We start from the raw sequence: 72,089 nt of genomic DNA on the forward strand, positions 1-72,089 counted from the left end.
TATTTTAATACATTAAGACACAGAGGAAAAAAAAATAAACAGGTCTAGATGCACTGAACAGGTCGTGGAGAGTTGTCCAAATGTTGTTGCTTCTTAAAAAGGACACAGGGCAGTTTGGGAAAGTGCAAGCTGATTTTAGCTTTTGCAAATATAAGAAAATTGTTTTCTTTGGTCACTCTGGGAGGAAATCCCAAGTACTAAGCTAGTGTTCTTGCTTAAAGAGTGAATGGTTGATGCTATTATTTACAGCCCACAGGGATACATTTCCAGAGAGATCCTCAGTTGGAAGCATGCTGCTGCAGTGTTCTTACTAACTGCTAAACACGGAAAAATTTGTATTCCCTTGTGGGTATAGAAAGCTGGAGATCTGCATATACATGATTCTAGAAAGGCATTTTAAAGGGGAAATTGCTTAAAGTGGGTATTTGTGTAAGAGGAAAAAATTGCTCAATTCTTATACATCGAATAATTTCCATTATTTGCCCTGTTGGTAGTTGATATTATAAAAGAATAATCTTATTATGAACACTGCACAGACATCTATTGGAGTGTACTTAGACTTAATTTTAAAGGATGTTCATGATTCTTTCTCAGAGGAAACACATATATTCATTTGGAGTGGGTTTGCCAGACCACAGTGATGTAATTACTACAGAAGAGCCATCATAAATGGGAATTCCATACACAATGGCTCTTCTAAGAGCTGGGACTGGAGTAAGAATGCTCATTAATATAGTAGGTTTTTGCAACAGGAATACTACTGCAGAGCTCCAGAATATTTACACAGAATTGATCACTTTTCTAAGTTAATTTTATTTTGTCTCATAAATTATCAGCTTATTTATTTATTTATTTATTTATGACACTTTCTTCAGTAAAACCTTTCATCCTGAAATGCCATTATCCTTTGCTCCTATACATAAGTTTACTTGTCTTTCTTAGAATCAGCATTCTGCATGGCTGGGGTGAATCCAAAAGGAATGGGCAGATTTTGGAGAATTCATAAATCCTGAGAGCAAGCACAGACTTTCTAAGATGACAAAATCTAGAGTTTAAAAGAAGATATGTGAGCCTTTTTAAAAATGGTTTGCAGGCATCTGTCCCTGATTACTGAGCTCTGAATTATGCAACTGAAAAGGGTTGGTGGGAACTTCAGGCATGCAGACTTTTGCATTGGACAAATTTTTGCATTGCAGATTTTTGGATTGGAAAAAGTTGCATGGAAGAAGGAAATTGACTTAAGACACCAGACAATACTTGCTCCTTAGAGCAATGGAGGGATGGCTGCCTAGGAATATATAAGCATATCTGCCATCATGGAGCTTTCTCTCACACAGTAGTTTTAATGTAAGAGATTTGCTTCTTTAAAAAAGAAATGGCATGGCAATAAATCTAATTCCCATGACACACACATCAGATTAAGTGCTTGTTTTTAAATAAACCAATAGACAGAAATTTGCATTAAAGACTTTTATTTTGGTCCTTTTCCAATTAATCATGAAAATAAATTGTGCTGATCAAGCATTCTAGGTAATGTGTAGATTTTTGGATTGGACAAAGTGATTAATTTTCTAAAACTATAGTTAATCTTCTGGAGATAAACTGGAAAGATAACGATTTCAGTCGAAAAGAACAGATGCTCATTTATCTTCTTGTCAACATCCAATAAAAAAAGAAAGGCTTTGAGAGACTACAGAAATCTATCCTCTTGAATAAATGTGGTCAGCAGTCATAGGATTTTATTTTTAAACCATGACAATTCATACAAATGAACCACATTCTTACACACTCACAAAGGGCTTTTCCTAAGAAATACTGCTCACTTAGCATTCCTATGCCTATAATGTTTTTCCTACCTAGATTAATATTTGGGCATGCTGGTTTGAATAAGTGAATTTTTGAAAGCATTAAGGAAATTTCCTAAGCAATCATTTTGCTAAAATTACAAAGCATGAAACTTCCTTTTGAATATATATATATCTCTGTACCCATTAATTAGACTAGACCTCAATCCAATAGAGGAAGCTTATTTTGGCCACAAAGTGTGGTTAATACCAATCTCACAATTTGTGAATGAGTAGAGAATGCATAGTCAGTATACTGCTTAGCCTCAAATGGAGTATCTTCATCACAGTCCTTCATAGAAGGCTCAAAGATGATCAGAGAAGGCAGCAGTAAACTTTTAGAGTCAGATGGCAGGGAGGAATGATGTAAAATGTCTTCCAGACATGGGTTGTAGAACACAGGAATTCACAGCAACTGTGGTTGCCTGCAAAAGACCTACATAGGATCAAACCTGCTAACCCTCCAAGAAGGATAAGCGAGGCTTTCAAGAACACTAGGCTTAGCTGAGGAGCTATGGCTTCTGGGGGAGGAGGACTCAGTTTTCCCCAAGGTGCGGCTGGTGGGTTGAATCTGCTCGATTGGATAACTTTCCATTTGTACACATTTGGGCAGTACTAATTTTGGTGGGAAAAAAAAGTATGTGAGTATGTAGATATACATACATTCATTCATACATACATGCATACATTCATTCACACACACACACACACACACATACACACACACACACACACACACACACACACACACACACATACACACACACACACACCCCTAGGTTGATGTCATGCAGGTGAGGGCTGGCACAAGTTAGATCAAGGCCAAGATTGGGTATAAGGAAATAAGTCAGCACCAAAGTTTTTTTGTAGGGAGGGAGAGAAGAAGGAAGGAGAATAAAAATGGAGACTGAGAAGGAATTGAATTGGTTGGAAGTTTATTGTGTGGGTGTATGATACATTGAGTAGCATATAAATCTGGTTGTTGGATTACAGTTTGTTGAGTCTTGATATTACCAGGCACCTGGGACGAGAGTGACTAGCAATGGGAGTGGAGATAATGTTGGGGCCAGAAGACAGCTAGGCTAACATGGTGTTGTGCCTCACCAAAGCCAGCTACCACTGAGATAAATTAAAGTTAGTTCTATATGCCCTATGGTGCCATAACTAATGCCAGGGAGTGACTACCCGGGTCTGAGTATACCAGAGGCTTAGCATGGAGTGGCGTGCTGAACTGGTTGTGCCCTTTTTTAATCATACCATAACAGGTGGTGCCCAACATGGGGCAAGAATCCTCTAGTAAATTAAGATTATCAGCCTAAGAGTTAGAGAGAAAGTTTTATTTTCTAAGTCAGAGGGGGCTAGCGCCATGTTGAGTCTCAAGCGCAGGAACCTCAAACAAACAACAACGCCCCCCCCCCCCGAAACAGCCTAGGCTTTCAGGCTGTAGGTCCCTTGCTATGATAAGACTGACAGCTCAGAGAGTCGGAGATTAAAAGCTGCTTGCTTCTTTAACGAAAATTGTTTGGAAAATGATTTAGCTTAGGTTTGCTTTAATTGCTTAAAGATAGTAGAAAAAATAATGCACTATTAAATCTTATGAGATTCTCGTATTCTTTCTAATGCAGTCTGCACAGGAATATTGGGTGTAAATTCTAGTTATAGAAGCTGCCTGGTTCTCAATGATAGGTCTTAATGTAATTATGATTAAGTTTATTTTTATAGTTAGAAGAAGAGAGTACAGAGATTACCCAACTCACATGGAGATTTTCACCAATGGTTCAGAACTAAGATAGGGAAAATTAGTCACTGACTCCAAGTAGAGAGTGGTGATATTTGCAAAGTTAATCAGATTATTAAAATAGAAGTCTGGGGGTTGGGTTAGCTCAGTGGTAGAGCCGCTTGCCTACAGCAAGCGCAAGGCCCCGTTGGGTCCCCAGCTCAAAAAGAAAAAAGAAAAAAATAGAAGTCTGTACAAAAGGCAGAATGAATACAGACATATATTATAGAAGTTATTAATAAATAAAAATCAGATGGTCCAGAAAGAGAGCTTGGCAGATGGATGTATTTTGGGCTAAAATACTGGTTTGATAAGTTGCTTACTTCTTATTGGCATTAGAATTGATAGAAGGTGTTTAATTTGTCTTATAAATTACCCCATAAAGACCATATTGGTCGACAATGCTGATTAGTGAGGGTTTATGGTCATTTTTTATATTTACTACAACAGGAAGTTCAGGTTCTCTTAAAGCGAACTCCAGGAGAATTTTAGGTTAATTTCCTGTTATGACGGATTACAAAAGCCTAAACAGGCTCATAGACTATTGTTTAACTTATTTATTTTTTAAATTATTTTAATTTTCACAATAGATGTGATTTTGAATCTTATTAGATTATTCCTCTGGGAAAGAATACAAGATACAAATTTTCTGGTTACAGACTAAGGAACACGATATTCTGGGAGAAAGGTTTTGTCTTTGTGTTTTTAAAAAGGGTAATTAGGCTCTGGACACCTTCCAGAATTATATGGATCAGATTTGATAAAGGGAGACTGCCTGAAAAACTAGATTCAAGAGAATCAAACAAAAAGTTATATTGATGATGCTAAAACTTTTGTCTTGAGAATTATATTTTATAGAATGTACCTGCTTGAATTCCTGATCCCAAGGAATTTTCAGCTGGGTCCAGTCAAGACAAATACATTAGGCTGCAACATTTATTCCATTTTCCCTACCCTCAACCCCCACCCCCAAGGATATTTCAGCACCCATGTACAGCTTGAAGAAGTTATTGAAGAGTCATTGCCCCAATTCCCTGAACTTTGGGGGTCCAAGGTGATTATTCTAAGGTTGTTTTTATGAGAAATTTAGAAATGGTCATAAATTCACAGGGAGGAATTAGCTAGATTGATTTGTAGTCATAATCTGATTTGGTAACTAAGCTAAAGTCAAATCTTTACTTTGGTATAAAACTTTATTTCTTACAAAAAATTAAAAATGTGATAAGTAGGAATTGGAGTGTGGGAATGGGAGAAGAGATAGGCAAAACTCATTGTATACATGAATGGTAATTTAAGAAGCAGTACATGTATGGTGTATGTGTGTCTATGTGTATATAAGTGTGGATATATTTGAGGGAAATTCTCACATTTAAATTGACAAAATAAGTTTAAAAATCCTTGAAACTTTCACCTAAAGTGAGTTGTTGACAACCTACTTTTGATTTTGTTGGAAAGAGTAAGCAAAGCTGTTTAAACTTTCGCTGTAGGGTGGCTGGCTTTCATTGTTCCTGCTTCCTATGTGTCAGCAGCTGGAATGACCATTGGTAGTGCTCAGGGCTTAGGGAGAGTGCCTTTATGTGATACAGTCCATTCCACAAGAGATGCCATGTGACCTAGCAACCTGAGGTCAAGTGAGTTTTCAAAATGTAGAAACTTGCAAGCCAGGCAGCCCATAGGAAATAGATGGTAATAGTAGAATCATTGATGTGTGTGTGTGTGTGTGTGTGTGTGTGTGTGTGTGTGTGTGTGATACTTGCTTTTTCTTTCTGTGTCTTGGAGGCTGACTCCAGGTCTCTGCAGATGATCACTCTTGGCCCATGCCCACAGCATTGTGTGTTTCATGACTGAATTTATTTTAGCAAAAATAGATTTTCCCCCTATACAGTATACATTGATTATGGTTTCTTCTCTCCCAACTCCTTTCAGATCCTTCCTATTTTCCAATCCACCCAAATCCATATCCTTGCTATTTCATTAGAATGCAAATAGGAACATTAAATAATATTAATAATAATAATATAATAATATAATAATAACAACAATAATAATACAAGCTAAAATAAAACAAATAAGTCAGAATGGGATAAATCAAACAAATAAACTGGGATGTCATACTGCCTCCTGCCTCTCAGCTGGGTTGAACTGGGTGTGACTAGCATGCTGTGGGGAGGTGGTGTTGGGATGGTGGCTGGAAGAGGCAGGGCAAAGTCCCTAATAGGAAGTCCACAGCCAAGTGTGGAGCAGAATACTGTCTGATTGGGAGTGAGGGGTAAGAGTGTAGGGAAGGAGCTAAAGCCTTCCTCAGGGTCTTATTCAAAGCTCTTTAGCTGAAGGCCTTCTCCATGAATATCTGAGAAGATCCTTGATTTTGGCTTGCTCATACTGGTTTATTTGATGGTTGATGTAAATACACACACTTTATTTGGGGTGAACCCGGGATTATATACTTCATGGGAAGGAATGAACAGAAAGGGAGGGTCATTGGTGGGGGCTCAAGCCTAACACAGATAAAAACTCCCTGGTGATGCACAACTTAAGAAGCTACCAATGCAAGCATCGGCAGCATAACAAAAGAGATAGAGGAGAGAATCTCAGGCATAGAAGATATCATAGAAAATATTGACACGTTGGTCAAAGAAAATACCAAGTGTACAAAGCTCTTAATCCAAAAGATCTAGGAAGTTCAGGACACAATGAAAACATCAAACATAAGAATAATAGGAATAGAAGAGGAACAAGATTTCCAGCTTAAAAGACCAGAAAACATCTTCAACAAAATTATACAAGAAAACTTTAACCTAGAGAAAGAGATGGTTATTAATGTAAAAGAAGCCTGCAAAACACCAAATAGATTTGATCAGAAGAAAATCCTCTTGTCAAATAATAATAGAAATACTAAATGCACAGAACAAAGAAAGAATATTAAAAACTAAGGAAAAAGGACCAAGTAACATATAAAGTCAAACCTATCAGAATTACACCAGATTCTCAAGAGAGACACTAAAAGTCAGAAGGCCTTGGGCAAATTTCATGGAGATTCGAAGAGAACACAAATGTAAGCTGAGTTTCCTATACCCAGCAAAACTGTCAATCACTATAGATAGAGAAACCAAGGTATTTCATGACAAAACCAAATTTAAACAATATCCTTCTACTCATCAAGCCCTAGAGAGGAACTACACCCAATAATATACAAGAAATTAACATCTCATAACAAACCCAAAAGAATAGAATCAAACAAACATAATACCATCTCCAGCAACAAAAATAACAGGAACTAACAGCCATGTATCTTTAATATCTTTCAACATCAATGGACTCAATTCTCCAGTAAAAACTCACAGACTAACAGATTCTAAATATAAACAGAATGCTGCATTTTGCTGTATACAAGAAAAACACTTCAGTGTCAAAGAAAGACAATACCTCAAAGTGAAGGGCTGAAAAAAGGTTTCAAAAAATGGTCCCAAGAAACAAGCTGGAATATCCATTATAACATCTAATAATAATAAGTTTTAACCAAAAGTTATCAAATGAGATCATATTCACCAAAGGAAAAAATCCAAGGTGAGAAAGTCTCAATTCTGAACATCTATTCCCCAAATTCAAGGCTACCCTCACTGGTAAAAGAAACTTTAATAAAGCTCAAAACACATATTGAAACTTACACATTATAAGTGAATGACTTAAATACCCCATTTTCACAAATGTACAGATCATCGAAACAGAAACTAAAGAGAGACAGTGTGAAACTAAAACAAGTCATGAACTAAATGTATTAACAGGTATCTACAGAATACTTCACCTTAAAACATGAGAATATACCTTCTTAGCACCTCATGGAACCTTCACAAAAATTGACCATGTAATTGGCCACAAAACAAACCCCAACAGATACAAGAATATTGAAAAAGCCTTACACGTTCTACCAGATCACCATGGACTAAGACTGCATTTCAATAACAACAAAAGCAACAGAAATCCCTCATACTCATGGAAACTGAACAAATATCTGTTCAATTATACCTTGGTCAGAAAAGAAATAAAGAAAGAAATAAACGACTTTATAGAATGCAATGAAAATGAAGACACAGCTTACCCAAACTCACAGGACACAATGAAAGCAATGCTATGAGGAAAATTCGTAGACCTAAGTGCCTTCATAATGAAATCGGAGAGATCCAACAATAGCAATTTAACACCTGAAAGCTCTTGCACAGAAAGAAGCAAATACACCCAATAGGAGTAGAGAGCAGGAAATAGACTCGGGACTGAAACCGACCAATTAGAAACAAAGAGAAGTATATAAAGAATCAACAGAATGGGGAGGGGAACACCCATATAGAAGGGGAGGCAGAGGGGTTAGGGGGATGTTTGCCTGGAAACCAGGAAAGGTAATAACAATTGAAATGTAAATAAGAAATACCCAATTTAACGAGGATGGAGAAAAAAGAAATGTAAATAAGAAATACCCAATATAATAAAGATGGAGGGAAAAAACCTCCATGGAATAGGAAAGAAAAAAAGATATATTATGTGAGAGAACAATATTTGTAATAAAAATTATTTTAAAAAAGGAACAGAAAAGAAAATCAACAAGATAGATAAACGATTAGCCAAAGTAACTAAAGAGCACAAAGACGGTATCCAAATTAATAAAATCAGAAATGAAAAAGGAGACATAACAAAAGAAACTAAGGAAATCCAAAAATCATCAGAACTTACTGAAAAAGCTTATACTCAAAAAACCTGGAAAACCCATATGAAAGGTATCATTTTCAAGACAGATACCACGAATCAAAGTTAAATTAAGATCAGGAAAACTGTCCTAACAGTCCCATAGCTGCTGAGGAAACAGAAGTCATTATAAATATCCCAAACAAAAAATAAGCCTAGGGCAAGATGTTTTTAGTGCAGAATTCTACCAGACCTTCAAAGAATGGCTAATACCAACACTCCCCTAGGTTCCACAAAATAGAAACAGAAGTACCACTATCTACAGTTACTCTGATACTTTAACCACACAAAGATCCAACAAAGAAAGTACCTTCAGGATAATTTTGCTTATGGATATCGATGTAAAATTAGTCAATTAAAGTCTCAAAAACTGAATCCAAGAACATATGAAAATCATCATTCACCATGATCAAGTAGGCTTTATCCCAGGGATGCAGCGATTCAATATATGAAAATCTAACAACATAATACACTATATAAACAAGTTCAAGGAAAAAATCATATTATTATCTCATTAAACGTTAGAAAAGCCTTCAAGAAAATTCAACACCCCTTCATGTTCAAAAGCCTTGGAGAGATCAGGAATTCATGCCATATACCTAAACATAAGAAAAGCAATATATAGAAATCCAATAGCCAACATCAAATTAAATGGAGAGAAACTAGAAGTAATCCCATTAAAATCAGGGAGAAGACAAGGCTGCCCACTTTCTTTTATGTTGAAATCCTTGAGCCACTTGGATTTGAGCTTTTTCTAAGATGCAAGAGACTCTCAGGATTCAAAGGGAGGGATCTTAGATAAAATACCCTACAGTCTGGAGAGGGAACTTGTAGAGCCTACCTTCAGTAGAAAGATAGGGCATCAAGCGGAGGAATGGAGCTGTCATCCCGTAGTCAAAAACCATGACCCATAATTCTTCTTGTCTGAAAGAACTGCAGGAACCAAAATGGAGAAGAGCCTGAAGAGAAGGAGTTCCAGTGACAGGCCCAAACTGACATGCAGCTCATGGGAGGGCCCCAAGGCCTTTCACTCTTTCTGATGCTATGGTGCGCTTACAAACAGGGGCCTATCATGACTGCCCTCTGAAAGACCCAAAAAATAGCTGAAAGAGTTCAACGAAGTTATTTATACCCAATCAATGGACATAAGCTGGTGACTCCTGTGATTGGATTGGAGTAAAGCTGGAAGAATCTGAGGAGGAGGGCAACCCAACAGGAAGAACAGCAGTCTCAACTCACATGGACATGCGGGACCAGTCAGTCACTCAGCTACCAACCAGACAACATACTCCAGCTGATGTGAGGCTTCCATCACATATATACAGCAGCTCAGTTGAGGTATGCTGGGTCTGTACTCAGTGAGAGAAGATGTTCTTAACCCTCATGAGAGTTGAGGCCCCAGGGAGTGAGGAGGCCTGGTGGGCTTGGGGCTGTGGGGGATATCCTCTTGGAGACAATGGCCGGGGGTGGGGTGTTGGTGGGGGGATATGGGATGTAGAACAGTCGGTGGTTGGACAGGGAAGGGGATAAAGTCTGGACTGTAAAAAATAATTAAAAAATAAATAAGAAAAAATAAAAAAATAAATAAAATAAAAACAAAATACAAGGAAGGAAGTCGTTGATAAGTCAGGAAAGGCTTGAATAAATCCTCCGTAGCGCAGGTGAAGCCCATGTGACCTCGGGATCTGAGAGCTGAGACGGCGTCCTTTTTATTCTTCTTCTGAACTTCTTTAGGACCAGAACCATCATGAAACAGTTTGATGGGGTTTTTCATTTCTACTTAAAAGCCTAGAGGAGAAGTCCCTACTTCCAATACCTACCTCTAGCAAGAGAAGGAAAGAGAACAAAGTCTTACCTGGATACGAGTGAGGAAAAGTCATTTTTTTAAAATTATTGTTGTTTTTGTTTTGGATTTTTTATTGGTTATTTTATTTATTTACATTTCTAATGTTATCCTCCTCCCCGGTTTCCCCTCTGTAAACTCTCTATCCCATTCTCCTCCCCATTGCTTCTATGAGGGCGTTCCCCCATCCACCCAATCCAACCTCATTGCCCTAGCATTCCCCTATGCTGGGGCCTCAAGCCTTCACAGGAAGAAGGGTCTCTCCTCCCATTGATGCCAGATAAGGCCATCGTCTGCTACTTACACAGCTGGAGCCATGGGTCCCTCCATGTGTATCTTTGGTTGGTGGTTTAGTTCTTGGGAGCTCTGAGGAGTCTGGTTGGTTGATATTGTTTTTCTTCCTATGGGATTTCAAACACCTTCACCTCCTTCAGTCCTTCCCCAACTCCTCCATTGGGGTCTTCATGCTCAGCCTCTCAGGGTCAGCTCTATCAGGCTTCTGTCACCAAGCAGTTTTTGACATCTGCAATAGTGTCTGGGTTTGTTGTCTGTATATGGGATGGATCCCCAGGTGGGGCAGTCTCTGAATGGCCTTTCCTTCAGTCTCTGCTCCACTTTTTGTTTTGTATTACCTTTCAACAGGAACAATTCTGGGTTAAAATTTTGGACATGGATGGGTGTCTTCATCTCTTAACCCAAGGATATGGTCTCTTCAGGTTCTCTCTCCCCTTGGTTGGGTATTTCAGCTAATGATAACCTTGTTGAGTCCTGGGAGCATCTTCCTTTCCTGGTATCTGGAACTTTCTGGTGGCTACTCCCAGTTCCCCCTCCCCCACTGCTACATCTGTTCAATTTCCTGACCCTTTATATCTCCTCCCACACCTGATCCTGCTCCCCACTTTTCCTCCCGCTCCTCTCTCCCTCTTAAGTCCCTCCCTCCCTCTACTATCAATGCTTATTTTGTTCTTATTTCTACGTAGGACTGAAGCATTCAGACTTTGGTGTTCCTTCTTCATATGGTCTGTGAGTTGTATCTTCTGTATTCCGATCTTTTGGGCTAATATCCACTTATCAGTGAGTTTATACCAAGTGTGTTCCTTTGTTACTGGGTTACCTCACCCAGGATGATATTTTCTAGTTCCATGCTATTGCCTAAGAATTTCATGAAGTCATTGTTTTTAATAACTGAGTAGTACTCCATTGTGTAAATGTGCCACATTTTCTGTATCCATTCCTCTGTTGAGGGACATCTGGGTTCTTTCCAACTTGGCTATTATAAATAAGGCTGCTATGAATACAGTGGAGCATATGTCCTTGTTATACGTTAGAGAATTTTTTGGGTATATTTCTATGAATAGTATATCTGTGTCCTCAGGTAGTAGTATGTCCAATTTTCTGAGGAACCTCCAGACTGATTTCCAGAGTGGTTGTACCAGCTTTCAATCCCACCAGCAAAGGAGGAGTGTTCCTCTTTCTCTAATCCTTGTTTTACCTCTTGGAGATACTTTAAACTGTACCATCAGAACTTGAACTGTGTCTTTATTAGCAGACACCTAGATGCTTTGGAAAACACTGGGTATATCTCTTTTCCTATGCATTCTTTTTTTTTTAATGAAAGCTTAGTTAAATTTAATCTGAGTTTTTATCAATAACAGCACCTCAAACAGCAGTAGTGTCTTCTTTGAGACTGGAAATATAAACGACATGAATTTTTTTTAACTTTAAGAATTCTGGTCTTACCAATCATGTCTTCTTATAATAGTATTCTTTCTAAGTTTATGATAAATGTTTGACCTATGATAAATCTTATTCTTTCAGGAGATTTCCAGCTATATTCACTATAAACTTGAAAGAGTTTTCTCTCTTTAATTTTTTTGTTATCTAAATATCACAATTTGATTCAAAGAAGTATACTGAATGAGAGAAAAATAACCCATATTGTCAGTCCTAAACTCCTTTTCTTATTGTATAAAATGTTTTGTTAATTTATGAAATTATATTTTAATTACAACATTTCTCTTTTCCCTCTCCTCTCACACAACCCTTCCCTCTAGCCCTCACAACTCTGCATCACATTCATGGCCTATTTTTTCATCAATTATTATTATTTGAATATATCAAGGTCATTGTATAAAAATTAATAAGAATAATCTATTAAATAATGCTAGTGACATAGTATTGTTACTGTTTCTACTAGTACAAACTATTATCACAAACAGGTGTTGAATTGTGTATCGTGTTTCTATCTAAATTCTCACTTTTTTTACTAAGGACAAATTTATATGAAATGGTTTTTATGGTTAAACAAGTTTGACATTTGTGGTATAAAATTTAATTGTTTATATTACATTATACTTTTTCTTTCATTTGTTTGAGTGTATCTAGTTTATGTGGAGGTCCTTGATCCACTTGGACTTAAGCTTTGTACAGGCAATAAGAATGGATTGATTTGTATTCATCTAAATGCTGACTTCCAGTTGAACCAGCACCATTTGTTGAAAATGTTATCTTTTTTCCACTGGATGGTTTTAGCTCCTTTGTCAAAGATCAAGTGACCATAGGTGTGTGGCTTCATTTCTGGGTCTTCAATTCTATTCCATTGATCTACCTGCCTGTCTCTGTACCAATACCACACAGTTTTATCACTATTGCTTGTAATACAGCTTGAGGTCAGTGATGGTGATTCCCCCAGTAGTTCTTTTATTGTTGAGTATAGTTTTCGCTATCCTGGGTTTTTTGTTATTCCAAATGAATTTGCAAATTGTTCTTTCTAACTCTATGATGAATTGAGTTGGAATTTTGATGGGATTTGCATTGAATCTGTAGATTGCTTTTGGCAAATGGCCCTTTTTACTATATTAATCCTGCCAATCCATGAGCATGGGAGGCCTTTCCATCTTCTGAGGTCTTCTTCAATTTCTTCCTACTTGACTTGAATTTCATGTCATACAGACCTTTCATTTGCTTGGTTAGAGTCACACTGAGGTATTGTATATTATTTGTGGCTATTTTGAAGGGTGTGATTTCCCTAATTTCTTTCTCGGCCTGTTTATCCTTTGAGTAGAGGAAGGCTACTGATTTGTTTGAATTAATTTTATATCCAATTTTTTTGAGGTTGTTTATCAGGTTTAGGAGTTCTATGAAGGAAATTTGGGGGTCACTTATGTATACTATTATATCATCTGCAAATAGTGATATTTTGACTTCTTTCTTTCCAATTTGTATCTCTTTGACCTCTTTTTGTTGTCTGATTGCTCTGGCTAGAACTTCAAGAACTATATTGAATAAGTAGGCAGAGAGTGGGCAGCCTTGTCTAGTCCCTGATTTTAGTGGGATTGCTTCAAATTTCTCTCCATTCAGTTTGATGTTGGCTACTGGTTTGCTGTATATTGCATTTATTTGTTTAGGAATGGGCCTTGAATTCCTAATCTTTCCAAGACTTTTAACATGAAGGGGTGATGAATTTTGTCAATGTTTTCTCAGCATCTAATGAGAAGATCATGTATTTTTTTCCTTGAGTTTGTTATATAGTGGATTTTGTTGATGGATTTTCATATATTCATCCATGCTTGCATCCCTGGGGTAAAGCCCTGTGCACTCTTGGCGGGTCTATCTTTGGATAGTCAGTGGAGAGAAAGAGGGGTCCTTCCTGATTGCTTAGGAGGAAGAGCGCTCCTGGCAGACCAGCTCTCTCAGGGCTGGTATTGGGTCTGAGGGCTGTTGGACAGCCCCATCTGTGGATGCAGATGGAAACTGGAAAGTCCTGTCCTGAAACTCATATTAAGGTGAAAATAAAATGATTATATTTCAATTTTGTTAAAAATCCCAAATACTATGAAATGAGCATGTAGCTTTCCCTCCTAGTTCTGTTTCTTCTCCTAGCTGATCAATCTTTAATGATATTTACTTTTACTACTTTTATATTGCTTCTGTTAGAAATATATATATTAATTTGTGTATATTTGTATATATTTCTTCTTTTATTCTGTTAATTGTAATTGTTATTTATTTACTTTTCCCAAAAATGTTGTTGATAATGAGCCTTTCCTGTGCTAGGCAGAAGCTGGACTTGGCATACAGTGGGGAAAACAGAACATAAGGCCTCTTCTCACGACACACTGAGGCTGGATGGAAAGAAAACAAAAATGTAAATGCTCCATTGTACACACCTGCCACTAAGAGGGTCTGATTGGAGGAATGATCATTTCCTCCAGCACACTTTCTTGTAAAGACAGGAATGTACATGAGTTCCACAGGCAGATAGTCGTCAAACTTGGGACAAGAATAATCATTCTCACCCGCTCTTCTCCATTAGTTAGACAATCACTGAGCTGCTGTCCGATCTTGAAAGCCATACAGAAGCTGGCTAGTCTTAGATTTTTCTCAATCATTTAAGCTCATTATTCATTTTTGCTATATTTGTTTTTAAGTGACATAGATGGGCTTTTTAATTATTTTATTCTTTCTTGATCAATTTAGGATTTCATAAACTGGATTTATATACTGTCCTACATCATTCATAACTCCCAGAAACTCTCATACCTTGTAAATTTCATGCACTGCCACGATATGACTCAGCAAAGTCAATAAAACCCTCTACTAGTTCTGAAGTCTTGTGGAAATATTTTCTCAACTACTCTTAAACAGTGCTATACAATTGGTATATCAAACGCCATCTCTTATGTATTCATTTCTGCTGATGCCTATTCCAGTCTTATATCCAGTCCCTGACATTTATGGGACCTTAACCAGAGATAACTAAGCATCGTTAATGCCTATGAGCCAGTCCACATAGCAATAATTACTTTGATAAGTAATATAATGACCTCTCAAAGGTGTTTTCGACTCAGCCCCTAGAATTTATGTGGCTTATCTTACATGGGATAATGTAATTAAATTTATATTAATTTGATATTTAATTGATAAATTATATGAGTTCCCATGTGTATTTTATTTTGTAATAGCCAAGAGATATTATCACAATCACACAGTATATTTAATGAATAGAAGAGACTATGAAGAAGAGGAGATTCTTAGAAAAATGTGACCACAGAAGTAAAGTTGACATAATGTGTATAGCTTAAGGTAAGGGGAAGAATCACAAATCAGGGAGAATGAGTCACTTAGCATCCCTGGAGAGGAGGCAGCATTGCTTAAACCCTGGAAAGAGGCCAGTGACACATGGTGAAACTGCAATCTACAGGAATGTGATATAAAGAACTTGTATTGCGATATTAATTAAATATATCATAGTCTGTTACAGACAGCATCGAGACACTTTCCAAACTCAAAATACACCCTGTAGATTCTTAAATTGGAGGGCTTTATCATAAAGCCCTGTGGTTCTCACAACTTTTCAAAGTTTACAGAAGGAATTCAGTGTTTTTTGTTGGGGTAGTGAATGGATGGATATCTTGTCATGATAAAAGACAATATCTGTGTCATGATCTCATGAACAGACTGTATGGACTGGAGAAGGTATAAATTTAGGACAGGATTAAGGAATAGAGCTGACATTCATCTAAATCCAGCCAAGACAGAGACAAGGACAGTGACAGCAAACCATGCAGGTGTTTGACAAGAGGACAAACTAGATCTGCCAGGGAAGACGAGTGATTCAGAATCAAACTACAGGAGTAAAAAGGAAGCATCCTTGAAATCGATATTTCATTGCTAGAGGGGCTATGAATACCACTGAAGTAGGGTTCAGGCTAATTGATATTTACCTGGAAATTAGCTCTAGACTCTCTGAATATTATGAGATATTTTGTTACATCTATTGTGTTAGCAGACAGTTTTTTTTTAATGCATGGATTTTGAAACAGACCAGACTATTTCTGAAGTGTTTATCTCTTATTTGGGGTTATTTTCATTATTTGTAAAATACCTATCTCACACAGTTATCAAGAAAATAAAAATCTGGTATCCAGCAGATATCCATAAGCTTTAACTCATAATTATAATAATAATTACATAATACTTACAGATTTAGAAAGACAGAAGCTATGACTTTTTGTCACACTCATATTTAATCTATTAAATAAAAGAAAGTTCATGCTCCATTTTCCTACAGTTCTAAAACTGGCTGATACCGCCTTTGACCCCATTGTAGTCCTTTGGAACATTCCCTTAAATATTACAGAAAGATGTGCTAATTTTAACAGTTAAATCTCAGTGTTACTAAGTGAAATCCTTTCATCAGCTGGAGCAGACATTTCAAACACATTGTCTTACATAATTAGAATGTGTATGTGCTTCAGGACTTAAAAAAATTTACTCAGTTGGACCTGGAAAGTGGCCCAGTGGGTAAAGGTGCTTTTCATTGTGTTTGATGAACAAAATTTAGTTGCTGGGACCCACAATGTGGGTCCAAACCAACTTCCAAATTACCTCTAACCTCTACAGGGACACTGTTGGATAAGTACACCTCTCAGCAAACTAAGTGTGATAAAGTTGTTCTTAAAAATGCTAAACATTTACACATATACGTGCATGTATGTATGTATTCATATATACGCACACATACATATATGTATACACACACATACACACACAGAGGCATTTTAATGAATACAATAGATGTAGAAAGGGGTCGCTTAGGAATAAATGATGTGCAATAAAGTATCGCTTTTGTGCAATGGATCAGCAGAACATAACCAGTTAATGTCTCACTACTGATCCTCTGATGAGGAATCAGTACTGAGAGAAATGAGAGTAGCTTGGTGGGAAGAAGGGATCAGATCTAGGTTACATATTGATTTTGAAACACTAATGGGTAGAGAACAAGGAGGGAAAATGGTATTAGGAAAAGTAAGCATGACCAAAGTTCTGAAAAATGGAAAAACCATAACCACCCTCTCCTTTTAGAGGAGAGTAAAGCGATATAAGAAAATGTTTTTATTATAGATTTTTTTTGTTTTTACTACCATAGAACATGTAGAAAATGAAAAGCTACTTGTAGTGCAAAGAGACACATTGTATGATGTTATTGCGTTAGTTGAATTAGTTTATAGGTGGTTAAACTACATAAAAATAAACTAAGGAGCACACAGATAAAAGATAGAAGTTAAAGTTCAGTTTTGCTTAGTGTATCCAAATAAAAATTTAAAGATTTAAAATGAATTAAGGAGTAAATTTGGAATATGGAGTGCCCAGGAGGCCTAGGAAAGAGATTTCCTTCATGGAAGTAGGGAATGTATAGGAAATGTTCAACAATCATCTTGTATGTTAGAGATGATAAAAGTAAAGTTTACTAAATGAGTATATGGTCATTGTACCACAGTACCATGTGAGGTGGACGCTACAATATGAAGTCCATTACTCACACTGACAATAACCCTTAAAGTGGAGGGCTGAAGGCAATGCAATGATCACAGATTAAGAGATACTGGAAAATTGTTTACAACATTTAGAGAGATTTTTTTCCATGTATGAGAATGGTGTCAGGTGGAGTGGTAAATGCAGTCAAAAGAAATGGTTACTTTTACCAATTGATGTGTAAGCTGAGCAAATCTATATCAAAGGGATTGATATTTTGATGTAAGACTCAAATCTACACGCTAAACCCAGGTCCTTAACATACAAATTTAAGGAGTGTATAAGGGACAGCAGATCTGTAGTAGAACAAGGAAGAGGAATATGCTGAGACCATTTGGCCTCAGTTCAAAGACCCTGAGCCTGCCTTTATTGGGCCTAAGTACATTGATTTCCATCACTTTGTGTTTTGCATAACTTAGAATTCCTTCCAAGGAGCAGATCTTTATTACTGTTATTCTCATAGAATCTTGTTCAGGAACAATAGCTCACATGATTGACTTCTTGAACTCTGGTAACAATGAAAGACACAATCTATTTCAATACTTAAATATAACCATTCATTTTATTCCCCATTTCTGCGTCAAAAGCCAGTGGTTTATGTATAGTATTTGCACACTAAAACTCATTCACATTTTAAAACTTAACTCTATTGTTTAGTCTTTGACTTTTCCTTGCTTAATCAAATCTTTCCATGTTTTTGCTTCTAGTGTATTTACTAATTTTTTATTCATTTTTATTGATTCTTTATGAATTTCACAATGTGTACCCCAACACTGCTTGCTTTCCTATGCCTTCTTATCTGTCTTTTGCCCTTGCAACCTCCCTCTAAAAACAAATCAAAACAAGACAAAACAAAACAAACTAATCTTACCATGGGAACTGCACTGTTACAGGGTAAGTCACAGTGTGCAGCCTTTTGCTGAAATAGACTTACTTACTAATGTTCACTGCAGTGATTCACCGGTCAAGGCCTCTAACTTCTACTACACTATTAACACTGAATCCTCACCTGGACTCCTCTTAGATACCCTGTTATTGGCCTGAGTCATGCGAATTTTATAGATTTGGATCTGTAGGACTGGACCTTTCACAAGCTCTAGCAGTTCATAAAGGTATGGATGTTGGGATAGGCCAACCAGAGCCATGGATCTGGGCCTGGTTCAGCTCACCAGTTCTGTGCCTGAACCACCAGGGCCATTTTCCTACTGTGCATAGACAAGTGGCAGGGCCAACTCTTCTGAGTGTGGTGACTGGTGGGGGCAGGCCCAGCTCTCCCATTCTAGGGGATGGGCATGGCCAGCTTAGCACAATGCTAAGCCTAAGGCTGCAGCCCAGACCAGAGACATCTAGATGATCTTTGGTGACAACATAAGCCCCAGACACCAGCTTAGAACAGGTTGTAGTAAGGCCCTGGACCCAGATGTGGCCCTTGGCAGTAGCCCAGGTTGGACCCAGATAGTTATTTAAGATCCTTATATCCATCTGTTCCTCACTGCCGTCCTTTCTCCTGTTTTACCTCTCTCTACAGTGCACAAACTGCTTGGCTTAGCTTTCTCCCCCATCTATTCATTACGTACATGATTGTGAATAGTTCATCTGATTTCCTTATTGACTTTTCAGGATAGAAAATTCATTTTATCTTTGTGTTGTGGGTCTATTTAATAATACGTTTGACAAATGATGACTATCATTGTCTGCATTGTACTGGAATAATTATGTGAACTCTGGACTCATACATTGTCTATTAATTAATGATTAAGGTTCAGAAAATAAATTGGAAAATGAAACAGAAATACTTGAAAGGCAAATGGGTTCTAACATGTTTGCCAACTTAACTGTACTGATAGAGAACTGTTGACTGTGGTGGAGCTTCAGGGCCTGTGGAAAAAATTCACTGAGGCAATTTGTCTACTATACTGTACAACTCTATCTGTCCTCCTGCGATTCTTCAATGAACTAAATTCTGAAACTTTATTCTGTCCTGGAGCCATTACATTCTACAGTCATTTTTGCTTAGAATTTCTTTATTTTTGTATTTCTGTTTAGTATTATCTTCCCCTCCAATTAAATTACCCAAACAGATCTTTTTATTATAGAGATCCATGCATACACCTTTGAAAAATCTGGAATGATTTTAAAACACACCTCTAGTCTAGTACACAGGAGTCTGAACTATGTCCACTTTAGTTAGCTAGTACTCTCCAGTTCTCTGATCTAGAAGAAAAGCTGGTTACTCTGTTCGGGTACTTTAGAAATTTTTTTTATTTTAAGCCTACCAAATTATATATATGTAAGAATTACTTTCAAAGGATCCCAAGGAAACAATCCATTTTCAATTATTGATTTTGCCATGGAACTTAGTTTTGTGCAATGGCTGTGTAATATCAGAAGGGAATATAGCTTCGGAAGATGGCAATCTTCCTTTGCTTTCTACAAAGATACTCTCATCAGTGTTATTTCCCGAATACAGAACACTTTACACTGAAAAAATTACAGCTGCTGTGAAAATGAAATAATAAATAATTTTTACTCAGTGGAGACAATTTGTGTCTAGTTTCACAATCTTGATAAATGCCTGATTAAACTATAATAATACACAGTAGTAAAGAAAATAATCCAAGAATAATCACCATCTAGAGACCCAGATTGAGATTTATTTTATATGAATGCTGAGTTTTAAGAAAATTATAATGAATTGCTTAAAATTTTACCTGAGGTAGGATGAAAAAATAATGTGATTTAATTACATCCCAGATCACCAATATGTACATTTTCTCATCTATAGTGAATGCTGTTACTTTGATGAGATAAGAAAAACATCTTATAGTTTAAAAATTGTACTTATTGACTTGCAAATGACTGACTATATACCACCATGAATTTGCGAATCTTTATATGTAAGCCCTAGTAATAAAATGGTTATCTGCTGGATGAAAGTCATTGATGGTCAGGGTAGTTGGTGAGTTTACTTCAATTTGAAGAAAATCCCGAGATCAAAAGAATGAACAACAAAACTCTGGAATTCTTTCTCCCAAGAAAAAGAAATAAAGGAGAGAGCACTTTTCAACTCCAAGCTCAGGTAAATGACAAAGACGATTTATTCAGAGAAACAAGGGTAATTCTGTAAAATGAAAAATATCTCAATTCATAAATAACACCAGACCCTTTCCAAATATTACTTTCATAGAGTACCTGACAGAAGTAACTGTTGGAAGTGTATCTAAGTATTTAGAGTCTCCTTAAATAGATAGACCTCAGTAAGGAATATTTTTATTAGAGCTTTTCAGCATAACATTGTTATTGGTGAGTGCCTCACTATGTAAGTATGGGCATGTCACCAAGACATTTTTACATGGCAGGATACACTTTGTATGAATACTCATAGGAAACATAAAACAATCTTAATATTTCTGAAAGGTACTTGTCTCCTAAGCTATTGATTATATTTGAATGGGGCTTTTGATTGACTATTTACTATGAATATAGTCCTGATCCTCTGGCTATAGACATATAGGTAAGGGATGAGGCCTCAACTAGAAAAGTAACATTTATGTGTTTACTCTTATGGAAGTACAGCCATAACAACTTTAAGAATCATCAATGGAAACTTTGTTATTTCTATACATACTTAATAAAATGTTTCCCAAAGGAATTAACAAAAGACTCAACTAATACTTTTTCTTGTTTATATGTATTTGCTAACTTGAATATTTCTTATTTACATTTCGTTTGTTATTCCCCTTCCCGTTTTCCCAGCCAACATCCCCCTAACCCCTCCCCCTCCCCTTCTTTATGGCTGTTCCCCTCCGCATCCTCCCCCCATTACCGCCCTACCTCCAACAATCACGTTCACTGGGGGTTCAGTCGTGGCAGGACCAAGGGCTTCCCTTTCCACTGGTGCTCTTACTAGGCTATTCATTGCTACCTATGAGGTTGGAGTCCAGGGTCAGTCCATGTATAGTCTTTGGGTAGTGGCTTAGTCCTGGAAGCTCTGGTTGGTTGGCACTGTTGATTATATGGGGTCCCAAGCCCCTTCAAGCTCTTTCAGTCCTTTCTAAGATTCCTTCAACTGGGGTCCCGTTCTCAGTTCAGTGGTTTGCTGCTGGCATTCGCCTATGTATTTGCTGTATTCTACATCCGGTTCCTGTCAGCCTGCACTTCTTGGCTTCATCCATCTTATCTAACTGGGTAGTTGTATATATATATGGGCCACATGTGCGGCAGGCTCTGAATGGGTGTTCCTTCTGCCTCTGTTCTAAACTTTGCCTCCCTATTCCTTCCCAAGGGTATTCTTGTTCCCCTTTTAAAGAAGGAGTGAAGCATTCGCATTTTGGTCATCCTTTTTGAGTTTCATGTGTTCTGTGCAGCTAGGGTAATTCAAGCATTTGGGCTAATAGCCACTTATCAATGAATGCATACCATGTGTGTTTTTCTGTGATTGGGTTAGCTCACTCAGGATGATATTTTCCAGTAAAATCAAGAAATAAATAATTGACATATTCAATGATTTTTACAAGAGTAGTTCAATAATTAAATAGATTAACTTAGATTAATTATACTGATGTATTTATATATTTATGTCATACAGTTTTAAAAAATGGCATTTGAAATATGATTGGATTAAACACTGGGTATTTAATTCTAACCATTAACAACTAAGTCATTTTTGTCAGTGAGATCTACATATAAATCGATCTAAACAACTTGCATTAGGTAAAATTTTGTAAATAAGTACTATGTTGTTGAGAAGAATATAGGTTTAAATATACAGATATGCCAAACTTGAATAAGGACATGCATAAGGACATGGAAAAATATTTATAATTTTTACATACATTAAGATAAATTATGTAAATGTCATTGAGTACATAGGGATGTAATACACACACATACATATATATTTCTTTCTATGAACACAAAATTTTAGCACTACAATCATTTTATCTTCCTCTTTTGCTGGTCCTTTGTGAAGACTCAAGTTTTATTACTGTTACAACAATTTTCCCAGTCATTTTAATTGGGCATTTACACACTGAATCATTTTAATAATTTAATAAATTATTAAATTAAATTATTAAATACAATCTCTCACCCCTTCTACATATTTTTGGTGAGGCAAAACCTTTTACTTTTCTGGTGGCCAGCTGCTCCTACTTCTCTCAAATAATTCCTGTTAATGCATCTGTTGATGAGTTTGCAAAGCTGCTGCTATGTGAGAAATCTCAATGTTATCCAACTTAAACAGGTTTTCTAACAATCAATCATTTTCATCAGATCTGTCTCAACTCCCTTTTCTGCAATTTTCATCATGAAGATAGAATTCACCTCTGTTGATGCTAATGTCTTTCTATGACAAAGAATATCCTTTGTAGGGACACTTACTTCACTATGTATGTCTTGACTATCTATATATAGAATTACTAGTATGTTATGAGCCAACAGTATTAGAAAATTGGACCTTTCTGGCTTACCCAATTACAATTTCAGGTAATTTTATCAATGACAGTGAGATTTTACTTTGTGAAATATAGCATTCAAATGATAAAGTAGCTAATACTATTGAAAATGCCTAAAAATGATTTTTAAAAATTTATTATACTTATTATTCTGAAGAGAAACTTTTAAATGCTATCATGAACCCTTAACACGGATTGGAATTTTGAGTTGGAATAGTGGCACAATTCTTCATTGCTATGTAGTTACTTCTGAAAGGATTCTTTTAGTAACTTAAAACAGCATCAGGATAAATCAAATATGTACAAATGTTGTCAGATGCCCAGAATGGCAGCTGTGAAAATCAGTCTGCACTTACTTGATATGAGCACCTCACCAAGTTCTCAGACTGTCTAACTGAGGATCCTGTGCTGTCTCATGTTGCCTTCTTTCACAATTATCTCCATCTCGCTTCATATTTCATAAAAATGTAAGATCTCAATATCTGAAATTCATTTTGGATGAGATTTCAACTGTTGGACAGATTATAGCTATGGAATCTATAGCGCTTACATTAGCGTGTTTTACATGTCCTTCCTCTATGGCTTTGATGGGACTGAATGGTCAACCTGGCTTTAAATAGCCTAATACCTCTTTCTGCAAATTGTAGCACACACAGGGACGTTACTGTCTACCGATCCCCAGGAAGCAGACTGATGTCTGTAATTGCAGAGTTTTTAAGGAAGAATGCTCAGCCACTAGTGTCATTTTGTAAAGTTTTATTCTATGGATTGAACACAAAGTAGGCCTTAGAGCTATCCTTGAGAGATGTCTACTGATACTACCTTACCATGAGTCATATCACTAGGCCCTAGGATTAATTTCTGTATCATTGAGTTCAATTAACTTTTGGCAGGAAACAAGTACTCACCACCCTGGTGTCACTTCTTATAACTTCAAACATTATTATCAAGTCCATCTTATAAGAAGACATGTACATGGAAATTAATTGTCAGGTGTAAAAACTTTAAACTCACTTGATATGTGACATTTCTAACCTCCAGCATCATAAACATGGGGATGGTAAATAACAGAAGGGGGAAAAAGTACACCAGACTATTGTAATTTCAAAAGGAAAGAAGTTTTACCCCTGAAGTGCCATCGTGAGGAACTCACCTATGCCTCCAAAAAAGAGGAATAGCAGAAGACAAATGAAACTAAACAACAACAACAAAATGGTCACTGAAGAAATCTTAAAGTTTGTAATAGCAGCAGGCCCAAATGACATTTGAACTATCCCTTCCTCTCACTCTTTCCAGCAGAGTTTGATAGGAGCAGAACTAGACTTGGGTATAGAAGATATGATCAAAAGTGTACCTTTTCCTCCTTCCCTATATCTCACTGGAAGAGTGAAACTGATGGTGTCCCTCTACTCCAATTATGAAGGGATGAGTACAAATCTATTTGGGGTATGACTGAGAATTAGGTGCCTCTTTAGTCACCTATCCCCATTTGTTGGACCATAACTATTCTTCATTCATGGAAGACTAAAAATGGTGGCGTCTCAGACCTCCTTTGTTCTGCTGAGTCTTCCAGTAAGGGTTCCACATTGGAAGCAGTAAGCTGTGCAAATCAGAGCCTCCTTTGTCTCCGAACAGAAAATTATGTTTCAGAAAGATGACTGTGGGGCAGTGACAGCTAATCAGAATACTGTGTAGCACTTATCAAAATGAGGTGACAAATTATTTGGAATGAAACATGAAACTGTGAATGTGTGTGAAGACTTAGAAAGATAAGCTTCAGATAATCAATAGCAATGAATGTTAGCCATAAGCAAGTTAGCTTCACCATGCAGTTCACTGTAATTATCACCCCAGAAGCGGCAGAAGTAAAAATCATCAGAAGGAACTGCCCAGACTTACTTTTATTGTATAGCAGTTTCCTTCCCATTGAAATCTTCCTTCCTGGTGGGAGAGAGAGAGGTATGTAACAACAGCTCACAAATCAGAACACTTGAAAACTTGGAAGATTCCCAACCTTCATAACATTGCTGGGAACTGAGAATCTGAACAAGCAAACTGAAGTAGCAGAAAGAAATTCTCAGTCTGTAGATAGCTGCCTGCAAATTGTGTGTAGAGTTATCAGTGAATTTAGGTTTGCTGAATGATCACCCTGTTTGGGGCAAGCTCAATAAAAGTTCATCAGTTCAGCAAATTAAACTTTGGTGTGATCATACCTTTGGTCTACCATAGGTTTCTTTTGTTAGGATGAGTAGTTTCTGTTGGATCTCCCCAGGAAAATTCTGTCACCCAATAACTTCAAAACCATTTTAATAATAATTGAAAAGCAGTACCAGTCAAGCAAATAATGACTACAGATTTTACTAAAAAAAAAAAAAAACCAATAAAGCAATAACTGGTTACTAAGGCCTACTGGATGAATGTAAAATAAAATTTAATCTGATAATAATTTCACCCCTCATTCCAGAGAGCCAAATGAAAATTATAGATCTGCAAAATTATAACAACTAATATCAGTAGAAACATCACTAAAGCAGGATTACTTTCTGTTTTCAGTCATGCAATAAATGGAAATAGATAAAATTATAATTATTATAATTCATGTTAGTTTAATAATATAATTACACATATTGTATATAATAATAATACAAATAAAGCTAAAAATAAAGAAAAATTCGAGAGTTGTTTATAAATCTCATTTGAGCTAAATTAAAATGTCTAAAATAAATCTGATACTCTCTTTAGTATGAGACCTAGAGTTAGAAGTCAAAAATAGTTCAGATATAATAACAAACAAAATCTTTAATAGAATTAAAATGTTATGCAAGAAAATATTCATTTATTGCAAATATAGCTACAAAGATGAGAGGTGAACAAAAAGTCCAGAAAACATGTAGAAAATGAAAAGAAATTTGCAAATGAATCAAGACAAATGATATGATGTTATTGTATTAATAATAGCATGGAATATGAATGAGTCAGTGAATTCATAATAAGACCAGGGTAATCAGTCTTGGCAAATAAAGGAAACAAATCCAACTGTGCACTTTGTAAAGGAGAAATATTTCACATCAAAAGTATGCATAGGTTGAATATAAAGAATAGAACATGCCTCTTGTATCCAACTAAAATTGCTACAATAATAATACAAAATTTCATTTTAATATTTAGGAAGCAGATTATTATAATAAAACAAAATACATCAATAAAACACAGGGTTATCATCTGGTTCTAACAATGATGACTTTATATGCAATAGATCGGATAATCCAAAATGTGTGAAGTAAAGGGAGACAGAATAAAGAACTAAAGTTCGTGCTTTAGTTGGATGTTATAGTGATTAACACGTGCAAGGTCCTAGGTTTCAGAGCCTAGCACCAACATAAATAAGGAAGGACAAAGACAAATTTAACAATCAAGTCCTTCTACTGAAATATTTATCACTGATAATGGCTTGTTTTCCTACAAAGACAACTAAGGACAAAATGAACAACTTTCAACAATATTGGCAAAAGAGACCTGACACACACTTCTATACAAGATGGCTCCTTCACCAATGGAGTGCACATTCTTTCCAAGGTCTGTACAGCGGGTTATCACATTTTAAATGACGAACAAATTTCAACAGATTTATAAAGACTGAAATCATAAAATAGGTTTTGGTCCACTCTAGAATGAAATTAGAAATCTGTAATGGAAGGAAGAGTATTTATAACCTAAAAGATAAGTTCAACAAGAAGTTAAACTCCAAGGGAGATTGAGTCTGCTCTGAGATTAATGAAATTGAAAGTACAGCACACCCCACGGCATGACGTTCAGCCACAATGGTGTTCGGAGGAAATATGGCTGTAAATATCGGCATTCAAAATCCCTCCCCCACGGACTCCATATTTAACAATAAAAACATCCGTGTTCAGAAACTGGAAGAAGTAACAGCTAAATATCCATAATAAAATAGAAGAAATGAAATCATAAATACTTGGAAATAGTAATGAAATGCATAGGGCTATCTAGAAAAACCAAAGCAACAAGGAGTCTCGGAAAAAGAGTAGAAACATTTGAAAAGTTAACTAGTGTGACCAAGAGGTAGAAAAACACAATAAACACAGAGATAGAGAGTGAGAGGTGGGAAGGGGGTGTGAGGGTGCGAACTTCTCTCTTTCAGAAAATGAAAACATAAGCTTTATTATCAGCCTTAAAGAAATAAAAGTGATTACAATAGAATGATTCAAGATTCCATTTATTTTATAAACAACAACTGTGAGAAAATAAACAGACTCTTGGAGGCTGAGAAAACACCTAAACCAATCACCAGATAGTTTTGACCCATTTTAATGTCTGGATGCCAGTTACTCTGAATCTTTAAAAAGACTTCGAATGATCAAAGATCCCTGCAGGACTTGGTAGGTCCTCTACTGAATGCTTCTTGGAAGCAATCTGAAATTTGCATGCTAGTCCTTCGGTGAGAATGCAAAATCTGCAAAGGAATGGGGTATGATGTGGTAAAAATCCAATGTGTGGATTGAATCTTCTTTGGCCAATGTGCAGGGAATTTGTTTAAGGTACAGTGAGAAAAGCATGCCTCTGTTCAGAAGTTTCAAACTGAAGCTCATTTAAAGGCTCTGAAGTAATCCAAATAACCATCTATGGATGGATAACCATCTATAGGAACTGCTTTACTCATTTCTTCTATCTGTTACTCTAGAGAGACCCTTGGCTTAAGCTACCTGGTGAAATCTCAACCATGAAGTAAACAGACTGTCTTGCCTTTTCGAATCTTACAGAATGATATTATTGGCCACATGTCATCGTTACAACACACGCTTTTACTTCTTGAGCACTGTGTAAAGATTGTCTTTGTATTGTGATCCAAATGCTGACTTCTACATGAGAAGAGCTCGAAGTATTTTCTGCACTTTGGTATTGTATTTTTATGAAGAATCACCTGTCTCGGTGTTCTGTAGACATCTTCTTCATCACCTCTGGTGGGTTTAATAAAGATCTGAATGGCCTACAGCAGGGCAGGAGAGGAAAAGTAGGATGTCAGTGAGAGATAGGCTATCTGCAAATTGTCAGAGAGGGGATGTTTTCCTGCCAAACGCAGAAGAAGGAACAGGTGCCAGGACTGAAGGAGAGGCACCAAACAAGCCACTTGGCAGAACTTAGATTAGAATAAATGAGTTAAATAAGTTACATGAACTAGTTGCGAAATAACCTAAGCTATAAGGCCTGAGCTATATAAATAAACAGCTCTGCGTCATTACTTGGGGAGCTGGTGGGTCAGAACAACCTGGTAATACTCACTTTAACCATAATCAAGGTATTAAAATCTATATATTTGTATATTTAGACACTTCCATTTAATTATTTTGGTGTACTATGTGTAAGGTATATGTGTGATGTGAGTGTAGTAGATGTGCATGTATGCGTGAATATGTGTGTGAGTGTGTGTACAGCAGCCCATGTGATGTGATGTACACTTGTGTGCATGTCAAAAAAGTACATTAGGTGATTTGCTCTGTCACTGCTGGCCTTAGGGCCTTGAGTCAGGTAACCCAAAAGCTTCAGCAATCCACTTGTCCCTCGCCCTATAACATCAGACTGACAAACACAGATGATCATTCTAACCTTTGAATATTGATGTTGGGGATTCAAACTCAGGTCCTATGCCTGTACAAAAGCACTTTAACCCATTAATCCTTTTTTAAGCTTCATGACGCTCATTTTTAAAATACTATATGAGAGTCACTGCATTAAATGTTCATTTCTAAGTTGATAATTTTCCTAGAAAGTATGCAAATAACTAGTAAACAAATTTTTCTCTACATCACTAACTATCCAAGAAATATAAATAAGACTCAATGAAATACCACAGTATACCCACGAAGAGTTCCATAATGGAAAACATAGACACCTAAAGGATTATAAAGAATGTGGAGACATTGAAGCAATACTTTATTTCTAGTTGGTTGTAAAATAAAGCTGTAAACTGTGGAATTGGGATTTACCCAGCACTTCTATATGCACACCGTAGACAAAAATCTCATGAACAGACTCTGAAAAATAAGTGCTGATACATGGATTTTCATGGCAGAATTATTAGGAATAGTTAAAAGTCAAATACAGTCCAATATCTGGAAGCTAATCAATAAAAACTAAGAGTATTACATATCTATATCATGAGACTATTATTCAGTAAATACAAAGGAATAGTTGTACATGGTAGTGCATTAATGATATTTAAAAAGTTCATTCTCCCTTTGTGAAAATAATTGGAGAAGGTCTATATTGAGCTCTTTGTGACTACTTAGTTTTAATATCTAGATAGGCAAACTTGTAGATATTAAAATAGATTCATGCTTTCCTATTGCTGAAGGTAATATAAGAAGGGAAACTATGGGCTGGAGAGATGGCTCAGCAGTTAAGAGCACCGAATGCTCTTCCTGAGGTCCCGAGTTCAATTCCCAGCAACCACATGGAGGCTCACAACCATCTGTAATGGGATCCATGCCCTCTTCTGGTGTGTCTGAAGACAGCAATGGTATTCCCATACACATAAAATAAATAAATATTTTTTAAAAAGAAGGGAAATTATGGATAAACAATGTAGGTTTTTCATTCTGGTTCAGTATATTTTTTTTTCTAAATTTGTTTGTGGTCATGTATTCCTATCTGTGTGAATATACTAGAAGCCAATGTATTTTATGTGGGTGAATTGTATGGATATATAAAATGTATGAAAGTCAAGCCTCTGAAGAAACTATCATAAGAAAAACAAGAGGGAAGATTTCACATACAAGGGAAGACTTTCAAGTCATAAATGTGAAAAGCTGCAGTAGTGTCAGAGATGGTATAAGCCTTAAAGACCATGAGGCAAATGTAAATTAATTTTTGATGAGGCGCAGGCTCTGGGATGCTGGTCTAAGCTGCAAACCCAAACATTTCCCACTTTATGACATAGCACAGTAGGTCTTTTATGGCTAGAGTTGCAGACCAGAATTCCCATTCTTTCAAACACAAAATGATGGGCCGTAATTGTGGTCCAGTGACATACAAACATCACATATGGAACATCAGGCTCTAGGAGTATATACATTCACACTTCAAGATGGCAGAATATTTGAAGGCAAAATTTAAATTTTTTTCAATTTCTATTACTTAACATTAATTTATTAATGCTAAAATGCATAAAGCACAAAATGTTAACAGTTCAGCAAAAAGCTCTAAAGTACTATTATTAATTGCCAATACCAAGAGACCAGTGTGAAACAAGACATGGATACAATATATGACCTGTAGTTGTTTTCTAGAATAATCATTGCTAACATTGCATGTATTCGATGATTATTAGATAAGACTTTGTAATGAGAAGATGGTGTGTCCTAGGTTGCTTTTGGCTCAAGTGATAATCAGACCAAAACAATGTAGGAGGGAAAGGGTTTCGGTTTTGTTTTTTCCTTTTCTCTCTCTTTTTCTTTCCTTCACTCCTTCCCGTCCTCCTCCCTCTCTTCCTCCATCCCTCCTTTCTTCCCTTTTCTTTCTTTCTTTCTTTCTTTCTTTCTTTCTTTCTTTCTTTCTTTCTTTCTTTCTTCCTTCCTTCCTTCCTTCCTTCCTTCCTTCCTTTCCTTCCTTTCTGCTACAAGTTCTAGTCCATTATAGAATGTCAAGGAAGGGAGCTGGAGGCAGTAACTAAACTAAAACAGAGACCTTGGACAGATGCTATTTACTGACTTATGTCTCTCACCTTGATCTGCAACTGTCTTGTTTGTTTATCCCAGGTCTACCTGCAGAGGGATGCTATTGCCCACAGTGGGCTGGGTCCTCTCCTATCAATTATCAATTAATAAAATGCCCCACAGATATCCCCCTAAACCAATATGATAGAGGCATTTCCTCAAATGAGAATTCCTCTTCCTGGATATTTCATGTTGAAAACACTTAATCAGCCATCACATGACTATAAATATTACTTCTCCCATCACTATATGAATCTCCTTTCCTCTACCAACTCTTTAACCTCAGGTAAGTCATTCCAAACCAATTTTCTATTCTACAAAATAGACATTAATCAAACTTCTTCATTGTTTGCTAAAAATCACTCATGTGTGTTTAATAGAGCATTGTTTATAGCAGACACACAGTGAACAGAACAGATATCATATGTTTCTATTTTCTCCATTGTACTGGTGGGGAAATATTGATCTGTTTACATATCTTACCTAACTTCTTCAGTACCCAAATGAGAATGATCAGAATTAAAGTTTCTGTCTAATTTGAAACTCAGACCCTTGCTACATGTACCATTCAGAGTATGATGATTTGTTTTTACTCGTGGAATCTAGTCTGAGCTCAGATTTGTATTACAATGATTGTCATCTAACTCTGATAGCCACACTAAACAGTGAAAATGTGTCTATTTGCTTAGTTGTAACATCTAAGTGTGAAATAATTAGGAGAATCCAAATGTGAAAGTAAAATTCCAGAAGAATGCTGTCAATGTAATTGAAAATAATTGCAATTACTGTTATTATAGGTACAGTATTTGTATACAGCTTGTTTTATTAAAAATTAACATTGATGATAAATATGCAGTGGTCTTGGACTTAATACCACTAGAATTATAAGTGGTAAACCATTCTCCCTTTATAAAACCTTTCAAGATCAATTCGAGGTGTGGCATTTTCAATAGTGAGGAAACAAGTCTGTGGAATTAACAGGAGTGGGTAAATATTACACAGCTAGTGAGTCGCAGAGCAGAACATTTCAACTCAGGCTCTCTGACTCCGTGATGCATCACTCTTATCTGCCCTGAGTATGTTCAGCATGAAATCAGAACACTTTGCAATTCAGTCACATTCAATTTCGAGACCAGTGCATTTCTCCACCAAGTGACATTTACTTCAGAAACAGGGAGAACCAGTGGCATTTGAAATAAAGAGCAGTCAATGTTCTTTATGCTGGACATAATGCTTATTTAATGTTGACATAATGGAGACAGACTAGTGTAGGGTGAGCAATTTTTATTGCGGGGGATCCAGAGCATATTTGTGTGCATCAAATGAAGCTTCAAGTGCACACGCTCCTTGTGGTCAGCAGTGGGAATAAATTATGCCATAAAGTCATGAAGTGAGGACATGGTTTCCCTGTGTTCTGCCCATGTCTATGAAATGTTTGCATCACCCAGACTTTCCACAACCACTGTTATTTCTTTCTCTCCCACAGACAGCCTTTCTGTACTCCACTAAGGTCTTGGGGAAAAAGAAAACTAATAAGAAAACAAATGCCTAGTGTTTTGTTCTCAATCCTTGTGGTACAAAGAGAAAAAGATGATTTGCTTCTCAGCATGCCAGATGTTCTTATCACAAGTAAATTTTCAAAGTGCATGGTGACTGTCTTGTTATTCTGATAGGACATGCGAAGGAAAAAAAAGTCCCTTGAATCAAAATGAAAAGTGGACAGGCTGTGCCTGCTCTGTGCTCTGTAGTTTCTATGCTGCAACCCCTCAGCTTCCTAATTAAAATTCTGCTTGTGGTTGTTCTGTTTTGCAAATTCTCTTCTTAGTTATATGTGCCCATGATTGACAGCTCTTAGTTGAGGGAGGAAAACAGATTAGAACACTAACCCAAGCAGCATGTTACTATCCTACTTATATGTAACAGTATGTGTGCACAGGTGTGCATGTGAGTGTGAGTGTGTGTGTGTGTGTGTGTGTGTGTGTGTTTATGTAAAATACTCCAGTCTCTATGGCTGAGTCTTTATTGTTTGTGTATATATTAAATGAGGCATCTAATGTATGGTCCTCAAGTGGGCATGAGTGATAATAAGCTGTCATCAATAAAGTGAATACATTGTTTCCCCTTTTCTGCCCATGTCTATGATGTTTTAGTGATCAAAATTATACATTGACTGCTATTTGTTTCCCTTCAATGTAAGCCTTTGTGTATTCTAGTAATATCTAGGTTAAAAAGCAAAAAACACAAAACAAAACACACACAAAAAATAAATGAACAAAGTGCTGGCTGTATGTCCTTGAACAGCTTAACTTCTAAAACCTTTCAGTTTTCTAACCCTCAAAAGTGTATAATTAGGGTAAATTATGCTTCAGAATTCTGAGAGATTAAATAGGGTAACATTTGCAATGCCTGGGCTACATTTGTCATTTTAAGCTGTCAGTATTAAATGCTAACTATTGTAAATACAAATATATCACCACTCCCTAAAATTCTCTGAAATTGGCAAATTAGGCAGCAGAAGGCTTAATTTACATGTGAAGAAAAATGAGCCCCAAAAGATCAAGGCAGGTTTCTCCTCGCTCCCTCAGTTAGGGGTCCTCCCCATACTCTTTCTTCAAAGTAGCATCATTCTTTGAAAATGGTTTCAAATTATCAACATCCTTGAGTATTCTGAGATTTTTGCAAAAGCATAAAATGAAAAGATTGTATTGGATTTTGCTGTTAAAAAGATGATGATGCTTTGTAAATCAGTTCCACCATTGAAGACGGTGAGACCTGGTGATCACATGTTCAAAGCATCTTGGTCTAAAAAATAGCACCCTGTCTCAAACATAACAAAGAAGGACAATACAATAAAAAACAAAGCAAAACACAAAGCAATTGGGAGTCGAATCTATAGCACCTTTGAAGCTGATCCTCTTCCCCAAAGTCTTGTTGTATTTAGGAATATATTTTTCCATCACAATTTATGAGCTGTACTTTGTGGGCTTGCCGAATTCTGGCCTGTATTCTTTTCCTGTCTGATGCTTTCTTGATTCTACAGCACCAGAGAGAAATACCCTATTGGTTTACAGTACCATGAATGCACAAATTTCCTTCTATTGAACAGACTTGAAATCCCATTGGATAGTTGCTAGTTAGCCCTAAGAGTCTCACTATCACACCAGTGTGAATCTTTTGCCAATCTGGTCACTGTGGTTTACAGTATTTATAGGTGGGTCGGATTAGAGATGGATTATTCTTCTTTGGCAGCTTGAATAGTTTATTCAGACTCTGTGAGAGGTACTATATAGGGAGGAAGTATCTAGCTCAGTTCCAGCTGCATTTCCCAGAAGCATGTGGTATCTGCAGAAGTAGGTTCTTTTCTTCAAGTGCTGGGAGACAACTAAGGTCATCAGCAGTAGTCTCCATGGTTTGGAGAGTTTCTTGGACTCCTCTGACAAATGACTTTTAGGGAGGTTCTTTATGCTTGGAACCAGGGATTTTCTTAAGTAGCCTATATCCCTTTGAATTTTTTTCCGTTATATTTAGTGGGTGATATGCCATATCTTTCTAGTTAACTGGATAATAAAAGCAATTACACATTTACTAAAGAGAAAATAAAAAGATTTTTACAATTTTCTAAGTGTTTTATATTTAGCTATACATTTGCATATTCACATTTAAAGTTTATATTTGTGCATGTTGTGAGGGAACAGAAATTTCTTTTCTTCATAAAGATATTCAATTGTTGGGCTACTTGACTCCATTTATCCAAATGGCTACACTTTAACTTTCATCACTACATTATCTCATTTTTATTGATTATTTTATGTATTTACATTTTAATTGTTATCCTGTTGCCCAATCCCCCCTCTCCAATCATCCCTGCCCCTGCTTCTATGAGGATGCTCCCTCTTCCACTCACTCACTCCTACCTCAACACTCTGGCATTCTCCTACACTCGGGAAATGAGCCTTCAAAAGACCAAGGGATGCTCTTCCTATTGATGCCAGACAATGCCATCATCTGCTACATATTGACTGGGAATTTTAATGGGAATTGCATTGAATCTGTAGATTGCTTTTGGCAAAATGGCCATTTTTACTATATTAATCTTTCCAATCCATGAACATAGGAGGTCTTTCCATCTTCTGAGGTCTTCTTAAATTTTTTTCTTCAGCGACTTGAAGTCCTGTCATATAGCTCTTTTACTTGCTTGGTTAGAATCATACCAAAGTATTTTATGTTATTTGTGATGATTGTGAAGGGTGTCATTTCCCTAATTTTTTTTCTCAGCCTGTTTATCCTTTGAGTAGAGGAAGGCTACTGATTCGTTTGACTTAATTTTATATCCAGCCAATTTGCTGAAGTTGTTTATTAGGTGCAGGAGTTCTCTGGTGGAATTTTTTGGGGTCACATAAATATACTATCATGTCATGGGCAACCAGTGGTAGTTTGACTTCTTCCTTCCCAATTTGTACCTCCTGGTATCGTTGTCTAATTGCTGTGGTTAGAACTTCAAGAACTATATTGAATAAGTAGGGAGAGAGTGGGCAGCCTTCTCTAGTCCCTGATTTTAGTGTGATTGCTTCAAGTTTCTCTCCATTTAGTTTGATGGTGGCTATTGGTTTGCTGTATATTGCTTTTACTATGTTTAGGTATAGGCCTGGAATTCCTATTTTTTCCAGGACATTTACCATGAAGGAGTGTTGAATTTTGTCAAATGCTTTCTCAGCATCTAATGAGATGATCATGTATTTTGGTTTTTTGATTTTGTTTATATAATGGACTATGTTGATGGATTTCTATACATCCCTGGGATGAAGCCTCTTTGATCATGGTACATGACCATTTTGATGTGTTGTTGGATTTGGTCTGTCAGAATCTTATTGAGTATTTTTGCATCTATATTCTTAAGGGATTGTTCTAAAGTTCTCTTTCTTTGTTAGGTCTTTGTGTGTTTAAGGTATAAGCATAATTGTGTCTTCAAAGAATGAATTGGGTAGTGTTCCTTCTGTTTCTATTTTGTGGAATAGTTTGAGAGTATTGGTACTAGTTATTCTTTGAAGGTCTGATAGAATTCTGCATTAAACCTATCTGGCTCTGTGCAATTTTTTGGTTGAGAGACTTTTAATGACTGCTTCTAATTCTTTAGTGGTTTGGGACTGTTTAGATGGTTTATCTGATCCTGATTTAACTTTGGTACCTGGTATCTGTCTAGAAAATTGTCCTTTTCCACTTTTGTTGAGTATAGGCTTTTGTAGTAGGATCTGATGGTTTTTTAAAATCCTGTTTTTGTTGTTATGTTTCTCTTTTCATTTCTGATTTTGTTAATTTGAGTAGTGTCTGTACCCTCTAGTTAGTCTAACTAACGTTTTATCTATCTTGTTGATTTTCTCAAAGAACCAGCTCCTGGTTTTGTTGATTCTTTTTATAGTTCTTTTTGTTTTTACCTCATTGATTTCAGCCCTGTGTTCGATTACTTCCTGCTATCTACTCCTCTTGCAATGCCAAAAGTTAATTATCTGTACTGATTGGATATATTTTTTGGACTCTATGATGTTTATGAGAAGAATATGTGCTTAAATATGGAGCATGATGGTTTGTAGGAACACAAAAAGTATCAGTTCTAAGATGTTTTCAATAATGTCCTTTTCGTCTTCCATTACTATCTATCCATATTGCTGGAAAAGCATTTTGGGTCCTTCCCAGTTCTGCTGAGGAATGGTCAGTATGATTGCTAATTACTGCTTTTAATGTCTTGGTTACATGTGTCATTAACTTTTCTGAGGGAAATAGTCAATTACAAAAACATATTTATAGGTCTTGGAAATTTGCAGCCATGATAGTGGAGTCTAGAAATAACAAAGAAATGAGACATTTATATTATTCTCAAGCGAGCGGTGAATTTAGGAAGGCTTTTGACTTTTCCCTGTAAAGCCCCTCTGAAAATTAATTCTATGCTTTCTGCATCTCCTTGCCAGCCTTGTCTTTTTTTCTAGCATATTTTCTCACAGAAGATGCAGATTTTGGAGGGTCATTTTGTCATGTATGAGTCCCTGTACCATGCAATGTCCACACATTTTTCTTTTGAATTTGTAGCTATCAATATTGGAAGCTCTCCATTTTTAAAACAGTGAATTCGCTCAGAGCAGTGCAAGCAGTGATCCTAACAGATGTACAATGGTCTGGTATGGAGCTTGTCAAACACAGGTATAAAGAAGGTACTCTTAGATGCATGCAGTTACTGCACTGCAGAGAAATTATTCTACAACGTATTGTGGATGCCATGTATTGAACCCAAAGCCACCATGAGAAGAATTTGTGGATAAAACTATTTATTTCCCTAGTCATGCACTTTTTATGTTTGGTCAGAATAGACATGTGTATTCAGACTTTAAAGTGAAATATTCTGGATAGTTAGAACTGATTATTCTACAGCTACTATGACAGTAAATTAAATTCATCAAAATCTCCTCAAATAGTTTTCAGATCTCTCTGGTGACTGAATCATCCCATTTTTTTCCCCTCACCACATCTATTTATTCATTTTTCTCAAAATCTGTAGCTGAATATTTAGACTTTACAGATGCAAACTTCCCTAGAGGATATAGACTTTGGTTCATTAGTATCTTACAGACTTTTGTGTTTAAGCATTGCTAATTTTTCCTTTATGATGGTCAATTTAAATGGGTTCATTACCTCATCAAGTTGATTAACCACCACATCAAATGATTATTCTAAAGTGGATCATGAATATTGCTTGGTTTCATGATGTTAAAGAAATGATAAGATATTACAAACAAGAAATCATTCATATGATTAGAACTTAATAAACTGTATCTAATAGTTGATTTGCAGAATATTAAATAATAAAAATATTCACATGGTAGATTGATTACAGAAATATCTCATGTTAGAAACCACACATTCCCTTAGCTATCAGATTTATTTGTAAATCTGGAACATATTTTGAGCACGTTATTTTGGAGTTTACTAATGTATTTATACAGAATTTCAAAAATGCCTATCTAATTTTCAGTTTGGTTCCAGCTCACCAAACTCATTTTATCATAAAGATTCAACAAATCATAATATTTATGCAAAATAGATCCACACTGAACAGAATCTATTTCAAATGAGTTTTTATTGTGAACTAGAATTTATTAGAAAGTATCTAAATGTCAACAAGTGAGTTTTGGGATAGAATTTCAGGCTTCCCATTGTTATCCTCTCAACAACAAAATGAACTTAATGTGTTGCTGTGTGGCACTACTCCTAGGGAGATGTTAACAAACTTCAACTCACCCTGATAGGAAATTGTTGACTGGCCAACATAAAGATCGCATCCAGTACTAGAATGGTAAATTGGTGAGTGTGATTAGCATTTCTTAAAGGAGCAGAAATAACTCAAAGTAGCTGTATCAACAATAGAGCTCTTCAGCATGGATGAAAGGTTGTCAGAGCTGGGGACCTGGAGAGCACAGCACAGTGTCCAAGCAACTCAATAGGTTTTAAAAGGTCTTTTCTGGGCAATCAGTTGGTCTGACCTTCTTCTAGACCCCCGGGCTACTCTGAACCTCTTTAAAGTAAATTAGCACATCTTAGAGTGGCTCTCAGCAATCTTATTCCTTATATATGCATAGTAATGGGGAAGGAGATAGTTAATCTTGTCAGTTCTGAGGACTTCTTGAAGTCATTAAGTTGTTTACTTTCTGGGGTTTATGGGTAGAATCTTTTACCTCTCTTTCGATTTAGAGCATCTTGAGTCTTAAGGAGCAATGTTTTATCTCAGAGGTAGTTGCTACAAAATATGTGAGTACTACCATAAAATCTCTTTTACAACTCTGCAAGTTGAGGCTTTCAGAGGTTTATTCAATTCTGTGAGTTTTAGCACTGCTAGAGATTTATGAGTGCTAGATCCAGTATCTGTTGGACATGTAAGACTGTTAAGAACACTACCTATGGTCAAAATTTAAATAAGTTAAATACCCAGAATCATTATAAACATATGTATGAATTTTTAGATCTACTGATTCACCTTGGCATTGCTTACCATCATCCTCATAAACCACATAAGCTTAACATACATCCCGTTGATCAAATAATAACCTCTTCCCTCACACTATAATGATATGAGAAGATTAAAGTTACGTGTAGCCACCATGCATGTTTTTACATGATCTTATAAATGGTCACCTTTTAAGTTTTGGTACCTTTAACTTCCAACATCTTACAATATATTAGAAAAATGTAAATTCCTTAAATAAATGAGGATAGATTAGTACATAATAAAAACGTGCTGTCCATGAAAATACTAATAGCAGGGCAAGATGTCTGTTAATAGCCCCAGGTAATCATCTTCCCAAAGATGTACTATGTAGAACATTTACGTACCAAACTACTCTTATAAGGACAAATACTAAGGAAGCTGGTGAGGCTAATCAATCATAAAAGTGAATTCAATCAGATTGTACCAATTTCAGTGAAATTATGACATTTTATTAAGTGCAACAAAGCAAACAGAGAATAGCCAAAGTCAAATGATCTCTATGCATCTATAAAAAATTAAAAACAAACTCAGAGATGCTGAGCATAGATTCTTAGGTCACCACAGCTGAGAAGGGTAAAGGGAGGAGCGAGTAGGAAAATGTTAATCAGTAGGCACAATAGAATAGATCAAGAAATTCTGGTATTTGATTGCTCATTAAGGTGCTTATAGAATAGCAGAATTCAATGTAAGTTGCAAAAAGCTAGAAGATTTTAAAGTCAAAATTACAAACATGAGTGAAGTCTTCAAAAGACAACTGCATTGGACCTTACTTAAACATTCTCCCTAAAAAAGTTTTATGCCCTAAAATATTATATAATATCCCTGTATAGTGTGCAATTTTTGTGGTTCAATCCATTAACTAAAAATAACCTTAAATATTGTCTCAACATTTTAAATGTTGGTTTAAAATTATTTTTTTTAACTAAACCTGAAAAGAATGACTGAAAGTACAGTTTCCAAAAGCAGCCATCGAGAAATGAGCAATGACAAGATGCATGAGATGGATGAATTACAGAAAACAAAATGGCTGTGTACAGATTGTTTAGTTGACTGTTCTGTTTGTAATATTCAATGCTCTAAGTTGACTTTTTGTTCGTTCATAGGTGTTTTCACCCAGTAGTTCCAGGATAAGCATCTTTTGAAAGGTAACCTTATGGTATATCAGAGCTTTATTTCACAAACTGGCCCAACTAACTGCTTGTCATACTGTCTGCTGCCTAGTTCTTATCCAAACCTTGTATATCTCCTTAGTTCTGCTACATGTATGTATCATTGGATTTGCAATCAGTGTCTAAATTAAATTTTTAATCATAATTTGTTTCCTGTGGTACTGTATTGTGGTCAACTTTTCTTCATCTTACAAACACTGTGGTTGGAGCACTATGAAGCCAATGAATACAACCTTTTTGTCATTTGAAATTAAATGCCTAACCAATAAATTATACTTAGGTTTTATTACTTCTGGATCCAAGCAAAGCAGTGTGATGGGATTCCTTAACACATGCATGCTGAATACAGAGGCTTTATGGAGAACAATAAAAGATATTTAAATGCCTCTGAAATGAACTTACTCCAAGTTGAAATATTACCTTATAATTTCTCATTAGTTTCAGGAATATCTATGTATGAGTAACTCTCATGGAATAGATAAGAGCTCAGAGGAAATATGAAAATATTAAGCATTTCAGCCATCCATTTAGCATCTATTAATATACGTAATAGTATTGCAACACTGTTATTACTATTTTTAAATTGCTAGTGATTATTATCTCATGTTTTTAATTCATAAAATGCTTACTTAAATACCTTTTTAACTGGGTGCCTCTGGAAATGTAAACCAGGAAAAATGACATAAAAATAAATAACGTATTTTTTCATGCTATTCCTTTTCATAGACTTGTTTCTTTTTCTTAAATTTCTGGTTATTTTTTTTCTTAGAAACAAAACCCGGTATTATAAAAATATTTACCTGTAGGACCATCATTCCCTGTATGAATATCTCATATCAGATATTCTAAATTTTAAAACAGTTATATAATTTTTCAGTATTTTAGATTGTTTCTTTACTGTAGAATTAAATACGCTATCAACTCTATATTGAAAGAAATATAGTCAAAGCAATGCTAAGCTTATGTAGGCACTCTGAAAATTAGAAACGTAAATTCTAAAGAGACCTTTTTTCGGCAGGAGCCACAAAAATACCTCAGTGGTTAACAGCCTTTGCTTTTCTTCAAAAGGATCAGGGTTCACCTTCCCACATTTACCTCAGGTGGCTCACAACTTCCAATAACTCCAGCATATCAAGGAATAATCCTTTTCTGATTGCTGCATGTATCACAGAGCTGTGCACATATGCAGGCACACACACATAAAGATTTTTTAACAAAATAAAAATAATAAATCATTGAAAAATATCAGTCAGTGGGTTTTGGGGGATTTTTATGCAAAAATTTCTAAATACTCTCATACACATATACACAAGCAATTCCATATATCTTTTACCAAGAAATACAAAGTCTAAATTCGACATTTCCTGGAATACTTCAGGAAACTCCTAGGATACTGTCAGTGCCTAATTATGTGTTTTAGATGGTACAGATTGACTCATTGGAATTATGCATTTATAAAGCAGGGATCATGAAGAAACATGCATAACAGCACAGTGATTAGGAGACCAGAATTAAAGTCTCAGTGTGACAATATGGCTAGCTCTTGGCTCTCAGATATGTTATTTACTTTCTTTCTAGACTCTGATCAATGGGTTGACTCCCTAGTCAAGTCGCTAGTAGTAAAAGTAATCATTAAGGGTAATGAGACAAGTGGGACAAGGCTAAAGTGTTTGGGTAAAGATCATGATTTTTATTTAAGTAGTCAATAGAATTAAATCTTATGAATACCACTCTGAATTACTGGGGTCCATAAATGCTTTTGGCCATAGAAATTTTAAGAAAACAAACAAACAAACAAGCAAGAGGAACGGATGAATTCTTACTGTGATTTTGGTGTCCACATTCCATTATATGTAGCTGTCAATTTACACAGCACTGGCACTATTGTGATGATAGCAGTTACAGTGTTGAAAATAACCCCTTAAGTGGCTCTTTGCATAGCTACTAGGTAGAATCTAGGAATACCTGGATTCAAGGAGTTGGCCAACCTTTATTAAAAATATCCTTTTCTTTCTCCAAACCTATATCCACTTTAACATTTAGGGGGTTTGTTCATTTGTTTGTTTTCAACCTGGACACCTTGTTCTTGAAATCATCTCTGTGCCAGGTTTCTCCTGTTACTTGTCTCAGAAAAAAGTAATCACTTTTCTGAGTAAATTCATATGAAAAAGATCAAGATGTTACCCCACAACAACAAAGTCTGTAGTTTCCTATAACTTGGGCATGGTTGGTTAATTTGTCTAAAATTCCAAAAATACTCAATGCTATACAAATTAAGTTTTATTTTGTGCTTAAAAATGCTTCTCTGAGCCATAGAGACACCCACCCACCCAAAAAACTTTTGAGCCAAAATTTATTCTGGCCACAAGAAATGCAGGGATGGGGAATAGAGCAGAGATTGAGGGGATGAATGGTCAAGCAATAATCGGTCCAAATAGAGACCCATCCCATGGGCAAGTACCAAATCATGACACTATTAATGATACTTTCTTATGCTTGCAGACAAGAATATAGGAAGCTGTCTTCTGAGAGGCTCTACCCAGCAGCTGACTCAGATGAATACACTGACCCACAGCCTAACAGTGGAGGAACTTGGGGACTCTAAGGGATAGGAACTCGACAGGAAGACCAACAGTCAGCTAATCTGGATCCTTGGGGTTCTCGGACACTGAACCACCAACCACAGAGACTACACAGGCTAGATATAGTCCCTCCCCCTGCACATATGTAGCAGATGTGCAGTTCAATTTTCAGGTAGGTCTAGAAAAACTGGAGCGAGGGCTGTCCCAAAAGCTGTTATCTTTCTGTGGCATATGTTCTCCTAGCTAGGCTGCCTTGTCTGGCTTCAGATTGCTAAGGTAGGATACTCAGGAGGAAGTCTCCATCCTCTCATGGAGAAGGGGCTGGGGGCTGGGAAGAAGAAGCGTGGGAGGGTGTGACTAGGAAGGGCAGCGATCAGGATGCAAAGTGAGTAATAAAAATAAATTTAAAAATAGAAGATAAAAAATGAAGCTTCTCATTTTAATTAATTCTTTGAAAGTTTCATTCAAGGTCTGTGACCATATATATCTCTCTTTGAATACCTCTCACATCCAAACCCCTTCTTACCAATTTAAATCTATATCCTCATTATTTTTAAGCTCATCATATTTTTACAATATTTACTGTTCAAATTTTTGTTTTTTGTTTTTTTATTAATAAGCAGATGCTGCTTTTCTGCACAACAATGAAAAGAGGCAGCTGTGCCAAAATGTCAGTATTGAACAGGTTCCCTGCTTAAATGTCGTTAATTTGTATGCCCTATGCTATGGAAAATATGAGAAAGTTATTTCAGATGTTACAGGTCAGAACTCAAAACTTTCTTCTTCTATCTTGAATTTTTCTTTCCTTATGAAAATGGGTAGAATTGGCTAAAATATTTAAAACATGTGTATGGTTTTAGAGAGAAAACAATTTGCTATTACCTTTACTAAAGTTTCTAAGCTTTGTCTTCTTCTCTTTGTATCTCAGTCTGCTACTCCTTCACAGCACTTTACGTTTGTTTGCTAGTATTTTTAATGTGATGCTATATTTACATATTTGAACAAAGCAATATTACTTAAAAGAGTAAATCTGTGTGGGGGTTGTCTTACTGGGTTTCTATTGCTGTAAAGAAGACACCATGACCAAGGCTGACTTACAGTCTCAGGGGTTTAGTTCATTTTGTCACAAGTACTTTGAAATGTGAATATATATATATATATATATATATATATGTACATATATATATTTTGCTAAGACATCTTTTACTGTTTCAAATTATCTTACTAATGTTAATATGGTTTTTAACACATAGAAATTCCTAGAATGTTCTGAGATTGTGTTTCTAGATCATTTTATCACAATGTGAAGATGGTGTATAAAATATTTTCAACTACTAGTGTATGTTTCGTCAGGCTCACTTACTGGCTTGTAAAAAATTTCATGTAGGATGGGCGTGCCAACAATGCCTGAAATCTGTTCTGTCCATGTGTACGTTCTCTCTCTGGTCCTGATTTTCACCTGGCAGTATTCCTTGGACAGAAGAAATGATTCTGTGCTATACCAGAAGGTTTTATGTTTTTTTGACATCCACGTTCATACCTGCCAACTTTCCATGGTGAATGTGCACTCTTTGCCATGTGAAGAATACAAATATATTTCTCAAGAAGGTTAGTGTCAATAAGAAAGAGAAAAACAGATTTGTTCTAGTGATATGATCTATCTTTTTAAAGAACAAAGTATACTAGTCATATAATTTACATGGCTATATTCAAGAATTTATTTCATATTGTAGAAAAGTCGGTCTACTCTGCTTTTTAAATGATAGATTTAAGTTTATCCCTGGCTTCTTGTACACAAGCCTCTTAATAGAACATAAGGCAATAATAAACAATAACTAGTGTGGAACAGTAGAAAGGAGACTAAATGATATATAAATTTCTCTTACATCTACTCTGAACAGAAATGGCCAAAAGCCAATCTAGAAAGAGACACAAAGTGGAAGATAAAGTGTTGCAATTAGAAAAGCCGTTGTACACCAACCATAAAAGCTCAAACCAGAACAAAAATCTATAAACACGTGACAATCAATTTCAGTTTTTCAATAAGTGATGGAATGCACTAAAGAAAACTTTCTATTTCTCTGTCCTTGGAAGCAAACCCAGAGCATCCTCACAAAAGGCAGTGTGTATATAAAGCAAACATTGCCAAGCTGAACATTTAATGGAGTCTGTTGAAAATATCTGCCAGAAGATAATTTACTGTAGGCTTTCTGTTTTAATAGGATTGCATGAAGCATAACAGCAACAATTTAGCTTAACGTAAAAGGAGGGGGGACAAGCTTCACTCTAAAATCTTTTAAAGATATCAGAATTATTTATAAACTATGGAATATTCCCTAGTGCTTGTTATAATTAGACAAAAGGAAATGAGAAGCAAATAAAAAAGGGAGAAGTGCTATAAGCCTAGTCAGATTGCAACAGCAAATGCACTGAAGATCCATTTCCAGCCAACCCATTTAAATAATATTCGACAGGGGAAGCCTTAACTTAGTCACCTTGCATGAACCCCAAATTATTACTTGTCAGGAACTGGAGACAAATGTCTGGATGTGAAATTTTCTGACTTCTCTAGAGGAATTTAGCTGACAGTTGGGAAGTACATGGCCAACAGAAAAGGAATAAAAGATACAATCCACGCTACGCGTTGCATGGCAACCATAAATCTAGAAACTTCCTTTACTCTGGTCAATAATCAGTTTCGCTAAAGGCAAGATAAAGCACAGAACTATATGTGCATCCATAGATTTCACTGCCAAAGAGACCAGCTAAAGCTTTATCTTAACTATGCCACCAAATTAGCAGAAGCTAGCCTTTATCAAGAGACATCCATAGAGATAGAAGTAAGAAGTTGGGAGAGTTATTCATAAAGTCTGTGTGAAAGCATCTACAGACATAGTAACATAGAAACTACATAGGCAGAAGTCATGTATCTTTGTAGACCACTGTGGTAATTCTCATTAAGAACTTCTCGAAGCTTACTTGTAAAATTCCGTAATAAATTACTCAAAATTTAATAAGCACTGGACACAGAAATACAAAACTGAAAAGATGTCTCAAGAGTTGAGATCACTCTTTTCTCTTTCAGGGACTTCTGTTTGGTTCCCATGTGACAACTTAGTTTTATCTGTAACTGAAGTTCTCAGGTATCTGACAATTCTTATTTTTTAAGGCCATTGCACACATCCATGCAAGCACACACCATACACAGAAAATAAAATAAGTCAATAATGTATTTATTTGTCTTTAAAATGTTTTTTTTACAGTTTATTAAACTCCCTATTTAGAGACAGTCTTAAATGAGTACTTGTATTCCAGGATCTCTCATGAAACTCTACAGTTAAGTTGTTGATAGAAGTTGCCATCTAAATAGAATAAACTTTTCCTGGTAACTCACTTGGGTATTGACTAGACTCTTCATTTACTTATCATGTGAGGTGCTCTATGTAGTAGCAGCTCAGAGCTTTTTCTGGTGAATAGAGACCAGAATTATGAGTCCCATGAAAAGCTGGGTTGGAACTGTGGTTTAAATAGAACAAATGTTCCCCATATGTATCATATCCTATTAAAACATCACAGAAGTATCTAGGGTCATTTCAAGTGAATGAAGTCTAAAAGACAGAAAATTTGTCTAACAAGCAGTTTCTTATGAGTTGTACATTCAGTAAGTAGTGTTCTTTAAGTCTTCTAGGGCTGTGGAAATAAAGACTTACGATAAATAAGAGAATGCTGACCACTGTAGACATGATAATTCAAGAGGATACAAATCTGCTGTCTTTGAAAGTCACCCAGGCAAATGTGAGAGATTCCTCAAGAAGGACTCAATTCTACTGTGTTTTGAAAATGACTCTTCAAACTTCTCTCCTCCATCTATAGAGTTTTGACTTTTCCCAATGGACAATTGCTTCTTCCCTATGAGGCACTGTGTCTTTGTTATGAATTATAGAACACATGATTATATCTGAATAGTTTTCCCAACCAATTATGGGGAAATTCAAAGTTTGTGGCTGCAAAGTTTGTTGTTGATGATATTGTTGTTGTACTGTTTCTGTCCCTTATGCGCAGATAAACTGCATTAAATATTAAATGAGGTGTCTATGAGTAATAACAGGAATGATGTCATCAGATAACAGCAGGCTTCCACATCATTATCATCACACTTCTCACCTTTGCCCTAAGAGTGAGCACCTTAAGTTGAATTGAAAAACCTGATTATATTTTCACAGAATACTGGAAGGATAAAGTGATCTAAAGAAAAATAAGCAAAATTGGAGTAGTTGACATCGGTATAATTACTCAAATAATAGCTGAAGAATTTTCATTTTACTAAAATCAAGTGGAAAAATAAAATTGGACCACTTCTGGGGAACTGGAAATCCAAGTACATTTACAGAATGAAAAAGCAAACAAAGCAGAACTTTCCAATACAGTAGATCAATTCATTTTTTTCTGTACTTTTTTTCTTTGCTAACTAATGTTTAAAAGTCTAGGCTGGTCATGGTACTACGCCTCATTAATCTAAGTTCTTGGGAGGTTCAGCCAGGACTGTGAGTGTGACTCCAGGCTGAACTAAAAAGTAAAGCCCTGTTTTGGAAAACTTCTCACAGAAAAGACTGAACATAATATAGAAAGTTTTGTTAGGAGATTGCAAATTAGAAAGAGAACAGTTTTTGCTATCCTGGGATTTTTGATATTCCAGACTATCCTCAACAATAAAAGAACATCTAGGGGAGTCTGCAACTCTGACCTCAAGCTGTATTATGAGCAATAGTGATAAAAACAGTAGGGTATTGGTATGGAGACAGGCAGGTAGATCAATGGAATAGAATTGAAGACCCAGAAATGAACCCATACACCTATGGTCACTTGATCTTTGACAAAAAAAGCTAAAACCATCCAGTGGAAAAAAAGATAGCATTTTCAACAAATGGTGCTTGTTCAAGTGAAGGTCACCATGTAGAAGACTGCAAATTGATCCATTCTTATCTCCCTGTACATAGCTTAAGTCCAAGTGGATCAAGGACTTCCACATAGAACCAGATATACTCAAATTAATAGAATAAAAGGTGGGGAAGAGCCTTAAACACATGGGCACTGGGGAAAATTTCCTGAACAGAACACCAGTGGCTTATGCTCTAAGATCAAGAATCGACATACAGGACCTCATAAAATTGCAAAGCTTCAGGAAAGCAAAGGACACTGTGGTTAGGATAAAAGAGCAACCAACAGATTGGGAAAAGATCTTTACCTGATAGAAAGCTAATATTCAATATATGCAAAGAACTCAAGAAGTTAGACTACAGAGAGTCAAATAACCCAATTAAATATAGGGTACAGAGCTGAACAATTATCTCTCAGGTGAGGAATATTGAATTGCTGAGAAGTATCTAAAGAAATGTTCAACATCCTTAGTGATCAGGGAAATGCAAATCAAATCAACCCTGAGATTCCATCTCACAGCAGTCAGAATGGCTAAGACCAAAACCTCAGATGAAAATAGATGCTGGCAAAATGTGGAGAAAGAGGTACAGTCCTCCATTGTTGGTGGGATTGCAAGCTGGTACAATCTCTCTGGAAATCAGTCTGGAGGTTCTTCAAAAAACTGAACATAGTACTACCTGAGGACCCAGCTACACCACTCCTGGACATATACCCAAATGTTGTTCCAATGTATAACAAGTACACATGCTCCACCATGTTCATAGAAGCCTTATAATAACCAGAAGCTGGAAAAAAACAAGATGTCCTTCACCAGAGGAATGGATACCGAAAACATGGTACATCTACACAATGGAGTACTACTCAGCTATCAAAAATAATGACTTAATGAAATTTATAGGCAACTGGTTGGAACTAGAAAATGTCATCCTGAATGAGGTAACTCAATCACAAAAGAAACCCCAAATGTTATGCACTCACTGATAAGTGGATATTATCCCAAATGCTCAAATTACCCAAGATACAATCCACAGACCACATGAAGCTCAAGATGAAGGATAACCACAGTGCACATGCTTTAGTCCTCCTTAAAAGGGGGAATAAAAATATTCATAGGACGAGATATAGAGACAAAGTTTAGAGCAGTGACTGAAGGAATGGTCATTGAGAGCCTTCCTCACCTGGGAATCCACCCCATGTATATACAGCCATCACACCTAGACAATTTTGATGAAGCCAAGAAGTGCATGCTGAGAGGATCCTGATATAGCTGTCTCCTGAAAGGCTCAGCCAGAGCATGACAAATACAGAGGCAAATTGTAGCAGCAAAACATTGAACTGAGATTGGGGTCCCCATTGGATGAGTTAGAGAAAGGATTAAATGACCTGAAGGGGCTTGCAACCCCATAAGAACAACAATACCAACCAAACAGAGCTCCCAGGGACTAAACCACTACCTAAAGTATATACACGGGCAGACCCATGGCTCTAGCTGCATATGTAGCAGAGGATGGCCTTGTTGGGCATGAATGTGAAGAGAAGCCTTTGGTCCTGCCAAGGCTGGACTCTCTAGTGTAACAGAATGTCAGGGCAACAAGGCTGGGAGATGAGTGTGGTTTGGGATGGGAAACACCCTCACAGAAAAAGGGAGAAGAGGATCGTATAGGATTAATGGGAAACCAGGAAAGGTAATAACATTTGAAATGTAAATAAAAAATTATCCAATAAAAAGAAAAAAAAGAAAAAAGAAAGAAGACAGATGACAGACTGGTTTCCAATATTGGGTTCAGCATGGTATAATCTGTCTTTTTATTAATGATAATGGCAAATCAGCAATCCAGAAATACAAATAAATAATGACTAATGGTGTTAAGAAGATCTTCTGGCCAAAAAGCATAAAAAGGTAGCTTATAAGATGAGAAAATATTAGAGAATTTTATTTCATGGTATATATTACATAAAAACCTGCAACCTCATTTACAAAACCCATTGCTGTTGAAGTCAAGCTTAGCCTCAAACATTCTACTCTGTATAGTATCCCTTTCCTTTAGGCCTGAATGACTCCACAGAAAACCCAAATTGTCCAGCCTTGATATGAGGGTATCTACCTAGTCTTATTGTAACTTTTTAGTCATGTTCAGTTGAGATCCCTGGGATTGCTGCTCTTTTCTGAAGGGAAGTCGAGGGAATTGGAATTCAAGGAACAAGGAGGTGTGGGGAGGAGAGCCTAGGAGAAGAGGAGGGAGGAAAAACTGGTCAGAATATACTATATATAACAGAAGAATAAAAAATAAATACTACAGATAAACACATAACATACATACATACATACATACACACATACACACATACATATACATACATACACCAAATGAGGGCCAACAGTTTTACCCTGCTCTGTGTTGAGGAGGACACAGAGGAAACAGGGAAGTCTGAACTTCCTTTTTTTTAACTTTCTTGTAATTTTTTTAATTGGATTTTTTAAATTTACATTTCAAATGTTATCCCCTTTCCTGGTTTCCCATCTATAAACTCCCTATCCCATACCCCCTCCCCTTCTTCTATGAGGATGTGCCCCCAACCACCCACCCCTTCCTGCCTCCCCACCATAACATTCCCCTACACTGGGGGTGTCCAGCCTTGGCAGGACCAAGAGCTTCTCCCATTGGTGTTCAACAAGGCCATCCTCTGCTACATATCCATTCTTATTCATCACTAAAGAACTTCTTTCTCTCATATTGTAGGTGGAATGTGAAATGATCTTCAAAGGCCCTTGTGTTAAAACAACAACCTTAACCCCCCTGTTTGACACTATGAGGCATGAGAGAACCTGTGGCTTGCAACCCCAACTGTGATCATTGTTGGATAAGAAGGCACACAGTCAACAACACAAACTCCCAACTTTGGGCAAGTGGCAAAAACAGAGTCACTTATTATAGGATTGGGCAAACCTTTATAACTCCCTCTCATCATCTCATTGGTTCCAAAGTAGCTAAATATGACACTGTCTTTTTCTCAATGCATTGCCTGATCCAACATCCGCAGCCTCTAGGTGTGCTGGCACATTCTGTGTTGTCTCAGGAAGTACCAGTGGGACATAAGCCAGCATTGCCCCTGGTTGTGTTTAGCTAAGTTCTTTCTACAAGAGCCTTCAAGAGGTTACTCCTTGTGAGATGGTTTAGATCATGGAGGCAAGTGCTCAAAAGGGATAATGCGTTCCTGGTCTCTCTTTACTCCTCTCATTCCCCTACAGTGAGGTGTGTTTGCTCTATTATTGACTCCTTGCTATGATATATATGATGTCATGCTTGTAAACTTGAGATACCCAGAAAGAGGAAACCACAGTTAATGAGTTGCCTTCATCATGTTGCCCTGAGCAATGTGTGTAAAACAATTTTTTTTGGTTAAGTAGGAGGGCTTATCCCACCATGGGTGGTACCATCCCTAGGCTGATGTTCTGGGCTTTCTAGAAATTGTAGCTAGAAATTGTGAATGTGACCCTGAGATTAGGCCAGTAAGCAGTGTTCTTCTGTTGATTTCTTCACCAAGATCCTGCCATGAATTCCCACCTTGGCTTTTTTAGATGATGAACTATAACCTGTAAACAATAAACCCTTTCTGCTCCAGGTTACTTTGTCCATATATTTATTACAGCTATGGAATGCAAACTACTAGAGGACTGGTGAGACTAATTTCTCATCTTGCCTATCTATAACAATGTACCATTTTCTCTTGTCAGGTGTCAATGAAATGAAGCTGATTAGAGCCTCAAGTGGATAGCCCCTTCCTCTTCCCATTTCCTGACTTTGTTCTCCTAGGTGCTGTTCCTTGCAGTGTTTCACATTGGGACTTGAAATGACTATGAAATCAGACCTATTCACACTCTCTCTCTCTCTCTCATTCACTCTCTCTCTCTCTCTCTCTCTCTCTCTCTCTCTCACACACACACACACACACACACACACACACACACCCCAAAGAGAGGTACCTATATGAAGCTAAAAGGCCTTCTTCTATATTTCTAAGAAAATTCCTGGTGTGTAATATTGTTGAATTACCTTGTCTGAGTTGGAGATGATCCTGTTTCTTAGGAAATGGCTATAGAAAAGGAACTAAGGCAGTTAAGTCATGCATTCCCCTCCTATTCTTTGGAGATAATTCAAAATACCTGTGTAAGAATAAAGAAAAATAAACATAAAGAAGCAATTGATATGTCTATGCTTAAATGTGTAAGTCAGTTTTGAAGTACCTCATCATAATATAGCCATGTTTTGAAGCAAATTCTGGCATAGTGACTTACCAAATCCAATCCCAAAATATGTATTTATTTAGACTCTTCTTTAAAATGCCATAGTAGGTTAGGATGAGCCCAGTTGCATCATATTTATTCTGTGAGTATGAGACCCTGATATCAATCCACAGCATCAAAAACAGCAACAACCACCTAACACAATTTACATGGTCTTTCATTATATGAATTAATTCACTCTATCTCTTTAAAATATATTAAGGCTATTTTATATTTTCTTTTACTTTTGTGGTCTTTAAAACTCTTGCTTTGCTTTTGTTGATACATATGATGATTGAATTAATATCTTTATGTGTTAAGTTATTTTAAATCAATTCACTTGGATATACTTTATTCATTAAAATTAAAATAAATGCTTTTCATTTGCTTGACGAATTCACTGGGGTTGAAACAAAAGTTTAAATATGGAAAAAATAGACACCACTTGACATTATGTAAACTAGCAGATGGTAGCAGTATTGTGTAATTTTAATGCATTTCAGGGCTGTGCAGCATGTTGGGTATTAAAACATTGTATCCTTCCATCTTCCTCAAACACATTAATTTTAAGCTTCTTAAATTCACAAACACATACAGTATGTTTTATGATATACAATAAAAATCCTCTCAACTTTATTTTCAATTTTAGTCAGAGAAACACACAGCCACCTCTCGCTGTAAATACTTTAGGCGGTGGGGCTCAAGGAGCGTAACACTTGGGGAGCTTCTATTTTTCAACGCTCCAGTTTTTGTTTTTGAAATAGAGCTGCTAATTTATGAGTTTGCCATGGTGTGCAGTGTGAGTAACAGCAGCAGATGCCTCAGTGCTTCAGTTAGATCAAGAATATCAGGCTATGTAAAAGGCTATTAATGAACCACAAATATTTTACTTCTGTTACACATGTCAGTGGTGATTATGTCGTAGTGAAAAATGGGCTTTTAAACCAGAGAGAAGTAGATTTAGCATCACTCATGTTTGAATCTTTTGGAGGAAGTTGAAAAGTCCTTTTGATCCTAATTATGATTAAGCTCCCCATCACATGTTCTTTGCTTGTTGCCTAAGTCCTTTGTATTATAGGAGGTCACAATGTTGAAAATTTTCAGAACGTTTCTGCATATTAAGATAGGTACAAAGACATGTGCTCTCTTATTCACATTATACAATCGTAGTAAATCTCTCTCCACAGATATACATTTTTTTCTCTGTGGGAGTTGCAGTTGTTTAAAGACACAGAGAGCGTTTCCTTTCAATTCAGAAGCTGATCAAGGAAGCAGTATTTGAATCCTTTCATTGAACTTTGGATTTTAAGTAGAACTGTGTCCACAATAATGATCACATTCATGACAGCCACTGGAAGTAGGTCATGAATATTCTTATATTATACCATAGGAAAAAATGAAACAGTTTCTACCTTTCTCCATCATGTGACAGATATTAGTACCATCAGATCTGGACTCCAGTCAAATGAAGTTTCTGTTAGATCTGTTGGCTGCCCAATATGTTTCAAATTAATTTGTGTTGATCTCATATTTTCTTCCCACAAATGTTTTCTGGTGTTTCATAATTTCTTTTCTTTGTTCCCATTAATTGTCAACTTCTGGTGTATGTTTTTATAAAGAAGATTATTTAATGAGCCAATAAGTTATTTATGGAAAAGTCTCATGTTACTTTATTAATCTAAAAAATACTTTCTATCATCACTCCTGAATTTTTCCAAATTGAACAGAACACTATTAGTTATTTGTTTTCCAACATGGAATAATACAAATTCTTTCTCGTTCAATTTTATTGTTGCTATTGGCAAACGATTCAAACTGGGATTCCATTGCATTTTCCCACAGCAAATTCATTTTTATTTAGTTTCTGGGAAGAGTTTGCCTATGGTTAATATTTCCTAAAATTTCTTGCAGTATATTTAGGTGTGGCTTCCTTAAACTGTTTTTGATTTGGTGATAATCCAGAATCTATATGAGAATATTTGCATCAATTCTGTGATTTTTACATATTTACCCAATCAAAGGATTTTTAGTTACAAAGAAAAATGGAGTGGAGAATACAGAAATTTATATATGTTTCTTTTGTACACACATATACACAAACACACACACACATACAAACTATGACTGAAAATGATGCAAGGTGAGAAACTTGTATCAATGAATCTGCATTTAAGTGTATCATTGTAATATCATTTACACATTCACTCAGTGTTCATTCTTAGCATTCTGTAAATACCAAGGATTTGTGTGTGTACGCGTGTGCGTGTGTGTGTGTGTTTGTGTGTGTGTGTGTGTGAGCACGTGCACTTAGTAGTATATCATAATTTTTACTACTTTTAAAATCTTCTGTTCACTAACAGTACCTGCATCCTAAACCCTAGATATCCTTAACTTGCCTTTGTCTTAATTCTTTTTCTACAGTGGAGTATTGTTGGATATTTTGGACTATTGATTCTCTTCATATTACCTTCCCTGACTTGGTCAAATCAAAATTTAAATTTCCTTCCAACATCTTGCTATCTCGATAGCTGTATACAACTTCATTGTCTCCAGGTATCTCTATTCTCTCAGTCAGCAACTTAAGGATACCTTTATTGTTTCTAAGTTTGACTACTAAAAATAAAACACAGACTAACACCTGTATACAGGGATTTTGTGCAGACATTTTCAACTTCTTTGGAAAGATGCCAAAACATTCAACTACTTGATTCCACAGCAAGGTCAGTTACAAGAGCATATAGTTACTTGTATAAAATACTGTCCTTTTTCTTCTAAAGTATCCACAGTGTGAGTTTTCTTCCACATCAGCAATGAATGAAGGTGCTTTTCGCTCTGTTCCTTGCAAGCATTTATGACCGGTATTCAGAATCAATACCTACCATTCTGATAGGTTTTAATTGGAACTTCCTTAATGTCATAATAAATAGGTGTTTTCAATATGCTTATCTGATGTATCTAGATATAGATATAGATGTGAATATATATTCTTTCAGGAGGGTCCTGTTAAGGTCAGTGTAGGAGTTGAGTATCTGAGTACTTTTTGATAACCTTATTTTATCAAATGTGTGTTTTATAAATATTTTCTTTCTAATGCTAAGTAACACCTCATTCTGTAAATGGACCACAACTTCTTTACACATTCTTCAGTTGAAGTACATCTAGGTTTTGTCCAATGTCTTGCTATTAAGATTAAAGCCACAATAAATATAGTTAAGCAAATGTCTTCATGGTAGGATGCAGTGCCTTTTTGGCATATGCCCAACAATGGTATTACTGTATATTGAGGCAGATCGATTCTCAATATTATGAGAAAACACAGTACTGATTTCCATAGTGGTTATAGAAGTTTGCACACTCACCAGAAATGAAGGAATATTTCCCTTGCTCCAAATACTTAATGGCATGAGCTGGCTGGCACTAGTGTTAGTGATCTCTGCCATTCTGACAGGTGTTATAGCATTCTAAAAGGCATAGCCAGCATTTTTGTCCTTTTGTTTCTGAGCTTAGGTAGCCATTGAAGGTTAAGCCACTTCTCCAATCCTGTATTCTAAATTTTTAAAATACTACTCCTATTCTGTATAAAGTTATGTGGGGACTTCTAATAAATCTTATTTGAAATGATGTTAATCCAGAGATGATACACATACATTTGTGGGAGATAACATAAAATTGTCAATTTTGTGTTAATTTACTCTATGTGTTTTTCACAAATACTGCTTCTTGCTCTCAGAAACTGTTACTTTGTATCTAGTACATGCTTCTTATTGAAAAAGTTTATAATAGTACGTAGCAAAAAAGCTATTATGTTTTTTATATTATCATGCTATTCTTTCCTTGTATTATCCAAGATAACTGGAAACAACATCATAACAAATTCAAAAACGTTGTAAAAATATATAATTTATGAATGTAGGGTTTTATTTCTGATAATAATGCAACTGAAAATTCAATCCATACATCAAAAGAAAACCAAGCAGGATGCTTCAAGGATGACTAATGTATGTTTTTGTGTCCTTAGTTTAAAATCTTGTAAAATGAGAGGAAAAATAAAGTATCTCCCCATTTCCTGTTTACAAAGTAAACTCCATACATATATCTGGTTTTGAGACATGGTAGAAAATTTGGCTGTTTTCTAATTGAGTTTTCATGTGCTGTGACTAATACTTCAGAGACTATTTGTTTCTACTTTGATAATTCACCTTGTCTCTTCTTGTTTCTGTACAGAAAATAGAAAAGGCGTACGCAAAATTTAGCTCAACGAAATCAAAGCCTTTCTTTCTTTAAACACAGGCTGCACATTTGCTTGCCCCCCACAATAGAGAAATGGAAGCACAGATTTCTTTTGCTGAGAAAAACCACAGAACGCTGATGTTTTAAATGAATAGCTTTACAAACCAAATCCAAGGAAACATCAAAACAATCATCCATCATGATCAAGTAGGCTTCATCCCAGTGATGAAGGGATGGTTCAATATACAGAAATTCGTCAGTGTAAACCGCTATGTAAACAAATGCAAAGGGAAAAAAGAACACATGATCATCTCATTAGATGCTGAAAAAGCATTTGACAAAATTCAACACGCCTTCATGTTGAAGTCTTGTAAAGATCGGAATTCAAGGTCGATATCTAAACATAATAAAAGCAATATGCAGCAAACCAGTAGCCAACATCAAACTAAATTGAGAGAAATTTGAAGGAATCCCACTAAAATCAGGGACTAGACAAGGCTGCCCACTCTCTCCCTACTTATTCAATATAGTATTTGAAGTGCTAGTCAGAGCAATTAGACAAAAAAAGGAGGTCAAAGAGATACAAATTGCAAAGGAAGAAGTCAAAATATCATGATTTGCAGATGATATGATAGTGTACTTAAGTGACCCTAAAAATATACCAGAGAACTACTAAGCATAAACAAATTCAGCAAAGTAGTTGGGTATAAAATTGACTCAAACAAATCAGTAGCCTTTCTCTACTCAAAGGATAAACAGGCTGAAAAAGAACTTAGGGAAATGATAGTCTTCATCATAGTCACATGGCATAAAATACCTCTGTGTGACTCTAACCAAGCAAGTGAAAGATCTGTATTATCATAGAACTTCAAGTCTCTGAAGGAAGAAATTGAAGATCTCAGAAGATGGAAAGATCTCCCATACACACAGATTGGCAGGATTAATATAGTAAAAATGGCCATTTTGCTAAAAGCGATCCATGCAATCCCTATCAAAATTGCAACTCAATTCTTCATAGACTTAGAAAGAACAATTTGAAAATTCACCTGGAATAACAAAAAACCAAGGATAGGGAAAACTATCTTCAACAATAAAAAACTTCTGGGGGAGTCATCATCCCTGACCTCAAGCTCTATTACGGAGCAATAGTGACCAAAACAGTATGTTACTGGTACAGAGACAGGCAGGTAGATCAATGAAATAGAATTGAAGACCCAGAAAGAACCCACACAACTATGGTCACTTGATCTTTGACCAAGAAGCTAAAATCATCCGGGGGTGAAAAAGATAGCATTTTCAAGACATGGTGCTGGTTCAACTGCAGGTCAGCATGTAGAAGAATGCAAATTGATCCATTCCTATCGCTTAAGTCCAAGTTGAGCATGGACCTCCACATCAAACCAGATACACTCAAACTAATAGAAGAAAATGTGGGGAAGGACCTTGAATATAAGGGCACTGGGGAAAATTTCCTGAATAGAATACCAGTGACTTCTGCTATAAGATCAAGGATCGACAAATGGGACCTCATAAAATTGCAAAGGTTCTGTAAGGCAAGGGACATTTTCATTAGGACAAAATGGCATCCAACAGACAGGAAAATGATCCTTACTAGTCCTACATCTGGTAGAGTGATAATATCTAATCTATACAAAGAACTCCAGAAGTTAGACTCCAGAGAGACAAATAACTCTATTTTAAAAAGGGATAAGAGCTAAACAAAGAATTCTCAGGTGAGGAATATCGAATGGCTGAGAAGTACCTAAAGAAATGTTCAACATCCTTAGTCATTAGGGAAATGCAAAATAAAAACAACCCTGAGATTCCACCTCATAGCAGTCAGAATGGCTAAGATCAAACACTTAAGTGACAACAGATGCTGGTGAGGACCAAGGTCACTGAGGGGGTTTGCAACCCCATTTGAAGAACGGCCAACCAGATACCCCAGAGCTTCCAGGGACTAACCATTACTCAAAGGGTATACATGGACAGACTCATGGCTCCAGCTGCATATGTAGCAGAGGATGGCCTTGTTAGGCATCAATGAGAGGAGTAGTCCTTGGTCCTGCCAAGGCTAGATCCCCCATTGTTGGGAAATGTCAGGGTTGGGAGGTGGAAAAGTGGGTGGTTGGGGAGGGGAACACCGTCATAGAGGGAGGGCAAGGGAGGTCGAATATGGGACCTATGGACAGGAAACCAAGAAAGAGAATAACATTTGAAATATAAATAAAAATATATCCAATAAAAAAAGAAAGAAGTACAAAAAATGGAAAAGAGGAAAAAAGAAACTTAACTAAAAAAAAAAGATGATAAGAATAATAGAAAATAATATTTTTTTTCTTTTTGCTGCATTTCTAAAAGTTTAAAACTACAGTTGAATAACAGAATTTCTTATTCTGTTGGAAGTTACTAAGTGTTTTGGCAGAATTAAGAGTGAATGAGGGAAGTCGGCATTGCTTTAGCTGAAAGCCATTTACTTTTGTGTGTAAAATATTTAGTTAGCCTGAATATTGAGATAAAAGGATTAGAGAATCGTCTAAAAGGTATTACCCTCTCTAGATAAATTAAATCTATTTACTAATGTAAGTCATTGCATCTCTAGGATCTGCAAAGCAGATTGAATGCTCGATGTGGCCTTTGTTAATTTAATTATCTACACATTTAAGATAAGGCAAAAGTGCTGTTATTTTAGAATAAAATGAAACACAAATATCAATTAAGTATATAACAGCTCACAATAGTCAGCTTGAATACTAGGGATTTGCTTTATTTTTCCCATTAAACCATTATTTCCTGAGATGTCTAGAACTTTCACAGAAAGTCCTCAAATGTGACTCATTCTCTCTCTCTCCCTCTCTCATCTCTCTCTCTCTCTCTCTCTCTCTCTCTCTCTCTCTCTCTCTCTCTCTCTCTCTCTCTCGGTGTGTCTTTCTCACACAAACACATTCACTTCCACACAGGCAGACAGACAGACAGACAGACGGAAACACATACACGTACGCACGTGCACACGCGCACACACACACACACATACACACACATACACACATAAATGTATGGGTGATGTGTCTTTTTCTGTATAAACAGGCCTTGAAGTTGTGAACTTCCTGTCTCAGCCTCCCTAGTAATGGAATTACACACATGTTCCACTGTACTTGAAGAGAGATTTGAAACAAATTATTAAATTAATGTCAGTGAAGGAGACCGGAAACTAATACACTTCGAATATGTCAGAAACTTCCAGGAGACTATAAAGAGTTCATCTCATTGAGGACAATGATCAATACAGAAATTTATAGCAAAAAGTAAAAAAGCTGCTTATACACTGATACAATACTGAAACTAAGTCCTTATCTTTCTACCTATATAAAACTAAACTCAGAAATTATTGGAAATGATTATGTAAGATGTGTTAATTAAGAAACTTTCAGGACAGAGAAGACAGAATAATAACATCAAGATATGTGTATAGTCAACAGCTTTCTGATGAAGGAAAAAACTTCAATAGCTCAAGAAATAGTAGCAAGACATGATGGATGGAATTCTAACAAATCTAGTAGTTTCTTTCTATCGAAGGAAACGATCAGTAATGTGAAGAGACAGCCCATAAAACTTTAGAATATCTTTAGCTCTATATATTAGATATCTAATTAATATCTTGAAGACTTAAAAATTAATTTGAAAAAGAACCCAAAGAACAAGCCAACCAAACAATAAATAGTCTAATCAAATAACCAGTTCTCAAAATAAAAATTAAATGAAAAATAAATACATGAGACAAAACTTGTTAAATCAAAACTATTTGAGAATTCATTTTCCCTGTGCTGGAATTATGTAAAATGAAAAATACACATGACAGCAAGAATCAGGAGAAAAAGAACTCCATATACTGCTGATTGGATGTAAATTAGTACAGACACTAGAAACCTAAAACAAATTAAATAGAACTGTAATATGCTCCAGCTATGTCACTACTGAAAATATACCCAAAGGGATCTATGTCATCATACAAAAGGGCTGGTAGTGAACTCATGTTTATTGTGACAGTAGTTAAAATGACAGCTATGGAGTCATCTTAGGTGGCCATCAGCAGATGGGTAGACAAAGAAAATGTGATATATTTGCATAGTGAAACTATTTCATTTGGATGAAAATGGATGAAACTGGAGATCACTGTGCTGAGAGAAATGAGTCATACTCACCTGCTTCCTCTAATGTGTAAGATCTGAATTCTAAAAGACAAATGAATGTTGACATGGGCCTATTTGGGAGGGAGAAGTGGATCAATTGGAGGGTGAAAATAGGGGAGATGACTAATAATAGGGAATAGGTGACTAATAGGTAGGATGACTATGATCAGTGTTTGCTGTATGTATACAAAAGATGGCACAATGAAACTCATAATTTTATTCTACATGTTTATACTTAAAGGTTATAGCACATGTTAATTTGCCTCAGGACCTAAATAGTTCTTTTTTCCCATTAAAACATTACTCTTCTTCTAGCATGGAAAGGAAATAATACTTAAGCAAAATTGTCACTCTATCTATGCTTCTTCATCTTTCAAATGAAGGTGATAGGATCATCATAGCAGATAAAGGAGTTAATTAGGTATATTGAGAATTCCCAACTTTGCTCTTTGACTCATTTCTCTAACAGATAAATTTACAAATGTTGTTCTACCAATAACACAACACTTAGGATATTTTACTAGAGCTTCTGTTTACTAAGGTCTTAGTTATTTAATTTTTAATTTATGTGTATATGCATATACCACACACACTTCTGTACATATAGGTTTGTGTGCATGTTTATACACGTTCAAGTGGTGGTCCGAGATCAAAGCTGATGGTCGCCTTTCATTCTTCACCCTATTTTCTGAGAAAAACTCTATCACCAATTTCAACTCTCCAATAAGGTCTGCTCAGCAAACTAGGGGGCTACTTGTCTCTCTGAAAAAAATGCACTGGGGTTCTCGATAAACACAACAGTGCCCAGGCTTCACACAACTTTATAAACCCAAAGTTAGCTCCTTGTGTTTGAACTACAGGCATTGTATTTCCCGTATTTTCTGAGCACATGCACAGCTCCAAGCTTTTCTTCAGTAGTCAGCCTTGTGGACCTTCAATTTGTTGATAACCAAACTTAGCTAAGGACTGTTTCTCAAGAGGAAAAACATATAAATCATATTGTTAAGATAAATTTATCTGCTCGAATTGGCACAGCAGAGATCAATACCACAGATTCCTAACATTATTATAGTTAGGCAGGATAATTCTAGAGATCAGAAATCATTTCCTAGGAAACATTGATGATGGAGAGGAGGTGAAAGGTTGCAGAAATTCCCTAAAATATAAGACTTCTCACACGAGAAAGGAATCTTTCCCCACAAAACATTCACTGTTTCTTTCAATATAAAACCTTCATCACATGCATTTGCTGCTTTATTGGTATTTAAAATTAATTCCCTAAGGGTCTTGCTGAAAGCGTCAAGAGAAGCAGGGTTACCCTGATGTACAGATTCAAGGAATAGGCCTGGGTTACAATGTAAAAACTAACACACAAATAATTTGGAAAAAAAATTCATTCTTATGCAAAGAGAGCAAAACCATAGCAAAAGAAAAATAAAGTCAGTGCCACTAGAAAACATGAACTAGATCCTTGTTCTGCAGGCGAAAGAAGATAGTGCCATCTGTTTACTCGAGCTTTGACTGTATTGCTAAATGGACAGATTTTTTTCTTGACGTTCTAAATCCACATGAGCCTGTGGATGATTTCCTACACCCATTTTGTCAAGTTACCTGTTTTATGGAGTGATCTATGTAGCAACATTCAAAACATCATTTTTTTTTTTTTTTTTTTTATTAACTTGAATTTTTTTTAAATAAAAATTAAATTTTATTCCCTTTCCTTGTTTCCGGAAAAAAATCCCCCCCCCCCTCCCCTTCCTTATGGGTGTTTCCCCTCCCAACCCCCCCCCTTGCTGCCCTCTCCCCAACAGTCTAGTTCACTAGGGGTTCAGTCTTAGCAGGACCCAGGGCTTCCCCTTCCACTGGTGCTCTTACTAGGATATTCATTGCAACCCTACGAGGTCAGAGTCCAGGGTCAGTCCATGTATAGTCTTTGGGTAGTGGCTTAGTCCCTGGAAGCTCTGGTTGGTTGGCATTGCTGTACATATGGGGTCACGAGCTCCTTCAAGCTCTTCCAGTTCTTTCTCTGATTCCTTCAACAGGGGTCCCGTTCTCAATTCAGTGGTTTCCTGCTGGCATACGCCTCTGTATTTGCTGTATTCTGGCTGTGTCTCTCATGAGCGATCTGCACTCACATTTTGATCATCCGTCTTGAGTTTCATTTGTTCTAGGCATCTAGGGTAACTCAAGTATTTGGGCTAATAGCCACTTATCAATGAGTACATACCATGTATGTCAGCACGTGTCTTTTTTATATGTTGGGGCATCTTTTCTGTATATGCCCAGGAGAGGTATAGCTGGATCCTCAGGCAGTTCAATGTCCAATTTTCTGAGGAACCTCCAGACTGATTTCCAGAATGGTTGTAGCAGTCTGCAACCCCACCAACAATGGAGGAGTGTTCCCCTTTCTCCACATCCTCGCCAGCATTTGCTGTCACCTGAGTTTTTGATCTTAGCCATTCTCACTGGTGTGAGGTGAAATCTCAGGGTTGCAAAACATCATTCTTTACTGCATACGGGAAAACCATTTTGTAGTTTTACTGAATACAAGTCAGACTACAGGCAAAGATAGTTGTAAAATAAAACAGTGCTGCCTATAAAAATGAAATAGTGTAAAAAGCAGTGGGAAAAGATAAGCAATAGCCTTTGCTCTCAGTAGAAGTAGATACTCTGGATGAAACAACTCATGACACTCTCATGGCAACTCATGGCACTCTGGCGAATGTCAGCCAATTTGGGCTAATAGTTCCCCTTTTATACTGAGAGTCAAGCAGGACTAGCTGGGACATTAGACAGCCTCCATTTATTTATTTATCAATCATAATAATAGCTGTTTCACATTTCAGAGACTGTTTTAATTTCTCCCACCTTTAGTTTGAAATACGGGATTTATAAGTTATACTGTCCATCTCAGATACGGATCGGAGAGGACCCTGGTAGCATGCCAAGTATTACTCACATTTGTCAAGCTGATATCCCTCAGGGAACTACCCATGCATTGGCTGGGATTTTGCAGATCAAGGGCAAGACATTATTTAAGGGGCAACTATATCCTCACTGATCCCACATTCAATTCATTATTTTTAAATTTCCTTGACGGTTTTTAGCAGATGAGGTTTCTAAAGATGGAGATAGAGGAGAACAGCACAAATCCAGGATGTTGATGGATTGTTGACTTTTAGTGCCTAACTGTGGGTACATAGAAAATTATTATTCAAATTTGATTGTCAATCTATCCATCCGAAATTTGACTTTATTGCAATTGAGTTTAACCCATACTGTACTGGCTGGTTTTATTTGTCAACTTGACACAAGTTAAAGTTTTCACAGAGAAAGGAGCCTCAGTTAAGACCCAGCTGTAAGGGATTTTCTCAACTAGTGATCAAGCTGGGGAGGACCCAGACCATCGTGGGTGGTACCATCCTGGACTGATAGTTTTGGGTTCTATAAGATAGCAAGCTGAGCAAGCCAGGGGAAGCAAGCCAGTGAGTAACATCCCTCCATGGCCTCTGCATCAGCTCCTGCTTCGTGGCCTGTGTGAGTTCCAGTCCTGGCTTCCTTTGGTGATGAACAGCAAGGTGGAAGTGTAAGCTGAATAAACCCTTTCCTCCCCAACTTGCTCTTTGGTCATGATGTTTGTGCAGAAATAGAAACCCCGACTAAGACATATTCCATGCATTTATTTTTTTTCTGCTTTTTGTTTGTAAAAGATGTTAGAAGTTCACTGAAACTGGGAAAAGCTAAATAGTGTAATGGTCAATCCTTTGGAATTTGGATGAGAGTATTTACAACCTGGTCCTCCCAGAATGTAAGATCCAAGTAAGCAATCTGGTCTCAGAAACACTCTAAATATTTTCTCATGTTGCCAGAAGAATCCACATTTTACTGCTTGCTAATGATTATGTATCAGAAGTGTTGAATAGTCAGTCTTCCAATATTTACCTGTAGTTGAAAGTTCCTCAAAACCAGAGTGCTCCTTTTAAACACCTGTTATTTGTTAAGAAAAATAATCTGAGGAGGTTTTGTGGCTTAAGCAATCTATTCAGTTCCATGTAGCTTATGTTTAATGGGGAAAAAAATGAATGCATTAAAGTATTTTCACAAATTCTAAAATGGCACTGTTTTAAATCTGCCACACCTTATCATCTATGACATCCTTCTAAACAAAGGCCCACGACAACCTATGTCCTTGAGATGTAAATAGAAAAGTGAGAAATTATTAGCAGATGAGAACTTATGAGGGAATGTCAGTTTTCGGCTGGCATATGCGTATTATTTTCTTGGAAAACTTACCCTTTTCTTAAATATTCCAAATAGCCCAAAGCCAAGCTGCTTAACTTCCCCATTCAAATGGAAAGTCACTCTTCGCTGGATTTTGTACAGAGCAAAGAGGCAAAGGCGTTTTTCAATCTTCATATTCTTGTTTTTAATCGGCTTAAATGGGGTCTTAGGTCTGGAAGATTTTCTTCAGGTGTTATTGTAGCTCAGCTAGCTGAGAATTAAACAGAACATAATGTCCTTATGCCAGGGAGGCTTTAAAGTTTCCTCAATCTTTTGCAATGCTCAGTATATATACATATGCGACCTTTCTGACTAAAGTGTGCTAGAAAGCTTTGCTAAAACTGTCTTGGAGAACTGAGAGTAAATGAGCACATCTGTCCCAGTGTAAGAAGAGGAGTCCAGCAAGGGGCTTTGCCAGTCAAGGCACCGTAAATGCTACTGGAAGGGCTTTCTGTTTGGGCCTAAGACTCATTCTGTCTAAAAAGTAACAGATTTAAGACTCCAACATGACCCGGGAACAAGGACACTCAGCTCCCCTTGAATGTTCTACTTAATCAAAAAATTGAAAACTAGATTTTGTCTGACATGTCTGGAAGCTCCTGGGTCAGGGAAATAGATTTTACCCATGAGCTTCGTTCATCCATTACTCGTGAAATATTTACTGAGAACGTACTCCGTGCCAATTTATGACTGGCAAACAAAGAACAAATAATGGTTTTTCTTTGAATGACGATTGTGTTCGTAGAGCTAGGCTTATCCTTCCTCCATATCTTAGGCATTCCTGCACTGTAGATGTTAGCAACTAATGAAGGCAGAGAAGTTTTAGATGTGGAAGGACAACAAACCTGTACGTGTGCAGGAAAATGGTAATCTAATGTGAATGGTTTCCATTCTCTTAGAATATCCTATCCATTCTCATTTTTCCCAAGAATTACAATGTCATCATTAGTAAGGCATTTGCAACTGAGCGTAGTAAAGTCTTTGATTCCAGTGCCAGAGATGCTGATGTAGCACAAAGTTTGAACACGGCCTGAGTTACTTTCCAAGATCTGGTCTCAACACAAACGAATAAATGAAGAAAAACCATTAAAAAGGTCAACAAAAGTGTGCTTTCATTTGCCCCATAAACAAAACAAATCAAATAGCCAACAACAAAATGAAAGAGAAAATTCTAAACAAAAGTACCATATTTGAAATAATATGATCTAGAATGAAAATTTAATTATAAATTATCAGCTCAAGGCACATTTTCGATTAAGCACAGTGTTTTACTTACAAAAGCCTTTACTAGTTTCTGTATTGAAATCAAGATAGACATACGTGGCTTACATAGTTAATACAGTACACTAGTTATGATTAAATATAGAAAAAATAAAGTTTGAAGAACAATATGATTCTGGGTTTCTATACAATGCCAACTTTGCATCATAGAGACAATTTTCTTTCCCAAAGTTGACAACAGAACCAAAATCTCCCCAAGTTTATATTACTTATGTCTTTTTCTCTTCTTTGTATTTATGTTTATATAAAGAGATGATCAGCAGCTGTGTGTTTTGAATTAATAGAATCAAATGCCTTGTCAGGTTCTGCAGTCATTCAGACAAAATTGTAGAGTCATTCTTATATTCCAGTACAAAAAAAAGTAAAAGTAACCCCCCAAAAGTTGTATTATTAATGTGATGTTGGCCCAACTGTGTAATTGTGTGTGTGTATGTTTGTGTGTGTGTGTGTGTGTGTGTGTGTGTGTGTGTGTGTGTGTGTCTGCCTGTCTGTGCGCACATTCATGCCATAACCTAGAATGGGAAAATTCAGTACAGCTCTGAAAATTCATAGCTACCAATGTACATCATGTAGCTGGTGGTTTCCTTACTTTTAACACCACAGAGACATGTTGGCAAGCCTGGAGAAAAGGACTCATTAGTCTGTGGTCAGTAGCTCATGTCCATAGGAATAAAACAAAGTGGAGATTAGTTTGAGTACGCCTAACTTTTACTCCATATTTAGTAACAAGATGAGTCATTCCACTTCCTCTAGAGAAGGTAAATAAAGAAGCAGAGAGAATCCAAAGCATATTACCAACTGAATGCTCTTGACATTGAAAGACACATATATGTTGGTCCCTCCCCAAATACAGAAGACCAAGGGATGAACAAGGAGTTTATGGGATTCAAATGTCCTCACTCACAGGACAGAAACAGAAATGGCAAGGGCAACTGATCTTGTGTACTTATTGTCTGAGTCCATGAGCTTCTCTGGGTAAAGCTTCTCTGTCATTTTTAATTCAAGGGATAATTAATTCATCAATCATTTTCCATCTTTTTAAATTTCTTACAGTGAAGCTGCCTCTACTCTGTATGGATGGAAACACTCTATAAGCTTTTATAAGCTTTTAAAATATTCACACCATCTAAGAATTTCCTAAGAAATTCAAGAATCATATTATAAACAATTTATGGAGTGCCTGGAAGCCAGTAGAGAGCAACTTAATAAAATTAAGTCATTGGACATGAGGGCATAAAATCCTGATGTGGCTGTCATCTGCCCCTGATTCTGGAGTTCTCTGGAGAAAACACTGGACAAAAAACTAAATTATAAAGTAAAATAATTTTGCTTCTGGCAATTCAGCAGGCTTGACATCTAGGAGAAAATGATGGGACGGATCAAACTCCTAAGTACTATCATCAGAGTCTGCACAAAAAGGATCTGCCAGTCTGAAAACTTGCAACTACAGAGCTTTTTTTTTTTTAAATAAAAGTTGAAAAGCTGAAGACAAGGTAAAAAAAATAAAAAAAAGTTGAGAATGATTGACAACCTTGCCTCCTCATTCAAGAAAAAGTTACAGGCAAGAAAACGTGAGTGAAAGTCCAAGATCCCAGGTGGACAATGTTAAACAAAAATCGTCTTCCAAGCCAATGCTTAATGTGCAGTATTTAAATTCACCTTTTTTCTCTTCTCTCTTTTCCTCTCCCTCTGCCTCCCTCCCCTGCCTTTCTGTTCTCTCTTTTCCTGTCTACTCCCCTCTTCTTGCTTCTCCTTTCATCCCTGATTGATTTTAAAAAATTATATATAAAATATAAAATGAAATATTTAAAACTTCTAGCATATGTAAGCATAAAGATTGTGACAGCAAATTATAAATTTGATCCATTTCGTATTGAGAATAGTGGAGAAATGTATAGAAAGTAGAATAACAGGAAATATATTTTTCACAAGTGGTATTAGAAATGCATTCACTTATCCAGAACATACTCTTTATTAGTCATTCCATTATTTACTTACTCTTATACATGTGGGAATGGATATTTATAGTGTTTGAGTGTTCACTGTGGATATCAGAAGACAATTTGCTAAAGTCAATTCTTCACATGAAATATGATACTTGGGTATTAAAATCAAGTTTTCAAGGGTAGTGCCTTAACTGGCTGAACCATATGATAATAGGCAAGAGAATAAAGTTCCTATAGGACAGACAAACTAAAGGAATAGGAATGAAAATGAAACTTCATGTTGTGTCTCAGAGATTCACTCAAAATAAAATGTCAATACTGGTGTTCAAATTTAAAGAATGAATATAACAGAAAAGTAATGACCAAAATGATGTTAAAAATTTATGTTAAAAGGGGAAAGTTCACCAGAAACAGAAACATCATTAGAAATGCAGGTAGTCATGACAGAAAGGTTCAATTCTCCAGGGACATATGATTTCATGTTGCTTGGGCCCAGTGCAAACTCTGGATATACACAGAACATTGTCAGGCTATAGAACAAAAGCTAAACAAAGGATCATTATACCACATACAGAAGTATTATATGTTAATGTAATATTTGCTAAATATAAATTAAATATGTGAATATATGTAAAATACCAGGTTTCTAAAACCGTTTGAGTAAATGTATATATATATATATATATATATATATATGTACACATAAAACTCAGAACATAGTCTGTTCTTTATTATGTTTTAAGGAGTATTCTATATGTATAAATACCATAAGTACATGTTTTGTCTCTGTCTATACCACCCAGAATGCATCAAATCTTGTCTATAAGCATACATTTGTAAATGTTCATAAATTCTATAATGCTCAGATTCTGACCTTGACCATGCAGGCATGTTCTTTTCATATTTATTGCTCATCAAAGTAAAGAGATTCTGGAAGCCTCTTGTTGTCTAGGAGCAAGGCAGAAACCATGTTATCCCATTACTCACCAGGATTCCCACAGAATCTACCATACCTTCATGGAATTCTCAAAGATATGGATAGAAAAGCAGGCCTTTTCTCCACTCATCCATTATAACCTTCATCTTTAACAGGCTTATAGAAAGTGAATATACGGCAGAGATGAGACTGTGATGGGCCAGTGTGTTTCTAATGCTTGTGCTAAGCTTTAAGGGATCCAAGAATGTATGTGCAGAAAGATGTGCTATTAGACCTATGAGCATTGTAGAGTCTTTTCTCTCGGAGGCATTCAACACTCTTACTGTATTTATTATTTGTGAGAGAAACAGAAATTGAGCATGACATTCGTTTTTCTTAGGGGCCATTTAGGTGCATGCTGAGTTGTTGGTAATGAGCATCATAAAACACCATGTAGTCACATTATTTCCTCCTTACCGAGCAGTGATATCACATGCTTAATCGTGAGAAGTATTTGCAAGAGGATCTTCATAAAAACAAATGTCCAGATCTGGCCTGAAGAAAGGCATTATGTTCAATTTCATTTAATACTCTTGATCACGATTTGGAGGGCTTGAATGACCTTATAATGTACATTTATGCTTTGTTTCGTTTTGTTTTTTATTTCTCCTGTTGTAAGGTCATTCTTTGTAATAGTGGGTCATGGCATTAGGTGTCAGGATATGAGCTTTAGAAGAGTGTTGAATCTGGGATAAAAATAATTTCTAAGGCTGAGTCTGGCTAAGTTCAATAAGACTTAGTCATAAACTAATTGTGATGTCTGCTTTGGTTGATGTAAATATATTTGTGATACATAAATGTTCTGAGTTATTAGACCCAATTCGTGCTTAAGTCAGAATAAGAACCATCAGAAAAACCTACAAAAATATACTTTTCTTTAGTTTTTAAATAATAATCTTTATTAAATAAATTATTAGATATTCAGTATAGGGTCAGTACGACAGCTTCAACTGCTCTCTTTCTAGGTAATCAGTCGTTTTAATGAAAGTTAACTATATAATTGATAGGTGAACTTGTGTGCCAAAACATATCAATATCTAAGTGTCTCAATATTACAACTCAATTTCCTAGGTTTTAAGCCTTATTATTAGTGTGTATCTCACAATAAGAGATTTGCAAATATCTTTTGCAGACTCCTTAGTTCAAGTGTCTTCAAACCCAGAGCAGAATAAAAAGAGAAAAAAGAAAACAGTCCATTGTTGTCACAGAGCTGACAGACTTCTGCTGCTTCCCACTTAGTCTAACAATGCCTTAAAATTAAACTGCACACAATTTTTGTTTCTGGATTTGGGAAGACTAATTGACCCGGCAGTGATTTTCTCAGTGGAGAAAAAGAAAGTCAAGCTAAAACTCCACTCCTTTAACCACCCCTTTCAGTCAAATCCCTTGTTGATCAGTGTGGAAAAATAATGAGACCTACTTGCTCTGTTTCCAAAGGACCATCTTGCTATTGTCAATGCTCCAGTGTTTCTCATTTGAGACACAAATTTATTACTGTTTCTTACATGCCCTGTGCTATCTGCCTGCATTACCATAAATTATTTCCACTAGAAATGTGGGACTGAAAAACAAAATGCATTGGCAGTTTTCATGCAAGAGAAATGAATTTCACCCAAAGGAAATGATGGCCCCATTCCAATCTGATACATAGTCTTGTAAGTGTGAAATCTTTGTCTATACCTCATGTGGGGGCCATTATAGTACTGTAAGACAACTGCTGCAAGCGATTAAACAAATTGCTGTTCCAAACTAAAGCGTATGACCCTCCCATCTCAAAGCTTCTAATCAACAACTTCAAATGTTAAACATATTCTCTTTTTATTCTATTGGATTTAGACTTAATATAGGTAACAGTTTCATAAACTCCTGTGTCTTACTCTTTTAGAAAAGTGTAACAGAACACTCCTTGACACCCTACCCACATGCTTGTATTTTGTTTTGAAACAAGTACAGCTATTTGCTGTGCTGGCTGCATGTTTCCCTAAACAATCATCTGAGTCCCAATCATCTGAGTAGTAATAGTTTCTATAGTATCAACAGGAGCAATTGTCATCTTACTGAGTGACTGCTGTAAGTCGCATTTTATACAATCCAGGCTTGAATGATTTCATAGAGATCTCACTTTATAGACTCCAGTACAATTCCAGTATGGAATTAGGTTGTATGTGTGTGTGTGTGTGTGTGTGTGTGTGTGTGTGTGTGTGTGTGTGCACATATGTACATAAACTCACATTCCATTTCCAAGTTTTCCCTCTGCAACCCCCATCTCCTGCCCCTTTCCACGTGTTTCTATGAGGGTGCTCTCCCACTGACCCATTCCCACCTCACCACCCTGGCATTCCCCTACACTGAGGCACTGAGCCTTCACAGGACCAAGGGCCTCTCCTCCCACTGATGCCAGATAAGGCCATCCTATTCTACACATAGAACTGGGGTCATGGGTCCCTCCATGTGTACTCTTTGATTGCTTTAGTCCCTGGGAGCTCTGGTGGGAGGGGTCTGTGTCTGGTTGGTTGATACTGTTGTTCTTCCTATGGGGTTGCAAACCCCTTCATCTCCTTCAGTCAGCCTTTTTCCTAACTCCTCCATTGGGGTCTCCATGCTCAGTCCAGTGGTTGACTGTGAGCATCCACCTCTGGATTTGTCAGGCTCTGGCAGAGCCTCTCAGGAGACAGCTGTATTAGGCTCCTATCAGCAAGCACTTCTTGGCATCAGCAATAGTGTCTGGGTTTGGTGTTTGTATATGGGATGGAGGCCCAGGTGGGGCAATTTCTGGATGGCCTTTCCTTCAGTCTCTACTCCCCACCTGGTTCCCTTGTTTCCTTTAGTCAGGAACAATTCTGGGTTAAAAATTTGGAGATGAGTGGGTGGCCCCATCCCCCAACCAGGGACCTGCCCTAACCTCGGGAGATGGTCTCTGAAGGTTCTCTTTTCCGTTTATTAGGCATTTCAGCTAATCTCATCCCTGTTGGGTCCTGGGAACCTCTTGCTTTCCTGGCACCTGGGACAATATGTAGTTTTCATTTGAACTGCTCAGGGTTTTCCAAGTTCCTTACTTGTCTAGCCAAAGTGTTAGAAAAAAGTAGAGGGACTCCAGGCTACAGAGTTTCATTATATTTTACAATATACTGTTGTCCTGTCTGACCTAAACTCGATTTCTATCCCACCATGGTATCTGAACACTGGATACAAGTGTTTGGCACTAGCCACGCCTTTGATGTCCATAACTGTCGGCGCCAGCACCGACACGGTACCGAGAATCGGGCGAAAGCCTGTGGGATGAAAGAAACACACACACACAGGTTATTTGTGTCAAGCCAGAAGAGGAAGAGAGCTCTGAAAAGTTTTTCTCTTTCTCCAAAGCATCTGCGGAGAGTCCGGCAGGACTGTTTTTCCTAAGTCCATTCATTCTCTCTCAAGTCTAGGGTGTAAACTATCTCTAGTCAGGGTCTAAAGACTAAAACATAACTCT

Source organism: Rattus rattus, chromosome 9 (genome assembly GCF_011064425.1).
Source record: "Rattus rattus isolate New Zealand chromosome 9, Rrattus_CSIRO_v1, whole genome shotgun sequence".
NCBI classification, from domain to species: Eukaryota; Metazoa; Chordata; class Mammalia; order Rodentia; family Muridae; genus Rattus; species Rattus rattus.